The 69,438-nt window shown below is 42.4% G+C and overlaps 5 protein-coding genes across 5 annotated transcripts in view; 3 read left to right on the top strand and 2 right to left on the bottom strand.

Annotated features, from left to right (window-relative positions):
- Window positions 1-12,077: 12,077 nt before the first annotated feature.
- Window positions 12,078-14,705, bottom strand: LOC125114390 (olfactory receptor 139). Its single transcript, XM_047757649.1, has one exon. It carries the CDS (start codon window positions 13,668-13,670, stop codon window positions 12,723-12,725), a length of 948 nt encoding a protein of 315 aa, XP_047613605.1. The 5' UTR covers window positions 13,671-14,705; the 3' UTR covers window positions 12,078-12,722.
- An 8,481-nt stretch (window positions 14,706-23,186) lies between these two features.
- On the bottom strand, window positions 23,187-24,667 carry LOC125114515 (putative olfactory receptor 3A4). The gene has a single exon (XM_047757842.1). The coding sequence runs from the start codon at window positions 24,596-24,598 to the stop codon at window positions 23,651-23,653; it is 948 nt and encodes a 315-aa protein (XP_047613798.1). The 5' UTR covers window positions 24,599-24,667; the 3' UTR covers window positions 23,187-23,650.
- A 12,164-nt stretch (window positions 24,668-36,831) lies between these two features.
- LOC125114606 (olfactory receptor 3A1-like) lies at window positions 36,832-38,180 on the top strand. The gene has a single exon (XM_047757981.1). It carries the CDS (start codon window positions 36,878-36,880, stop codon window positions 37,850-37,852), a length of 975 nt encoding a protein of 324 aa, XP_047613937.1. The 5' UTR covers window positions 36,832-36,877; the 3' UTR covers window positions 37,853-38,180.
- Window positions 38,181-51,464: 13,284 nt separating this feature from the next.
- LOC125113893 (olfactory receptor 3A1) lies at window positions 51,465-52,451 on the top strand (the record flags this gene model as incomplete). The annotated part of the gene is made up of 1 exon (XM_047756824.1): window positions 51,465-52,451. A coding segment is annotated over one exon (987 nt), but the record flags the coding sequence as incomplete, so codon positions are not given.
- Window positions 52,452-68,589: 16,138 nt separating this feature from the next.
- The window catches only part of LOC125114825 (olfactory receptor 3A2), a 960-nt gene continuing 111 nt past the window's right edge, over window positions 68,590-69,438 (top strand). Inside the window, exon 1 of the mRNA XM_047758356.1 lies at window positions 68,590-69,438. This exon is cut by the window's right edge and continues 111 nt beyond it. Coding sequence (XP_047614312.1) covers window positions 68,602-69,438 — 837 coding nt within the window. The 5' untranslated portion in view covers window positions 68,590-68,601.

The following is a 69,438-nucleotide window of genomic DNA, read 5'->3' as shown; positions in this document are numbered from 1 at the left end:
ATAATGTGAAGACACCAACCGCTTCAAAATTCTATACTGCTACACTCTTCTCTGCATCTGGAGATTCCTCCGGTTCGTTTGATCTTTCCCCCGTGTAGGTGACTTTCCAGGGTGCGGGATCCCTTTCTCCTCCTCGGTTCCCTCTCGGGAGCGCCCCTCCCGCTCGGATTCACCTTCTCTCACTCTCCTCTTTTCTCCCGTTCTGCCCCGTAATGTCACGAACTTCTTGCCGTTATTGGAGTTTAGGTTCTTCTGCCAGTGATTGGTTGCTGTTCTGTGCGAGTCACTTATTCTGTAGATGTGCTTTTTTTTTGTTGTGTTTGTGGGAGAGGGCCATCTTGTCCCCGAAATAATTTCTATACTCTTAAATATGTTGAGGTTAGATTTGTGCTCCAGGATGTGGTCAGTTCTTGAGAATGTTCCATGTGCACTTGAGGAGAATGCATATTCTGATTTATTTTGGATGTAATGTCCTGAAAATGTCAATAAAGTCTAACTTTTCTATTGTGTCCTTTAGGATCTCTGTTGCTTTACTGATTTTCTGTCTAGAGGATCTGTCCATTGATGTGAGTGGGGTGTTAACGACTCCTACTGTGATTGTATTCTCATCAATTTCTCCCTTTATGTCTGTTAGTATTTGTTGTAGGTATCTGGGTGCTCATATGTTAGAGGCATATATACTGATGATTGTAATATATCCTCTTCTTGAATGGATCCTTTAACCATTAAATAGTGTCCTTCTTTGTCTGTCTTTTTTGGTCCTGTTTTAAAGTCTATTTGGTCTGATATGAGTATTGCAACTCCTGCTTTCCTGATGAAATATCTTTTCCCATCCCCTCACTTTCAATCTGTATGTGTCCTTTACTCTCAGGTGAGTTTCTCGTAGACAGTAGATTGAAGGTTTTTGTCTTTGTCTTTTGTTGTTGTTGTTGTTGCTATTTCTTGGACCGCTCCCACGGCATATGGAGGTTCCCAGGCTAGGGGTTGAATCGGAGCTGTAGCCACCGGCCTACGCCAGAGCCACAGCAATGCCGGATCTGAGCTGCATCTGCGACCTGCACCACAGCTCACGGCAACGCCAGATCGTTAACCCACTGAGCAAGGGCAGGGATCGAACCCGCAACCTCATGGTTCCTAGTCGGATCGTTAACCACTGCGCCACGACGGGAACTCCCTGTCTTTGTCTTTTGATTGGAGCTTTCAGTCCATTGACATTTAAGGTGATTATTGATAAATAAGTATTTATGGCCATTTTAAACCTCGTTTTCCAGTTGATTCTATGTTTCTCTTCTTTTCATTTTTTGCTTAGATGTTTTCCATTTATTTTATGCTTGATTACTTTTCAATTTTTTTAATGTAATGTTCGGTTTTGATTTGTGTGACTGCCCTATTTTTTAAGTATGTTAACCCCTTCCTGTATCTGCTTGTTTTAGCCTGATAGTCGTATAGGCTCATACAGAGCATTAAAATAAAAAAAGAATGTGTATTTTCTTACTTTCCTTCCCCACATGGTATGATTTTGATGTCTCTCTCTTTTTTTCTAACATCTTCATGTTTAGATCTGTGTGCTGACTTATTTAAGTGACTACTTTCCAACTGAGGTTTCCTCCATCCTAATTTTTCTTCTTCTTTTTTTTAAATTTTAGAAGCCCTTTCAGTATTTCTTTTAAAATGGGTTTAGTATTGCTGTACTCTTTTAGCTTTTGTTTGTTGGAGAAATTCTTTATTTCTCCTTCTATTTTAAATGATATTCTTGCTGGATAGAGTATGCTAGGTTGCAGATATTGCCCTTTGAGCACTTTAAATATATCTTGCCACCCACTTCTGTCCTGTAGTGTTTCTGTAGAGATATTAGCTGATAGCATTATAGGGGTTCCCTTATAATTAACACTTTGCTTTTCTCTTGCTACCTTCAGAATCCTCTCTTTATCTTTAACTTTTGCCATTTTTATTGTAATATGTCTTGGTGTGGGTCTATTTGGGTTCAACTTGTTTGGGGCCTGCTCTGCTTCCTGTATCTTGATATCAGTATCCTTTAGATTTGGAAAGTTTTCAGCCATAGTTTCTTCAAATATATTTTTATTTATTTATTTATTTGTTATTTTCCCAATACAATTTTTTTCTACTGTACAGCATGGTGACCCAGTTACACATACATTTACCTATTCTATTTTCGCACATTATCATGCTCCACCTTAAGTGAATAGACATAGTTCCCAGTGCTACGCAGCAGGATGTCGCTGCTAATCCATCCCAAAGGCAATAGTTTGTATCTGTTAACCCCAAGCTCCCCAATCACCTCACTCCCTCCCCCTTGACAACCACAAGTCTCTTCTGCAAGTCCATGCTTTTCTTTTCTCTGGAAAGGGTCCTTTGTGACCTATATTAGATTCCAGATGTAAGTGAGATGGTATTTGTCTTTCTCTTTCTGACTTACTTCACTCAGTACGAGAGTCTCTAGTTCCATCCATGTTGCTGGCAATGGCATTATTTTGTTCTTTTTTATGGCTGAGTAGTATTCCCTTGTGTATGTATACCACATCTTCCTAATCCAGTCATCTGTCAATGGACATTTGGGTTGTTTCCAGGTCTTGGCTATTGTGAATAGTGCTGCAGTGAACATGAGGGTGCACGTGTCTTTTTTAAGGAAAGTTTTGTCTGGATATCTGCCCAAGAGTGGGGTTGCTGGGTCATATGGTAGTTCTGTGTATAGATTTCTAAGGTACCTCCATACTATTCTCCATAGTGGTTGTACTAGTTTAGGTTCCCACCAACAGTGCAGGAGGGTTCCCTTTTCTCCACACCCCCTCCAGCATTTGCTATTTGTGGACTTCTTAATGATGGCCATTCTGACTGGTGTGAGGTGGTATCTCATGGTGGTTTTGGTTTGCATTTCTCTAATAATGAGGGATGTTGAGCATGTTTTCATGTGCTTGTTGGCCATCTGTGTATCTTCCTTGGAGAAATGTCTATTCAGGTCTTTTGCCCATTTTCCCATTGGCTTTTTTGCTGTTGAGTTGTATAAGGTGTTTGTATTATTTAGAGATTAAGGCCTTGTCAGTTGCAGCGTTTGACACGATTTTCTCCCATCCTGTAAGTTGTCTCTTTGTGTTCTTTTTGGTTTCCTTTGCTGTGCAACAGCTTGTCCGTTTGATTAGGTCCGATTGGTTTGTTTTTGCTTTTATTTGTGTTGCTTTGGGAGACTGACCTGAGAGAACATTTGTAAGGTTGATGTCAGAGAATGTTTTGCCTGTGTTCTCTTCCAGGAGTTTGATGGTGTCTTGTCTTATCTTTAGGTCTTTCGGCCATCTTGAGTTTATTTTTATGCCTGGTGTGAGGGTGTGTTCTATTCTAGTTTCATTAATTGCAAGCAGCTGTCCAGGTTTCCCAGCAATTCTTGCTGAATAGAGTTTCTTTTTCCCATTTAATGTTCTTGCCTGCTTTGTCAAAGATTAGTTGACCATAGGTGTCTGGGTTTATTTCTGGGTTCTCTATTTTGGGTTCCACTGGTCGGTCTGTCTGTTTTGGTACCAGAAGCACACTGTGTTGATGACTGTGGCTTTGTAATATTGCCTGAAGTCTGGGAGAGTTATGCGTCCTGCTTGGTTTTTGTTGCTCAGAATTGCTTTGGCAATCCTGGGTCTTTTGTGGTTCCATATTAATTTTTGGATTGTTTGTTCTAGCTCTGGGAAAAATGTCATGGGTAATTTGATAGGGATTGCATTGAATCTGTAGATTGCTTTGGGTAGTATGGCCATTTTTACAATACTAATTTTTCCAACCCAGGAGCATGGAATAGCTTTCCATTTCTTTACATCGTCTTTAATTTCCTTGATTAGTGTTTTATCATTCTTGGCATATAAGTCCTTTACCTCCTTGGTCAGGTGTATTCCCAGCTATTTGATTTTTTGGGGTGCAATTTTATTTTATTTATTTTATTTTTATTTACTTATTGTTTTTGTCTTTTTTGACTTTTCTAGGGCTGCTCCCGCAGCATATGGAGATTCCCAGGCTAGGGGTCTAATTGGAGCTGTAGCCATCAGCCTACGCCAGAGCCACAGCAACGCGGGATCCGAGCCGCGTCTGCAACCTACACCACAGCTCACGGCAATGCCAGATCCTTAACCCACTGAGGAAGGCCAGGGATCGAATCTACAATCTCATGGTTCCTAGTCTGGTTCATTAACCACTGCACCACAACAGGAATTCCTGGGGTGCAATTTTAAAAGGTATTGTATATTTGTATTCCTTTTCTAATATTTCATTGCCAGGATACAGAAATGCGACTGATTTTTGAATGTTAATCTTATAGCCTGCTACTGTGCTGAATTTTTTGATCAGTTCAACTCCCATAGGGTTTTCTATGTTTAATATCATGTCATCTGCATACAGTGACGGTTTTACCTCTTCTCTTCCTATTTGGATGCCTTTTATTTCTTTTGTTTGTTTGATTGCTGTGGCCAGGACTGCCAGTAATATGTTGAATAGCAGTGTTGAGAGTAGGTATCCCTGTCTTTTTCCAGATTTTGGTGGGAAGGCTTTCAGCTTTTCTCCATTGAGTGTCCTATTTGCTGTGGGTTTGTCATAAATGGCTCTGATTACGTTAAGGAATGTTCCCTGTATACTCACTTTGGTGAGAGTTTTGGTCATGAATGGATATTGGACTTTGTCAGATGCTTTCTCTGCATCTATTGAGATTATTGTGTGGTTTTTGACTTTTTCTTTTGTTAATGTGTGTATGATGTTGATTGATTTGTGTATGTTGAACCATCCTTGTGAACCTGGGATGAACCCCACCTGGTCGTGGTGTATCTTCTTTTTGATACACTGTTGGATTTGGTTGGCTAGGATTTTGTTGAGAAGTTTTATGTCTATATTCATCAAAGGTATTGGCCGATAGTTTTCTTTTCTGGTGGTATCTTTGTATGGTTTTGGAATTAGGGTGATGGTGGCTTCATAGAATGTCTTTGGGAGTGTTCCTTCTTTTTCACCCTTTTGAAAAAGTTTAAGGAGGATGGGCACCAGATCCTCTGTGTATATTTAGTAGAATTTTCCTGTGAAGCCATCTGGTCCTGGACTTCTATTTGTAGGGAGTGTTTTTGTGACATACTCAGTTTCATTTCTAGTGATTGGCTGTTCATTTGATCTATTTCTTCTTGATTCAGTTTTGGCAGGCTGTAAGTCTGTAGAAAGTTGTCCATTTCTTACAGATTGTCAAATTTGTTGGCTATATTTATAACTGTTCATAGTATTCTTATATATATGTATATTTTGTATTTCTGTAGTATCTGTTGTGACTTCTCTTTTTTTCATTTATTTTATTTGGGTTCTTTCTCTCCTCTTTTTAGTGAGTCTGGCCAGGGGTTTGTCAATTTTGTTTACCTTTTCAAAGAACCAGCTCTTGGTTTCATTGATTTTATCTACTGTTTTTTGAATCTCTATTTTATTGATTTCCTCTCTGATCTTTATGATTTCCTTCCTTGTGCTGACTTTAGGTTTTGTTTGTTCTTCTTTTTCTCATTCATTTAGGTGGTGGGTTAAGTTGTTGACTTGAGATTTTTCTTCTTTTTTGAGGAAGGCCTGTATGGCTATGAATTTCCCTCTGAGCACTGCTTTTGTGGCATCCCATAGATTTTGAGAGGTCGTGCCTTCATTATCGTTTGTCTTGAAGTATTTTTTAATTTCCCTCTTGATTTCCTCATTGACCCATTGACTTTTTAGTAGCATGTTGTTTAGTCTCCATGTAGTCAGTTTTTTCTCATTTCATTTCCTGTGGTTGATTTCTAGTTTCATGCCATTGTGGTCAGAGAAGATACTTGAAATAATTTCTATACTCTTAAATGTGTTGAGGTTAGCTTTGTGCCCCAGGATGTATCAATTCTTGAGAATGTTCCATGTGCCCTTGAGAAGAATATGTATTCTGATTTTTTTGGATGTTATGTCCTGAAAAGGTCGATTAAGTCTAATTTTTCTATTGTTTCCTTTAGGATCTCTGTTGCTTTATTAACTTTCTGCCGAGAGGATCTGTCCATTGATGTGAGTGGGGTGTTAAAGTCTTCTGCTATGATTGTATTCCCATCAGTTTCTCCTTTTATGTCTGTTAGTAGTTGTTGGAGGTATCTGGGTGTGCCTACATTAGGGGCTTATATATTGACAATTGTAATATCCTCTTCTTGAATGGATCCTTTAACCATTAAATAGTGTCCTTCTTTGTCTTTCTTTATGGCCTTATTTTTTAAAGTGTATTTTGTCTGATATGAGGATTGCAACTCCTGCTTTCCTGTATTGTTCATTGGCATGAAATATCTTTTTCCATCCCCTCACTTTCAATCTATATGTGTCCTTTGCCCTAAGGTGAATTTCTTGTTGACGGCAGATTGAAGGTTTTTGCTTTTTTATCCAATCAGCCATTCTTTGTCTTTTGATTGGAGCATTCAGTCCATTGACATTTAAGATGATAATTGATAGATGTTTATTAATTGCCATTTTTAACCTTGTTTTTCAGTTGATCTTATGTTTGTCCATTCTTCCTTTCTTTTTTTTTTTTGGTTGGATGGTTTCCATTTATTTTATGCTTGAGTACTTTTCTTCTCAGTTTTTGTGAATGTAATGTCTGGTTTTGATTTGTGGTTGCCTGGTTTTTTAAGTATGTTAACCCCTTCCTATAACTGTGTGCTTTAGCATGATAGTCATGTAGGCTCAAACACTTCATGACAGTAATAATAAAAACATATTTATTTTTTTACTTCCCTTGCCCACAGCATATGATTTTGATGTCTTTTTTTTTTTTGCCTCTTCATGACTAGAAATGTATGCTGGCTTATTTAAATGACTGGTTTCTAATTGGGGTTTCCTCCATCGTAGTTCTTCCTCTTTTTTTTTTTTAATTTAGAGAAGCCCTTTCAATATTTCTTTTAGAATGGGTTTAGTATTGCTGTACTCTTTTAGCTTTTGTTTGTTGGAGAAATTCTTTATTTCTCCTTCTATTTTAAAAGATATTCTTGCCAGATAGAGCATTCTAGGCTGCAAGTTTTTTCCTTTCAGCACTTTAAATACATCTTGCCACTCCCTCTGGCCTGTAGTGTTTCTGTAGAGAAATCAGCTGATAGCGTTATGTGGGTTCCCTTATAATTAATGCTTTGCTTTTCTCTTGCTGCCTTTAGAATCGTCTCTTTACCTTTCACCATTTTTATTGTAATATGTCTTGGTGTGGGACAGTTTGGGTTCAACATGTTTGGGGCACTCTGTGCTTCCTGTCTCTTGATGTCAGTATCCTTTAGATTTGGAACGTTTTCGGCCATACTTTCTTCAAATACATTTTCAATCCCCTTTTCTTTTGCTTCTCCTTCTGGAATTCCTATTATGCATAGATTGGCCTGCTTATATAATCCCATAGGTCTCTTATATTGCTTTCATGTTTTTTCATTTGGTTTTCTGTCTGCTGTCCTGATTGGGTGATTATGTTATTCTGTCTTCCATGTCACTAATTCGTTCCTCTGCATTATTCATTCTGGTCGTTATTGCCTTTATCACAGTTTGTATCTCTGCAAATGAATTTTCTAGTTTTTCTGGGCCCCTCCTCATATTTTCTAGTTCCTTTCTGAAGGAATCTGCATTACTGTGCATATCCTCTCTTGATTCCTTCAGTATTTTCAATATCTCCTTTTTCAACTGAAGGTCTGTCAGACTGCAGAGGTCTGTTTCATGGTTGACTGCTTTAGGTGAAGTCTCCTGTTGCTTTAACTGGGAATGGTTTCTTTTTTTTTTTTTTTTGCCTTTTGTTGTTGTTATTGTTGTTGTTGTTGTTATTTCTTGGGCCGCTCCCGTGGCATATGGAGGTTCCCAGGCTAGGGGTTGAATCGGAGCTGTAGCCACCGGCCTACACCAGAGCCACAGCAATGCGGGATCCGAGCCGCATCTGCAACCTACACCACAGCTCACGGCAACGCCGGATCGTTAACCCACTGAGCAAGGGCAGGGACCGAACCCGCAACCTCATGGTTCCTAGTCGGATTCGCCAACCACTGTGCCACGACGGGAACTCCCCTGGGAATGGTTTCTGAGCTTCTTCAACTTGCTTGTGTTTTTGTGTGTTTGGAGAAGCCAAACTGTAGTCTTGTAAGGCCATTTCTGTACAAGAATACCCCTTTGTATTTTTTTTTTGGGGGGGGTTACTATTTATTTTTGGTGTGGGAGTGTGAATATTTGCTGTCTCTTTCTTTGGTGTGAGCAGGCTGCTATCCCGAGGATGCTCAGTGTATTTTCAGGGAGAAGGAGGCAGTGGGTAGGGCCAGTGGTTTGTGCCTGGTTGTTGGGCTCTCACCAGCAGCAAGGACCTGCAGGAAGGTGGTACAGGCCACTCCTAGTTGCAGGGCCCTGGGAAGTGGTGATGAGCTCTAGGCAGATCTACAAGGTGACCAGAGCATTTGGCAGTAGCAAGAGTATTTTATTTTGCATGAGTTCCCAGGGGAGTGGGAGCAACAGCAGCTTGTGTTTGATTGCAATGCCCTCCTCTGAAGTGATTAGAACTGCGGGTGATGCCTATTCAGTGACCCCCTAGTGGGAGCGGGCCGGGACCGTCTCTGATAACTGTGGTGGTTTGTGCCCCCGCCCCCTCCCCCCCCCCCCCCCCCCGGCCCCCGTAGATGGTGCATGAAGCAACTGGTCTCACCTAGCCCACATAGGAGGTGCTGTACAGGCTGCTCCTAGTTGCAGGATCCTGGGAAGTGACAGAGATCAGGTGTGTGGGTACTGCCTGGAGCGTTTGGCAGTGGCAGCAGCAGGGTGGGTGTGTTCCCAGGGAGTGAGAGCACCAGCAGGTGGTGCTCGGTCACAGTGCCCTCCTCTGTGGTGCCCTTGAGGTGAATGGGGCTGCAAGTGGTGTCTGTTCTTGGACCCCAGTGGTGGCGAGCCACTCCCACCTCTGGAGCCAGATAACTGTTGTGGTTTGCCCCTGCCTCCTGTAGACCGTGCCAGAAGCACCTCATCCTGCCTGGCCCCCACGGGAGGTGCTGCAGGAGCTGCTCCTAGTTGCAGGTTCCTGGGAAGGGACAGTGATCAAGCATCTTGGCACTGCCCAGAGTGTTAGGCAGTGGCAGCAGCAGAGGGGGTGTGTTCCCAGGGGAGTGAGAGCACCAGCGCATGGTGATTGGTTGCAGTGCCCTCTTCTCTTTTTTGCCAACCCCTGAGGTGACTGGGGTCACAGGTGGGGCCCACTCACAGGCCCCCAGTGGTGGCAAGCCACGCCTCCCTCTGGCCTCTGAGAGGACCACTGCGGTCTGTCCCTGTCACCTGTGGATTGTGCAAGAGGCACCACGTTGCACTTTGCCCCCGGCTGCCCTTAGCCTGTAGAAGTGTTGCCTGGCCACCAGTAGCCTGCACAAGAAGCGCCCAGTCTATCCTAAATGAGCAAGATGCTTCCCACCACCGGTAGCCTGTGCCAGAGCTGCCCTGCCCTCTGAAGAGCCCACAGTTCAGGGTGTTTCTTCTGGCTTCCTCTGTCCTCCTCTCCCCTACCAAACAGTGCCGCCTTGCCTCTCCTGTGGGTCCGGACCTTCTCCTGGGTTCCCTCTGCCATGGTGTTCCCCTCCTCAGCCCGTGGCGCCCTGTTCCTTAGCCCCTCAGGCTGTCCCCGCACAGCCGGCCCCCTTCCTCTCCCCGGGACTGACCTCTGGAGCTTGAGTCTCTACGCCCAGCCCCCGCCCGAGCAGCTCAGGCTGTGGTGTCCCGGCCGGTGGTTCAGATGATCTGTGCGGCTCTCGCTGTGCTTTGCTGGTCTCAGTCCCGCTGCTGCCTTTTTCTCGGTGACTTTGAGGTCCCTCCAGCTCGGCTGATCTTTCCATCAGTTGGGTGGCTTCCCAGGAGGTGGGTTCCTTTTCTCCTCCACAACTGCCTCTTGGGAATGCTAGTCCCATCCCGATTGCTTTTATCTTTTCTGTTGTTCCACCCAGTTATGTCAAGAGTTTATTGCCCTTTTTGGAGGTTTAAGTTCTTCTGCCAGCTTTCAGTTAATGTTCTGTGTGAGTCGTTTTACATGTAGATGTGTTTTTTGGATGTGTTCGTGGGAGAGGGTGAGGGTGACCTCTTACTCCTCTGCCATCTTTCTCCACCTCAGAGAGCTTTATAAATACTGTTATGTGCTAATTCATAGAATAATGAGAAATTGTACTACTTTTGCAATTCACCTGAGTTGTAACAGTGCTTTTACCTGTGTCACAGAGAAGACTTCTAGATGGCGGAATGGGTATAGTGGAAGGAGGTTTTATTAATATGTTTCTGAGAGTGTCTGCAAGGAGGCATACATAGATTCCTGTGGTGTATTAGATGACAATTGCTGAGTTTTAGCAGGAGGATCCTGAATGTCCTTAAAAAGTTCACAGGTGTGTTGAGAATGGTGAACATCTGGAAGTTTCTTTGGATGTGAGCTATCTGAAGTCAGAGTGGCTGCACCACAATATCTCTAGAAGTTTCTTTTAGTACCAGGAGGCCATGAACCTATGTCTGGGGATTATGAAACATACATGAATCTTCACCAAGATTAGTCACTACCTTTGACTGGAATTACATAAAAAGATTCAGGAGTTCCCATTGTGCAGCACAAACAAATCTGACTAGTATCCATGTGGATGCGTGTTTGATCCCTGGCCTCACTCAGTGGGTCAGAGATCTGTTGTTGCTATGAGTTGTTGTGTAGGTTGCAGATGTGGCTTGGATCCCGTGTTGTTGTGGCATAGGCTGGCAGCTGTAGCTCCGATTTGACCCCAGCCTGGGAACCTCCATATGTGGCAGGTGTGGCCCTAAAAAGAAAAAAAAATTAAAAACTAGGCAGCGGTTCATGGGTGCTGCAGGGGTGGGTGTTGGTGCTGGTGCAGGATAAGGGTTGGTGTGGAATGGAGAGTGAAATTTGAATTTTCAGGGCCAGGATATGGGAGGAGGAGAAAAATCGTTTTCTTAGGATAGGGATGCTTCGGTTTGGCTCTTATCTCAAAAGAGGAGGCATGGACAAGTTGGCCAGTAACTGTTTCACTTCATGAACCCAGTGACCTTGTATCGGATAGAGATGCCAACCTACCATTTTCTCAAAGGTGAGGATGGCAGAGGACACTTTGAAAGCTGCAGAGAAAATACTACAGTCAATTCATTTTACCCACCGCCCCCCACAACATGTCCCCCAATAGCACTTACGAAAAATTTTAGATTACGGAATTCAGTGAGAAATTTCAAATCAATCATAATGGAAGATAATATGAGAAAAAGTATGTATGAATATATATATAAGAAATATATATGAGAAAAATATATGAGATAAAAATATATACGAGATAAAAATATATATGAGAAAAATATATATGAGAAAAAGTATGTATATATATATAAGACATATATATATATGTAAGGCTGGGTCACTATGCTATACAGTAGAAACTGATCCAACACTGTAAATCAACTACACCCTAGTAAAAAAAATAAATTTAATGAAAAAACGTGTAAATGGAGCAAGAACTCTAAGTCCTTCTTCATTTCCCTCCCCTTTCCCAAGTCTTGTTCCCTCTGCAGAGGGAATCACCATCTAAAACTTGGGGGTGGTCTGAGGACTTTCTGGCCCATTCACGTTACATAGCACGTTAGCATCACTTTCTAAATCTAGCAATATGTCAATACATTCACTCTCCTTTTTAAACAAAAGTATACTTTTTATTAGAATTATTTTGAAATTTTTAATGAGTATAATTGACTTATAATGTGCCTTTAAAGAATTTTTTTTATTAAAATTACTTAGACCACACATGAATTACTCATATTTCCACAGAAGAGTTAAAAACTCTTCGCTTCAGACCACCATTTAAAGAAAGACAAATGGAGTTCCCGTCATGGCTCAGCAGAAACGAATCTGACTAGCATCCATGAGGACACAGGCTTAATCCCTGGCCTTGCTCAGTGGGTTAAGGATCTGGTGTTGACATGAGCTGTGGTGTAGGTCACGGAACAGCTTGGACCCCACGTTGCTGTGACTGTGGCGCAGGCCAGTGGCTATAACTCTGATTTGACCCCTAGCCTGGGAACCTCCCTATGCCATGGGTGGGGCCCTAAAAAGACAAACATTCTGTAATAATTTACAATCACTCATTTATTACTATTATCCCGCTTGTGTAAAGTACTCCAAGCTGAACAGATCCCGGTCTCTAATGTTACAGGATTTCATACCCTGACGCTCTAAGCTCAGTTCTCGCTAATTCAAGGTTTTCTTTCACTTCTTTGCAAGAAGGAAACACTTTTCTGGCTCTAAGTTCAGGTCGTTTCTCTTAGTTTTGAGAGAAATGATATTGCTGTTTACAAAATCAGGACCCCATACTCTGGTACAGATATAGTTTATCTTAAAAGTGGGGGAGGGGAAATATTTTAATTGAGATTTTAAATATAGTTCAGTTGAACAGTCATTACATTAAAAAATACAAAATAGTTAATTTGTGTCTCACTTCCTGATCCACATAGTTTGCTCCCATCTGTCTTTAATCCATCGTCTGTCAGCTATTTAGACACGCTTTTCCCTAAATTTTAGCCTTTGTCCCCAGTCCAAGGCAAACCATATCCTGCCCTGGCCCATCTCTACTTTCCTTCCTCCTTAATCCATCCCTGAATATTCCTTTTCCCACATCCAAGCCTTCAGTACAAGAAAGTGGGGTACACAAGGAAGAGGCAGCATCTTCACGCCCACTGCCTTCTCACTCCGGGGGCCGCTTCCCTGTGAACACCCTCTTCAGGGCGCCCTGCACATCAGGGTTCCGGAGGCTGTAGATGACTGGGTTCAGCATGGGGCTGAGGATAGTATTGAGGATCCCAATGCCCTTGTCCTTGTCCGAAGCTGACACTGAGCCCAGACGCATGTAGCTGAAGAAGCCAGTTCCATAAAAGATGCAGACCACAGTGAGGTGGGAGCCACACGTGGAGAAGGCCTTCTTCCTGCCCTCCGCTGAGCGGATGCGCAGGACTGCGGCTGCAACGTGGGTGTAGGACACCGAGATAAGGATCATGGGGACCACCCCCATGAAGGTGGCCCCTGCGAAAAGCAGCTGCCCATTGAGGTGGATGCTGGAGCAGGAGAGCTGGAAGAGGGGTGGGAGGTCACAGTAGAAGTGGTTGACCACATTAGGGCCACAGAAGTCCAGCACGGACACAGCCACCGTGTGCGTCAGAGCATTGATGAGGGAGATGGTGCAGCAGATGCCTACCAGGGCAGCCTGGACTTCCCGGCTCATGCGGGTGCTGTAGGTGAGGGGCTGGCAGATGGCCAGGTAGCGGTCATAGGCCATGGCTGTCAAGAGGTGACAGTCTACACCAGCCAGGAGGTGGAAAAAGAAGAGCTGTGAAATGCAAGCCGCATAGGGAACTCTGCACTGGTGGGTCAGGAGACATGCCAGCATCGGAGGAACGGTGACAGTGATGCATCCAATGTCCAGCAGAGACAGGTTCCCCAAGAAATAGTACATAGGAGTGTGGAGTTTGGGCTCCACAAAGATGGCAGCCAGGATGCTGAAGTTGCCCCCGACTGTGATTACATAGGCAAAGAGGAAGACAGTAAAAAGGATGGGTTGCAGTCTTATGTTCTCTGTTAGGCCAAGAAGGATGAACTCAGTGACAGCGGTTCTGTTGCCTCTGGCACCCAGCTCCATAGGCTGCTACTGAGAATTGTAGGGAGAAGACTTGAACCTGCTGAGGAGGAAGGAGATGCACAGAGACACTTAGTCTCTCTACTGGATGCTGGGGCACATGGCATGTACCTCTCTGGGTGGAACAGTTACCGGCTTAGAGCTTAAGCAGGAGCCTGGAGGCCCCTAGGATGCCAGACATTAATCCTTCAATTGCTGGTGGAGGCTGAAATCTAGGGGATCCCAGGGAAGAGGCTGGGCAGGGATCCAGGACAGTGGCTGTTCACCAATAAGGAATGGAAGCATTTCAGTGTTTTTACAACCGTGAAGGTCATATCAGTGGGAAGGTCATATCAGTGTGGAGTGACTGATAGCAGCTCTGACAAGCTCCACAAATAAATAAACGTCGAGGTTCTAGAAATCACAGTGTAGAAGGGCAGCACCACAAGGAGGGTAGAAGGACAGGATCTCACAAAAGCAGAAGAGATACAAGAGAGTGAGTGAAGAGAGGAGCAAGGGGCAAAGCACAGGGACACACAGAGGCTGTGCAGGGAGGACATGAAGGCAATTTGAGATGGACCAACAACATTTTTAAAGTGTGAACTATGAGTATTGTGCTGAACACTTTGTATTTATTCTCTTACTCAATTCTCATGAAACTCTGTGGGGTAACTCTTACTATGTTTATGCAATCAGGACACTGAGGTTTGGGAAGGTTAAGTAAGTAGCCCAAAGCTGTAAAGCTCTTGGCAGAGCTGTGTCTCAAACCTAGGACTGTCTCCCGAAGCCCACAGTTTAACACAGCAGTCCCTTCTTCATAGCTCATCTCTTGCTGTTTCATTGTTGGAGAAGATAAACTTCTCTTATGATCTTGTCCCATGTATGCAATCTCCCCACCCCGAGAGCTGGGGAAGCCCAGCAAAATGTGGCGTTTGAAGATAGCATATGATTAATAAGAATGTTCTGTGCAGGTGGTAGAATGAAAGTGAGCCTGGGACAGGTAACATCTATCAAGCACTTTTTCTTGCTTGCTTGCTTGCTTGCTTGCTTTTTAGGGCTGCCCATGGCATATGGAAGTTCCCAGGCTAGGGGTCAAATCGGAGCTGCGGTTGCTGGTCTACACCACAGCCACAGAAACAAGGGACCTGAGCCATGTCTGCAACCTACACCACAGCTCATGGCAATGTCGGATCTCCAACCTACAGAGTGGAGTCAGAATCTAACCCACATCCTCATGGATACTAGTCGAGTTCATAATCCACTGAGCCACAAAGGGAACTCCCTATCAAGTGCTTTCTACCCAAATTACTTTCATTTATTACCTCATTCAATCCATACAAAAATTCAATAAGGTAGATAATACCAATAACTGAGACTTAAGTATTTTACCACATGTCAAGCACTGTTCTAAGTATTGACATGTATTATCTCATTTAGTTCTGAAACAAGCCTGTGAAGTAGATACTATGATACTGTTATAGTCCCCATTTTATAGATAGGAAACTGAGGCACCAAGAGGTAAGATAACTTGTCCAAGGTTATGCAGCTATTGAATGTCAGAGCTGAGATTCAAACCCAGGCAGTGTGGTGTCAAAGTCTGTGCTTTTAAACGCTTCACCCTACCCCTCTGAGAGAGGGAATGGATGGTTTCCACCGCTGCTAAGTGGCAGAGCGAGGGTTGAAGCAGGGCGACTGGCCAAAGGTGGCAGCAGGATTCATCAGGAACGCCCCAGCACCTGCCACCTCTGGGACAGCTAATTTGGTGATACAGGTTATTTGCTCTGCTCGGAAGGCAGAAGGGTATTTGTAGGAGGCCTTCGTGGTCCTAGGAAATGTCACTACGGTTGGCTTTTCCGAGCTCAGCATTAAAGCTCTTCATTTCCTCTCTCCTGACCCCAGTCAGTCCCTTCTGCCACCCTCCATTTGCTACCTCTGCCCTTCATTCTTCTAGTCTCAAAGAGTGGAAAACATCACTTTCGTGTTTCGCTACCATTTCCTGAATCCAAGTATCACTGAGTCCTCTATTCTCCTATCCACAAGGGAAAAGGCACATGAAGATAATGAGTGAAGGAAAGGAAATTACTTAAGAAGTCAGGAATGAGGAGGTCTGGAGCAGTGGGAAGGTGCATAGGTCCATGGGGTAACTTACCTTTTACTCGGAGCAGAGTGGACAGGTGGTTTGTTTGGGTTTTTTTGTTTTGTTTTGTTTTTGTAGAGAGAACAGTGAGTTCTAAGATGACCCAAGGTAGCCTGTCTTCAGAAGCCTTATAAAGGGGGTGAGGCACGGGCTGAGAAAGTCTGTCTTGGTGCTCTCTCTGTATTTGGGAGCTAACAAGCACCTAGGGGCCCTAAAAATCACCTCCCCCAGGGATTGCACAAGAAGCCAGAGGCAGACAAACAATCTCAGTTCTTCAGTCCTTAAGGGTTTCTCTCAATTGCCTAGTATTTTGGACTCCATTACAGAAACATTAGATTCATAACATCATGCCAGGTTCCTAATGCCTCTGAGAAAAGAGGAAAAGAAATAGTTACCATATTATTGATGGAAAAAATAAGATCCAGGGGGCTTAGATGACTTGGCAAGACCAGAGAGTGCTTCTCTGGTGGAACTCGGGCTGGGCCCCAGACAAGCTGATTATAGTACTGTTTTCTCTCATTTATTTTTCACACTGGGTTTTATAAGGCTTGGGTTTTAAAAGTTGGGTTAAATGAGGTATAATTTTAATTATGAATTTTGATGAGTTTTGATAAAAAAGTATACTGTCATGTATCTACCGTCTCCATCACTATACCAAAACCTTTGATCACTCTAAAAAGTTCCTTCTACTCCTCTGTAGGCAATTCTCTCTTCATACCATAGCCATGGCAACCTCTGACTTGATTTCTGTCCCTCTGGTTTTGCCTTTTTCATATATCAGTGGAGTCACATGGTTTGAGACTTTTAAAAGATAACTGGATTCATTCAGTTAGCATAATCCTTTCGAGAGTCAGGCATGTAGATTATACTAGTAGTACAGTCCTTTTTTTCACTGAGTAGTGTTCATCGTATAGATGTATTGTGATTTGCTTAGCTATTTGTCAGTTAATGACCATTTAGGGTTGTTTCCAGATTTTAGCTGTTACAAGTAAAGGTACAATAAATATGTGAAAACAGGTATTTTTGTGTGTGTGTGTGTGTGGGTGGGTGGGTGTATGTCTTCATTTCTCCTTGGAAAATATCTAGGAGTGTAATTCTCAGCCCTATGTGAGTGGATGTTTAATTTTAAAAGAAATTACGAAACTGTTGTCCAAAGTGGCTGTACATCTTGCATCCCTCCTAGCAATGCATGAGATTGCCAGTTGCTCATCAACACTTCGTATCGTCGGTCTTTTTAATATTAACCATCCTATTAAGGTGTGCAGTGGTATCTCATTGCGGTTTAACATTTTTCCTTAAAAATATTGAGCATCTTTTCATGTGCTTATGCACCATCTGTATGTCATTGATAAAGTATTTATTTAAATACTTTGCTCCCCCATAAAATAAAAAATTGGGTTTTTTTTCTACTTCTTATTAATTTAGAGCTTTTTAAAAAATATATTCTGGATACTGGCTTTTAGTCAGGTAACTATTTTGCAAATATTTTCCCAGTTTATGGCTTGTATTTTCACTTTCTTAACAATGTCCTTTGAATAACTGACATTTAAATTTTTGATGATATCCAATTCATCAATTTTTTTCTTTTATGATTCATGCTTTTTGTGTCTTATCTAAGGAATTTTTGTATTTGGTTTGCAAACAGGCCCTGCACACAGAAGGCAAGGAGAGACCAAAGAAAGAGGCAGGCCACTCCAGATTGGTAGGTGGCAGGTTTAATAAGCAAGGGGACTGTAAAACACATCCTATAGAACCAAAAATTCTGTGTGTTCCTCTTGAAAAAGAGGCCTGGATAGCATGATGAGGCAAGAGGCCAAGGCTGGGCATCTCAAGGCCTGCCCTAGAGCAGGGATGAGTCAGGGTATGGAAAGGTACAAAGAAAAATTGAAGTTCCAACACTAGAGACCAAGGCTAAGCACTAATTTCAAGGATCAGAAGCAGAAGAGAGGCCAGCTTCACAGTAAGAAAGTTTAGAGCCATGTGGAAATATGATCAGAGAAAGAGAGAGGGAATGCTTTGCAGTTCATTTTTATTGGCTCCCAGATGCATGCTGAATGGGATGGTTGGGGTTGCTAAGAGGGTCAAAGAATGATTGATTGCCTCTAGTTTTAATTCTTGGGTGACCGGATAATGCTGTACAAATGAATAGGTGTCAGAAGAGGAGCAAGGTTGGTGAGAAGATAAGTTTAGTCACGATGTGTTTGGTTTGTGATGCCTGTAGAAATGGCCAATAGACTGATGAATATATACGTCTGAAGTTTAGAAATGAGGAATCATCAGGGCAGATAAAATCACTAGTGAAGGAGAGAATTCAGGATGCCTTTTTAAATTAGCACATTTCCCAAATTACTGAAATCACAATTTAGTTACAGAAGTTATGGCTGTAATGGGCACATACGCTTTTACCTTGAATTTAGAGGACATACTTCTAGAGTTTTGTCAACAACTGTATTGCTTGGTTCTAGGCTTGAAATAGAAGCTTCTTATTTTATTCAAGAAAAACATGGTAATATTTTTTTTCTAGCAGAATTTATTTCAAACATCTGTAATGCCTTATGTAACTTTATTCAAAATTATTTAAAAATTATATTCAGCCTTGAAAACATCTTCCAGATTTCTAGTGTGTTAAGTTCTACAATTTTTTCTGATACTGAGACCTTGAGCAAGCAAATGTGTCCTATTGCATTTCAAGTTTTTCATCCACAAAATGAAGAAGAATAGTGATGCCTACACTCTGGACCAGATAAGAATGTGTTGAAAAGCAAATAAGATACAAGACATGAAAGTGTTTCTGTGAATTGGAAAGTACCATTTTCATGTAAGGAATTGTTATCACTATATTTAGTGGTATTTGTATATAGTTTAAACCTACATCACTGTTACAGTTTTCATGTTAGCCGTCAAGAGAGAAATTTATGTCTCTGATAATAATGCTGAGAAAAATCTCAAAAGAGGTTACATGAAAATGATGATTATGTCTTAATAGCTAACATTGTTATAGCACTTTTCCACAACAGACTGGATTCGTTAGGGGTAGAAACTGACTTTTTCTCCCTGTGCCCTAATGTCCAGTAAGACTTCAGTAAACATTTGTTGGGTGAATCAGTGAATGAAAAGAACTTTCAGGAGTACCCCCTGTGACTCAGTGGGTTAAGTGTCTGTGAGGATGTGGGTTCAATCCCTGGCCTCGCTCAGTGGGTTAAGGATCTGGCATTGCCACAGCTGCAGTGTAGGTCACAGATGCGGATTGGATCTGGCATTGCTGTGATGTAGACCGGCAGCTGCAGCTCTGATTTGACCCCTAGCCTGAGAACTTCCTCTTGCTGTGAATGCAGCCATAAAAACAAGAAAAGAACTTATATATATATTTATTACTTTAAACCTTATATGATTATTGCAAAATAATCAGTTCTTTTTCTTTTTTTCCCCAATGTTTGCTGGTTCTGTAGGTAAATGGTTTTTTAGTCTCTAGGCTTTAAAATAAGCTGTGTATGACTTAATCAATAAAATATATTTTATTTGTGGATTATAATTTCCTTGAGGACAAGTGTTAAACCAGTACAGCAAGAAAACACTGTCAACAACTGAATAAATCAATTGTTAACAAAACAGTTTTGTTAGCCCCCCAAAAATTACTGAGAGGTGAAAATTACTTAGAACTCACTACTTAATTATTGTATTCTACTCTATTTCATACTTCAATCAATACTTCAATGAGTACTTTCTCTTAATTGATATGCCAAGATATAGAAAATCAATCATTTCTTTCTTTTGCTTTTTAGGGTTGTACCCACACCATATGGAGGTTCCCAGGCTAGGGGACGAATCAGAGTTGCAGCTGCTGGCCTACACCACAGCCTCAGCCACGCCAGATCCGAGCCATGTCTACAAACTACACCATGGCTCACGAAAATGCTGGACCTTAACCCACTGTGCAAGGCCAGGCTTCAAACCCATATCCTCATGGATACTAGTCAGATTCATTTCTGCTGAGCCACAACGGGAACTCCCCATTTCTTTATTTTCTCACTTTTTTTGGGGGGGGGTATCTCACTCCATCAGCTATTCTCCTTCTTGGACATTTTACACTTCTTCCTTTTTATTGTACCAGCTTATAAACATGCAGCTCTTCTCATCTTTAAACAAAACTAAAACAAAGTCCAAAACTTCCTTAATCTTCTGTTTCTCCATTGGCTACTTTGGTCCTTCCCTTCTTCCAATCACTGCTGAACGTGTCCTGATTTCCTGGCTTCTGGTCCCCTCTGTGTCCCACTGCAATGGCCTGTTCCTACTACTCCTCTCAGACGGCCCTAGAAGAGGTCACACTCTGCCTGGCAAGACTCCCTCCAAGCCACCTTGGCAAATGCCCACTCATCATGTAACACATGGCTCAGCCTCCAACTCTTCCAGATGCCTCTCTCAGTACCTTTGTTTCCCTTCTCTCCATCCTCCCTGTGCATGTCAGCCACCTATATGTGTCTCTCTAACTCAGCTTTTTGGGCTCCTTCTATATCCAAGGAATCCTCTTGAGGTTAGATCTTGTGTTTCCTTCCATTTTCTGCATCTCAGTATTTAGTATTATTCATGCTATGTTTTAGGTGCTCAATGAAAATTTTTGGAATTAATAATTTAACGGAATTATACTTTTATGGACATAGGTCGTTTCATTTAGTGACATGTCCAATTTAGTGACAAGTCTGTGCCCCCTGTTTCCTCCCTAGATAGTGCTGAATTGTACAGACCGTCTTCCCTATAGTAAGACAGTGATTCATCCTATTACTTGAGTGCCTCATGTGCTGGTAGAAGTTTCCTATATCGTAAGTTTAGAGAGGCTCAGAAACTTCTAAGAAACAGACATACATGACAGAACAAACCTTTTTTTCAGTGGCGACAAGACTAGAACATCAAATGCCTAGATCAGGGATGACAAACTCCTCCAACCAGTGTCTGTAAGGGCCAGGCATACGATGTGTCGGGTGGATACCTGGCAGACTGGAGAGTACTGCTTCCCTCCAACAAGCGCTGTGGAAACTTAGCCCTAGATGATTGCTGATACGTAAGAATGGAGACCTACTGTTGGCAGATTTCATGTTGTAAGAGTTGAAAACTGTGGAAAATCTGATGACTTTGGTTTTGTCTTGTAAACCACACATCTGCGCTTCAGGTACAACTAAGGGTCTTTTAACTGGAGAACTCTGTAAAATATACAAAAATGATTCCTTTCCATTGAGTTTCTAAGTGCAAATGTCCCTATCAGAATATTAAACTCACATAGAATCTTTTTCCAGGGTTCCAATAGTCGGTGGGAGTTTCAGAGACTCTACGCCAGCTGCTGCAGAGTGAGCAGATGCTCATTAACCCTAACCTCTGGTACATGCCTTCTTGGCTTCCTGAATCACTCTGGATAAATTTGCATTGTGCCAAGAGAAATTCAACTTTCTTCTTTTTCACATGATCATAATGTTTTGTTTCACACGATCTTTTTGTTTGTTTGTTTTTTTGTTTTTGGCCTTTTTAGGGCCACACCCACAGCATATAGAGGTTCCCAGGCTAGGGGTCAAATCACAGCTGCACCTGCTGGCCCACACCACATGGGATCTGAGCCATGTCTGTAACCAACACCATAGCTCATGGCAACACCAGATCCTTAACCCACTGAGCAAGGCCAGGGATTGAACCTGTGTCCTCATGGATATTAGATTCATTTCCCCTGAGCCATGATGGGAACTCATCATATGATCTTAATGTTTTTCCCAAACTGGAACTTGAGTAAAGAAGACTTGAATAATTGAAAAGATACACCTTGTTCCAGATTGGGAAAATCAATAATTCAAAGGTATCAGCTATTCCTAAATATAGGCATTGACACTGTCTTAGAGGTTTACAAATGGATTTTTAAATTAATCTGGAAGGATGTTTGTATGAGAGTAAGAAGCTACAGGACTGAGTAAGGCTGGGACATGCCAATGCTAAGGAAAGAAGAGAAAGACCTTGACACCTACATATTAACTTGTATTGTAATACCATAGCAATTAAAAAGTTCAAAAGAGAGTCAATAACAGACCAAACTAGAAGGATATTTAGCAGATAATGAAGGGGTCATTTCATATCAGTGGGGAAAGAATCAATGAACCAATGCATTCAAAAATAAAAAAAAGATTCATTCTAGGAGTTCCCGTTGTGGTGCAGTGGAACTTGTGTCTGTGGAGGTGCGAGTACGATCCCTGGCCTGGTGCAGTGGGTTAAGGATCCAGTGTTGCTACACCTGTGGTATAGGTCACAGCTCTGGCTCGGATTCCATCTCTGGCCTGGGTACTTCCATATGCCACAAGTGCAGCCAAAAAATGAAAAAAAAAAAATTAAATTGACTAAAAAAGAAAGTAATTTTTAAAAAGCCAAGTAACATTTTAAAAAATTTGTTCTATCTGCTCAAAAGAATACTTTGCAATCTAGAAAAAGAGGAGGAAGATCTATATTGAATGTCATGGAAAGAGGTCCATCTAGATGACTAAGTGAAAAAAATCATGCTATAGAGCTTTAAGTAATTCCATTTTTACAAATATGTATTAGGTGTGGAAAGATTTGTAACAATCATATGCTAAATATTAATAGTGATTATCTCTGGTGAACTTATGGGTAATTTCATTTTTTTGTACTTTCTAATTTTTCAGTAAGCATACATTTGTATTGCATTATGTAAAGAGCAGTTTGAAGCTAGAAATTGACTAAATGAAGAAGCGTCTTCCTCCTTATGCAGAGGGAGAGGCTGGTTTGTAAGTCAGAGGGGGCAAAGAGCTCCATTTCATCAGTCAGGGAGACTCTTCCAAATGAGCCAAATCTCTTTCTCTACTAAATTCATTACATGTAATTTTTTGTTGTTGCTGGTCCAGTACTCTACATCATCTCTGAGATTTTTCTAAACAATGCTTGTTCCTTCCGATTTGCGTTTTTAAATTTGTTATCTTTTTGTTGATTTATTTGCTGAAATTGGCCTCCAACAATTCCCTCAACCTCTACTAGCTGTTACGGAACAAACTATGAATTTGTTGAAGGGATGAAACTTTTTAATTCATATTTTCATTTTATTTAAATAGCTTTTTTCTTTTCTTTTTCTTTTTTTTTTTTTTGGTCTTTTTGCCTTTTCTAGGGCTGCTCCCGAGGCATATAGAGGTTCCCAGGCTAGGGGTCTAATCGGAGCTGTAGCCGCTGGCCTACACCAGAGCCACAGCAACACGAGATCTGAGCCCTGTCTTCGACCTACACCACAGCTCACGGCAACGCCGGATCCTTAACCCACTGAGCAAGGCCAGGGATCAAACCCACAACCTCATGGTTCCTAGTCGGATTCGTTAACCACTGAGCCATGATGGGAACTCCCTAGCTTTTTTTTTCTATAACACTGATCTCCCTTTTCTTTTTTTCCCCTTTATTGCCCATCTGTCCAACACAACTTGCAGATACCCTTCCTCATTGAAATGATTTATTACCTTTGAGAGGCAGTAGTTCAAGACGTAGCCTACCTAGGTTCAGCTCCCAGCTCTGACATTCACTTGCTGTGTGACTTTGGGAAGTTACTTCACCTCTCTTAGGTTGAGTTTCCTAATCTGTATTTTGTAAATCTGTGTCTATCTCATAGGGTTGTTCTGAGGATTAAAGGAGTTAATGGATGTCAGTCACTCAGAAGAGTGACCCGGCACATGGTAATCCTGACATCAGTAAGAGCAATTATCCTTTTTATTGCACTTTCCTTCCTAACCCAGTCCCTGATCCGATTTCATAGTATCCACATTTCACTTATACTAATCACAATACCTCTTGGAAGCAGTAAGCAGAGCCATGACATTCTTTAAGGCTAGAGGGAGGGATCTCACTTGGGGGGCTGTCTCCCCATGAGAACCCGCCGCAGGGCGCCCTGCACATCAGGGTTCCGGAGGCTGTAGATGAGTGGGTTCAGCATGGGGCTGATGACAGTGTTGAGGATGCCAATCCCCTTGTCCTTGTCTGAAGCCTCCACTGAGCCCAGCCTCATGTAGCTGAAGACACCTGTGCCATAGAAGATGCCCACCACAGTGAGGTGGGAGCCACACGTGGAGAAGGCTTTCTTCCTGCCTTCTGCAGAGCGGATCCGCAGGACTGCAGCTGCCACGTGCCCATAGGACACAGTGATGAGGACCAAGGGGGCCACACCCATGAAGGCTGCTGCTACAAAGAGCAGCAGCTCATTGAGCTGCGTGCTGGAGCAGGAGAGCTGGAAGAGCTGTGGGAGGTCACAGTAGAAGTGATTGATCACATTGGGGCCACAGAAGTTAAGAGTCGATAAGGCAACAGTTTGGGTCAGTGCATTGGTGAAAGAGAAGACACAGGACATGCCCGCCAGGGCTTGCTGGATTCCCCAGCTCATGCGGGTGCTATAGGTGAGGGGCTGGCAGATGGCCAGATAGCGGTCATAGGCCATGACGGTCAGCAGGAAGCAGTCCACCCCAGCCAGGAGGTGGAAGAAGAAGAGCTGTGAGAGGCAGGATATATAGGGAATGCTTCTGTTATTGGACATGAAATGCCTCAGCATGGCAGGGACAGTGACACTGATGCACCCGACATCCAGCAGGGACAAGTTCCCCAGGAAGAAGTACATGGGGGTGTGGAGTTTGGGCTCAGCAAAGATGGCAGCCAGGATGCTGAAATTGCCAGCCACAGTAGCTACATAAGCAAGAAGGAAGATGACAAAGAGGATGGGATGTAGAGAGGGAGTCTCTGTTAGACCCAACAGGACAAACTCCGTGACAACGGAATCATTTTCTGAGGCTCCCAGATCCATGGCTCTCTTCCACTAGCGGCAGAACTGAGCAAAGCTAGAAGGTGTCAGTGGTGGCAAGAGGAGGATGAGATCTTAACAGCAATCACCCAGCGTAGTAGCGTCCAGGAGAGGGTGGGAGGGGTAGGGACACATACAATTTAACAGAAAGTTATTGAGACATAATAGAAGACTTAATATATCTGACTCTAACTGGGTAAGAACAGGTCATTGAACAGATTCAAACAGAAATTGATGAACTGACAGAAAAAGGGGGAAAATGTAACTATTACCTTTAGAATGGATAAGCAGCATGGTCCTACTGTAGAACACAGGGAAGTATATCCAATCTCTTGGGATAGAACATGATGGAAGATAGTATGGGGAAAAGAATGCATCTATATGTATGACTGGGTCAATATGCTGTACAGCAGAAATGGACATAACACTGTAGATTGACTATTCTTTAATAAAAAATAAATTTAAAAAAAAGTTAAAAGGGAAGATTATTTTCCTGAAACCAGAGTCCCAAGAAGAAAACCCCAAGCCATGGTGACATGGCCATAAGTTGGGTATGTGAGATCCCACAGGATGAAAGCAAGGCTTCTGAGAAAGGGTAGGGGCAGGCATGCTCCCCCAGCCTGTGTCCCTGCAACCTCCATGTACATGCCGACATATGTGATGCAGCAGTGAGAAGACTGCTGTCGCCCAGACTGTTAAAGAGATTAACTTGTGAATCCATGAGACTTGGCCTGGACTTTTTTTTGGGGGGGGGGGTGAAATGAACTCAGAACAATGAAACTGAATTCGAGGACATCTCCAGCTCCAGAGTTGCTGACTACCAGCCTGTAGATGTTCTCGATAGTAAGACTATACTGCATTTCTCCATATAGCATCTGGGAAGTTTCAACTCCAAAATACTGACCTTTTACTGAATAAGAAAAATGTGAAATGAGCTTTGGAGGAACGTGTTTCCAGACTTAAACTCTAGGTGGGGTCAGTGGATATCCAATTGAGCTGCCTCCCTGGATGCCCAGCTGAGCTCTCTCCCACATGCCAGATAAGCAGATACCCAGACTCTGAGTTCTCTTCTGCCTCCACCACCACTGGGCTGCTTGCTCTTCTTTCTCCTGGCTCTAACTGCACATCATCCAATGCACACCCTGTCATGAACCCAATGACCAGATAAGGCTAAAAAGTCTTTCACAGTGCCTTGACCTGCTCCCACACAAGATTTCCTAGATAACACTTTCCTTCCCCTGACCCTGAGTAGTCTCACTAATAAAGCACACAGGGATCCACTTCAATCTCTGGCTGAGGGATGGATATTTAGGTCACTCGCATGGGGATATTTAAGTCTACTCACAAAAGGAAGAGGCTAGAGTTGGAGTTCCTCAGTGGGCAAAAGGCATGAGCAGAGGGAAAATGTTTTCTAATGATTAGTGTTGAAAATAATGTCCTCAATCCACAGTGGGTCAACCACCATCTAATGGTCTGGACTCTTCTGCACAGGTATGTTCTGACCATCACCTCAGCTCCTCCAGATCTGAACTGGTCTTCATTCTTGATCTTCTCTTGATGTAACTATCTTGGTAACAGCTCTGCCCTCCTCCCACTTAGTGAGGCTTTGAACCTTAGTTATCATGGTCTCCTCCCTGTCTCTAACCCTTACCTTCAAGCAGCCAAGTCCAGCTGGTTCTTTTCAGGAGATGGAAGGAGCCCTTCCATTGCCCAGAGGATGAACTGCCCTTGTATGGAAACCAAGTTGGGGGCATGCAGTGAGGAGTCTGGGGATGGCACTCACCCTATCAAGGGGATAGACACTTCTTGGGCAAAGAAGAGGGACAGTCATACTGGCCCCTAGACCTCCACATGGTGATAGCTTATAAAGGATCAAGAGACAAGAAAACAAACAACTCAGCTGACATCACCCTCACTCTGGATTTTTCTCCTCCCAACTGATACCCCTGGAGGCCTCAGAAATCAGCATATTCCAGGGGGAGCCATTATATCATTGCCACAGATATAATGATCTCTGTAGCTTTAAGAACTTTATCAAAATGTTTCCAAGTGTTACCTTCATGGATATGGCAAAATTCATTCATTCATTTTAATAAAAATGTTTCTGAGCACTTACTATGAATCAGCATTCTTATCAGCACATTTCAGCGTTAAAATGAATCTCAGAAAGCCTTAAAGGGCAGTAAAGGTCACACTGTGTTGGGGATGGAGTTGGGACTCTGGGTTTCTGGTTAGTCCAGCCTACCGTCTTGGGAGGGGAGAAGCAGTGACTTCCCAGCCTTGCTTGCAGCATGGGGCTGCTAGGGGGTTGGAGCCTGGGGCAGGACTGCTCCTATCTCATCCTCTCCATCATCTCACAAGGTCACCTCACATCTCCCATGACAGCTCACTATAGCCATTTTCAAACCCAGCTTCTCTTCTAGTCTCAAACAACTATCTTACCCCTTCTCTGCTCCCTTAGTACAATGCAGACCCTCTAGAATCCTCACCCTAAATGTTTTCTAGCCTCGTGTCCCCAACACCAAAAAGAAAGATAAAGGTTTGGAGTATCCTCTAGACCAGGACCACTCAACTTTTGTTAACTCCTAAAAGTGGTTTTAGGCATTAAATAAAACCATTAACAATTCTTCTTAATTAAGAAGGTTTTCCCACTGGCTCTCATTAGCAAGTTTGAGAGCCGTTCTTTGCAAGATCAATGGAAAAGCCTCATAATGTCTCAAGATGGCCATAAGCCAAGGAGGAGTTGGTAGGAAATTAGGATGAATTGAGAGCTTTGTTGACAGCTGTCCATGGAAGGGAGTTTCTAGGTTCCAGAGCCTAATGGAACCCATTACTGTACATTCCCCACCTGACCTAACAAAGGCTGCGTTCTCCCCCTCAACAGTATCCTTTTCTCCCACCTTGTTAACCCAGAAACTGCGTCCTTGCAGACCCATCACAGGTCTTCTTTCTCCTAGGAAATCTTCCTTGCACCTGTGAGCTGGGCTAGGTGCCCTTCCTCTAAACTCCCATAGCAATCTAAAGGCAACATGCTGATATCTTCATTTTTCTATTTGTTGATCCTGATACCTAATTGTGAATTAGATATTTCTGCATGAACATCCCACAGGAACATCAAGCTCAATATGTACAAAACCAAATGCATCATGTTTCTCCCTGTTCTACAAGAGGTGCACACAGCACACACACACACATTTAATTTTCTTGTTTACAAAAGGCAGGATATTGAATTGAAATATTATTTTCAGATTTTTCTCTGCCTTTCTTTTTTGAGCATCATGGAATGGATCATTTTCCAAAATTTTATCATGACTTTCTAACATTCTATCATTTGCATTTGCCAACATTCACTTAACCATTGGGTATTCAGTTTCCAATTTGTCATCATTATAAATAATAATGCAACCAAGTCTTTGCATTTCTGATTTTTTGGCCTTTGTCCTGAATAATTTTTTTTTTTTTTTTTGCTTTGTAGGGCCACACTCATGGCATGTGTAGGTTCCCAGGATAGGGGTCCAATTGGAGCTACAGCTGCCAGCCTACATCACAGCCACAGCAACACAGGATCCAAGCCACATCTGCGACTTATACCACATCTCATGGCCATGCTGGATCCTTAACCCACTGAGTGAGGCCAGAGATAGAACTAGTTGAATTCATTTCCACTGTGCCACAATGGGAACTCCTCTAACCTCAATCTCTGCAAGGATCTTTTCTCATCCATTGATAGTCTGCATTCCCAAGACTAGATTCCTTGTCATCTCATGACAAAAAAGTACAAATTACGTATATTTTTGTGAGGGACAGGGGAAACATTCTTCATATCCCTCACCTATATTCTTCATATCCTTTGCCTATATCTTCCTTTGGGGGGCAGGTTTTAACTGGCGCCAAGGTCTTTTGGCTTGCTTGTTAACAGAGGTTTCTTTAACTCAATTAACCATGAAGGAAAAGAAAAATGATTCATTATGTAAACATGTGGCAATTCAAAGCCCTCGTGTAATAAAGATCAGCTAGTGGGAAAGAAGCAACTCTGAATTTTTAGACTATTTAATTTATATGAGGACTGATGATGATGATGATTGCATCACATTCTCTTGAAGGGATACAGATTTTTACTCAAAAGGAGGAGCTTGCTGCAAGGCCCAGACTTCAGCTCTCAGCAGAGCCAAAAAAGGCTACCATCTCTCCCTCTGATTATGTTTATTTAATAATATTTTGTGTATTGGTTTTTGTTTTTAATGTATTTCATACATTATTTCATAAATAAAGCACATATAACAATGCTGTATACGCAGTGGTATTCTCGGCTTATAAATAAAAGGTACTCCACCCTAGAATTTAGACAAATGCGGCAGTGATGGGAGAGTCCCACGGAGGTCACTTTGCATAAGGAATGGTACAACCTCCCAGAAGAGGGCAGAGAGCACTGATATGCCCAAGTCCAAGGACAATACTTAGACTGTTAGAGGGAATCTCATGTTTGGATGTCATTCCCTTCCCTAGACTCACACTGGGTCAAGGACGAGAGTTTCAATAAAGTGGTGGTGAATATAAAGTTTTCTTGATTATTCCCTTATTGGCCTGTATGTAAGTCACTTAAAATTTCCTTTTATTATGGCTCTTCCACATTTAGAACGGATTTCTAGAAGTGGTCTCAAAGGTTATAAAAACTGGTGTATTTGATAGCAAGATATCTAGCCAGGTCTTCTATTTAATGATCAACTGTTTTCCTCTGACACTGTACTATAAAAATTTTAAAGCACACAGTAAAGTTCAAATAATTGTATAGTGAACTCTCATGCACCCATCATCTAGATTTTACCATTATATTTGGTCTTTATGTAGCTGGGATCTTTCAATGGTTTTTCTTCTTTTGCTTGTTTTTTTCACTATTATGTTGTGTGATTCTCCTATTAGTGTCCACAGCTGTTGCTCTTTTTTTTAAGGCTGTATAGGATTGCATGGTATGAATGCATCACAATTTATCATTTCTTTTCTTTTATCATTTTCTGTTTGAAGGTATTTTTGCTTCTGTGGACACTCTTGTACACATCTCTTGGCACGCCCATGCAAGAATTTCTATGGTTGCTAATTAGAAATGGAATTTGTGTATCTTACAGTTTAAAGGATAAAATCAAGTTGTTTCCCAGAGTGCTTGTACAATTTTAGGATAGTACCAGTTTTGTATAAGATTTTTTAACAATCTATATTCTCATAAAAATTGTTATTATCTCCTTTCTTTGTTTAGACCAATACAGTTTGAAATGGTGTCTCTAGTGTGATTTTAATTTGCATTTTCTAGATTACAAATAGGGCTGGACTTCCTTTCCTAAATTCACTGGCTGTCTGTGTTTTCTCTTCTGTGAAACCCCTGTTCATATCTTTTGCCTATCTTCTATTGGATCCCTTGTATTTTTCTTATTAGTTGTAGAATATTTGGATATATTTTGTATACTTCAGGATAGCTGTATGTGTTGCACATCTCTTAATCTGTAGTTGTCCCTTCACTTAAAAATAATTGTCTTGGAAACCAAAAAGAAAACAAAAAGACAACTTACAGGATGGGAGAAAATAGTGTCAAACGATGCAACTGACAAGGGCTTAATCTCTAAAATATACAAGCAACTTATACAACTCAACAGCAAAAAAGCCAACAACCCAATGGAAAAATGGGCAAAGGACCTGAATAGACATTTCTCCAAGGAAGATATACAGATGGCCAACAAACACCTGAAAACATGCTCAACATCACTGATTTTCAGAGAGATGAAAATCAAAAATACCACGAGATACCACCTCACACCAGTCAGAATGGCCATCATTAAGAAGTCCACAAATAACAAGTGCTGGAGGGGGTGTGGAGAAGAGGGAACCCTCCTGCACTGTTGGTGGGAATGTAAGCTGGTACAGCCACTATGGAGAACAGTATGGAGGTACCTTAGAAAACTATGTATAGAACTACCATATGACCCAGCAATCCCACTCTTGGGCGTATATCGGGACAAGACTTTCCTTAAAAAAGACACATGCATGTGCCAAGTTCATTGCAGCACTATTCACAATAGCCAAGAAATGGAAACAACCCAAATGTCCATTGACAGATGACTGGATTAGGAAGATGTGGTATATATACACAAGGGAATACTACTCAGCCATAAAAAAGAACAAAATAATGCCATTTGCAGCAACATGGATGGAACTAGAGACTCTCGTACTGAGTGAAATAAGTCAGAAAGACAAAGACAAATACCATATGGTATCACTTATAACTGTAATCTAATATACAGCACAAATGAGTGTTTCCACAGAAAAGAAAATCATGGACTTGGAGAATAGACTTGTGGCTGCCCAGGGGGAGAGGGAGGGAGTGGGAGGGATCAGAGCTTAGGGTTAATGGATGCAAACTATTGCTCTTGGAATGGACTTATAATGAGATCCTGCTGTGTAGCATTGAGAACTATGTCTAGATACTTATACTGCAGCACAACAATGGGAGGAAAAAGTATGTGTACATGTATGTGTAACTTGGTCCCCATGTTGTACAGTGGAAAAAAATAAATAATAAATATAAAAAGATAATTATCTTATAATGAATAGAGATTATAAATTTTAATGAAGGAAAATTTCTCAGTCTTTTAAAAATTATTAATGTTTTTGGACTTAAGAATGACTGGGAGTTCCTGTCGTGGCTCAGTGGTTAATGAATCCGACTAGGAACCATGAGGTTGCAGGTTTGGTCTCTGGCCCTGCTCAGTGGGTTAAGGATTCAGTGTTGCTGTGAGCTGTGGTATAGGTTGCGGCCCTAGAAAAGGCAAAAAGACAAAAAAAAAAAAAGAATGATTGAGCTCCTAGAATATCATGAATATATTCCATAGACTGTAACTCTTGCATTTGGAGAGGATAAGCAATGAGATCTCACTGTATAGCACAGGGAACTGCATATAATAACTTGTGATGGAACATGATAGAGGATAATGTGAGAAAAAGAATGTTCTGTCAATCTCTGTACAGCAGAAATTGACAGAACATTATAAATCAACTATAATAAAAATAAAATTTGACATTTTTATTCTCCAGTATAAGTATTTCATCCACCTGAAACTGATTTTTGTACATGGAGTGAGAAAGACAACTAATGTCATTTTTTCCTATGGATATCCAATTGCTGTGGCATTCTTTATTCAAAGGGCTGTCTTTTTCCTACTGCTCTGTTGGCTGCCAGTGTCACACACCAATTTCCCACATACTATTTCCAGACTCTCCAGTTTGTTCTTTTGGTTCATTTCTCTAATTCTGCTCAAATAAGGCACAGTTTTAATTACTGTACCTTTAAAAACATTATGACGTTATGATGCCTTGCTGGGTAGGCAGGAGCAATTTAGTGAGACAGTAAAAGAGTCACACTGTGGATGGTAGCAGAGTCCAGAGCTGAGGACTGGACTTGGACAGAATGAGCACAGCTTGGATGTGGAGCCCCAGGCTCATCCACTCCATGACAGACACCAGGCGCATGGTAAGATGAACGGCAAGCATCTAAAGGTAAAAATACGTCCTCTATTCCTTTCTCAGTTGGCTAATATAAATTGGAAGCATCTATAATTGGCCATTAAGGAACTAAAAAAAAGGTTGACACCAACATCAGAGTACCTGTCAATGGCAAAGAGTGAGTCATAGGAGTGTGTGATGTGTGCTTTTTGAATTAGAAGAAGAAAGGATGCAACATTTTACAGAAAGTTGTTAAAACCACATTATGGGGTTTGAGTTCCAACTCTGTTACATCCTAGAAGTATAAGCAAGTTACTAAACCTCCCTGAGCTTCAGTTTCCTCTTTGCAAAGTGGGGCAAATAACAAATGTACATCAGAGAGTTATTGGGAGGATTAAGTAAGATAATGCAGTAAAATGTGGGAAATATTAGTGATAGCTATTTTATTACTATTATTTGTTGATCTCTTGCCAAAGACTTTTAAGTATAATATTTCATTTAATTCTCAGACCAACACCATGTGGTCAAGATACCGTTCTTACTTCATAAGTGAGGAAATTGAAGCCCAGAGCCGTTCAGCAGCTGGTCCTAAGTCACATCATTAATAGCTGAAGAAGTGAGTTTGACTGCAGACCAGGTCCATGCTTTTCATACCACACCAGGCTGCTCTGGTGAAGTATGAGCAGTAGGGGTTCTACAGCTAGGTAAATGCAAGGTCTCCGTTATGGTGGACATAGCACCACTCAATTCTTCTATTGCCTCTTCTAGAATCATTATGCCCACAATGCAGTCCCAATGGCCTCCAGTAACAAAATCTTGAGGGAGAAGACATTGAATTCTTGAGGACTCCTTAGCACACTGACTTTGCAGAAAGCTTCTCCCCTTTGTCTCCTTTCTTGTGCTTCCTCTAATCCCTAGGTCAAGGCATGCCTTGGAGTTGGCTGTGCTCTGCTCAAAGCTCTCCTTTAATCCAGGAATCTAGGAGAGGAAAGCACTCAGTATAGACTCTAGTCTCATCCCAGCTCCACCATTAGCTCCATGGGTGACTTTGGGAACATCTTTGGACCTCACTGCCCTAGTGTGATAAGTGGAATTAATAACACTCCCCACTCACCCCATGGAACCAATATGAGAGTAAGAAGTCAGATGGAAGGCCTTGTTGAGAAGATCAAAAGCCTCACAAAGTTTTTTTTTTTTTTTTTTGTCCTTTGTCTTGTTGTTGCTATTTCTTGGGCCGCTCCCGCGGCATATGGAGGTTCCCAGGCTAGGGGTTGAATCGGAGCTGTAGCCACCAGCCTACGCCAGAGCCACAGCAACGCGGGATCCGAGCCGCGTCTGCGACCTACACCACAGCTCACGGCAATGCCGGATCGTTAACCCACTGAGCAAGGGCAGGGACCGAACCCGCAACCTCGTGGTTCCTAGTCGGATTCGTTAACCACTGCGCCACGACGGGAACTCCAAAAGCCTCACAAAGTTTTGAAGCATCATTACCAGGCTCACTAGAGATTTGGGTTGTTTATTGGTCTATGGCTCCCCAAACCCCAACCTTTCCTTGGAGGGCTATTTCTGAGGTCCCCAGGGATGGCACTGCATTGTAGCACCTCACAGCAGAGATGAGCTCATCTTGTCTTTCACTCATTTTCTCATATATGGCCCCTTCCTTGCTCTCTGGGGCCAGGGCCCGCACAGTGCTGCACCCTCTTAACTTCCCTTCAGAGAAGTTCAAAGCCAGGAACCTCTCTGGCTTTGGTCCCTGTAACAAGGTGAGTATTCTCCAGGGTTCCTCTTCTGTTCCTTAGTAGTGGAGAAGGTACTTGTTATCAAGCAAGTCAAATCTCTCTCACAGAGGATTCAGTAGAGAAAGAGAGTCTTTCTTGGGGCAGCACATCAGGTGAGGAAAAGAGCTGAAACTTCCTATGTCAGGCTGCTTCGCCAACACCTGTCATTCTTGGATGAAGCCTGCTTTTTGTTTTTTTATGGGTATAAATATGAGCGCATTTACTGAATTCAACTTTTCTGCTGGACCTGTTCCTCAGGGAGCAATCTTGGACCAGACCTACATCAGAGAACCTGATGGAGCCCTTCATCATGAGATGCATAAAGGAGTCACTTGGAATGTCAGAGCAGGGGGCCATAAACACTCAGCAGGGGCAGCCCAGGGCTCCTTATGGACACCTGAGAGTGGTGATCTGGGAGGACCTCTTCAGTTAACACTACAGTGATCTTAAGATGCACCTCTTAGATGCATAGACCAAGGTCATCCTAGAATGTTGGTAGCAATAAGTAAGCTTCACCTCTATAGAGTGAGGGTAACATGGCATCTCTCCTTGCCTAGCCTTATTTGTTCATAGTGTTGGCCCCTCCTAATTGCCAAATTATATTGGGCTGTTTCAAGAAGAGATGTGTCAGTGAATGAATTACCTAAAATTTTTTTTCTTAAAGTATATTTGATTTACAAAGTTATGTTAGTTTCAGGTGTACAGCAAAGTGATTCAGTTATACATATATACATTTTTTTTCAGATTCTTTTCCTTTATATTTTATTTCAATTTTGCTTTTTAGGGCTCACTCATGGCATATGGAGGTTCCCAGGCTAGGGGTCGAATCGGAGCTACAGCTGCCAGCCTACGCCACAGTCACAGCAACGCAGGATCCGAGCTGCATCTGAGACCCACACCACAGCTATGGCAACAGTGGATCCCCAACCCACTGAGTGAGGCCAGGGATTGAAACTGCATCCTCATGGATGCTAGTTAGATTCATTTCCACTGTGCCACAATGGGAACTCTCCTTATAGTTTATTACAAGGCATTGAATATAGTTCCCTGTGCTCTACAGTAGGTCCCTGTTGTTTATTTTCTATTTAGTAATGTGTATATGTTAATCCAACCTAATTTATCCATCCCCCCACCTCCTTTCCCCTCCGGTAACCATAAATTTTTTTATGTGTCTGTGAATATATTTCTGTTTGTAAATAAGTTCATTTGTATCAAATTTTGTATTCCACATATACTTGATATATATTTGTCTTTCTTTGTCTGACCTAGTAAATAGATTGTTTTAACTACTCTTAATTGTTTCTGTTATGTTATCTAAAGATATCAAAGATTCCTATAGCACTACTTCTCTTCTTTTTATTCAAACTTACATCATATTAAATCATATTAATTTTTATTTTTTGTCTTTTTGCCTTTTCTAGGGCCGCTCCCACGGCATATGGAGGTTCCCAGGTTAGGGGTCTAATCGGAGCCATAGCGGCCAGCCTACGCCAGAGCCACAGCAATGCAGGATTGGAGCCGTGTCTGCAACCCACACCACAGCTCATGGCAATGCCGGATCCTTAACCCACTGAGCGAGGCCAGGGAGTGAACCCGCAACCTCATGGCTCCCAGTCAGATTCGTTAACCACTGGGCCACAACGGGAACTCCCATATTAATTTTTTATTATCTTCCATAAGTTTCAGCTCATCCAGGAAGTCCTTTCCAAATTGCAGCTCATCTGATGCTCCCTTTTACTGAAAACTTGTTGATCTATGGTCTTGCTTGGCAAATTCTTTCATTTATTTCAGAAATATCAAGCACCTACTGTATGCACAGTGTGATAAAAAGCATTGAGAATGAAGAGCTGAGTCAGGCATAAATCTGTCCTGAAGCCACTTACAGTGGCAGAGGAGTGGTAGAGTACTCTGTAGAGAAATGAACATGCAAGAGGTTCACAGATAAACAATAAAGGTGCTGAAGGAGTTTAATGGAGAGGAGTTTGAGATGAAGATGGATAAGGAAAACTTTTATAGAAGAGAAACATTTTAGTTGAGTCTTAAAGAATTTGAGCCAGAGGAGTTAGCAAAAGGACATTCTAGGTAAATAATCTGAGCATAGATAGGTGTGAAACTTTATAACCCAAGTAGAAGTGGATTTGAGAGGGCAATTGAGAGGTAGTTTAATTATTCTTTAATGTATGGGAGCTGTTTTCCTCCTATTGATATGTAAATTCACATAGTATTTATTCATTGAGTCTAGGTCTATAGTTAGACCCAGATGGTGACATAAGAGGAGTCAGGGATTTCGCAGTTTTTAGGAGACTGTAGGAGACCTTGTATCAAATTTCTCACCTATATGGAATCTTCTGTGAAGCATCCCTAAAACAGACAACCACCACAATACAAGGATCCAACTTGGATTCTGACATTGCAGCTCCCATTAACTATCCCTGCGTGTCTGAAGTTGCTGTTTCATCTTAGTCACACGTAAAAAGCGAACCTGTATAGAACAGAAGATGTCTGAAGGGTCTAGATGAGTCAGTTTTTGGCCAAGAGAGCAGGGTATGGAAGAAGAGAGCCAGAGGTCATTGGGGTGGTTTCCAAGACTGTCCAGGTAAAGCAACAGGACATTCATAACAAAGACTTTTCAGGATATCCTAAGCTGTAATTTTCTATATTTGTCACTTTTTATGCACTATCTATAATAATCATAATGTCAGTGTGAGAAGCATTCAAGTTCTTATTTGGGGAGTACAGCAAAAAGTGATGCTTATGATGGTAGAAAGGAGGTTGGAGCTGGGGGCAGGGTACTGTAGGCTGCAATCAGCCAGAGGAAGATCATGAGATACAGTATCGAGGTCATGAGAGGGTTAATGAATGAAGGGTAGCCTGAGGGGGGAAATACCCACCAGGACACTTGGGAATTTACCATGGGGCTTGACATATGAAAGTGAGAAAATGTATTTATATTGAACAACTCAATTGGGAAGACTGATCCCTTCCACCATGGGATGTCTTCTTATAGGGATCCATGGAGCCAGAATCTGGGGCCAATGGAACAGTCGTAACTGAGTTCATCCTGCTGGGCTTGGTGGAGACACCAGGGCTGCGACCAGCTGTCTTTGTACTCTTCCTCTTTGCCTACCTGCTCACGGTCGGGGGCAACCTCAGCATCCTGGCAGCCATCCTGGTGGAGCCCAGACTCCACACCCCCATGTACTTCTTCCTGGGGAACCTGTCGGTGCTGGACATTGGGTGCATCACTGTCACTGTTCCCTCAATGCTGAGTCGTCTCTTGTCCCACAAGCACACAGTTCCCTACGCAGCCTGCCTCACACAGCTTTTCTTCTTCCATCAGCTGGCTGGTGTAGATTGCTTCCTATTGACAGCCATGGCCTATGACCGATTCTTGGCCATCTGCCGACCCCTCACCTACAGCACCCACATGAGCCAGATGGTCCAGAGGATATTGGTGGCTGTGTCCTGGGCTTGTGCCTTCACCAATGCACTGACCCACACTGTTGCCATATCCACCCTCAACTTCTGTGGCCCCAGTGTGATCAATCACTTCTACTGTGACCTCCCACAGCTCTTCCAGCTCTCCTGCTCCAGCACCCAGCTCAATGAGCTGCTGCTCTTTGGTTTAGGTATCCTCATGGCAGGTGCACCTGTGATTCTCATTGTCACCTCCTACATCCATGTAGCAGCTGCTGTTCTACGAATCCGCTCAGCAGAGGGCAGGAAGAAAGCCTTCTCCACGTGTGGCTCCCACCTCACTGTGGTGGGCATCTTCTATGGCACAGGTGTCTTCAGCTACATGAGGCTGGGCTCAGTGGAGGCTTCAGACAAGGACAAGGGGATTGGCATCCTCAACACTGTCCTCAGCCCTATGCTGAATCCAATCATTTACAGCCTCCGGAACCCTGATGTGCAGGGTGCTCTATGGCGAGTACTCACGGGGAAGCGAGCCTTGCGTGAGAGGTGTCTCAGAAGGGTGGAACCATAGCAAGTGTCCCTGTCTTTCCTCAACCTTGAGCAAGATGACTTTTGTTAGGAAGTGAGACTCGTTCTCTTGATAATAGGTGTACAGGTTCTATAGGCCAGAACCCTTGGCTAGTTGCCATTTGGTCCTAGCTACTCTTCCCATTCCAGGTGGAGTTGGAACCAGGACACTCTGTCTCCTGGAAGGTTCATGGTCCTATAGGAAGGACCCTTTGTTTTTTTCTACAGGGATCCCAAAAAATATACCAGCAGAGATTCTATCCAGACTGGAATATGGAAAGTCACAGGCTGCTGCCAAGTATTAGCACATCCTATTGTTAGCACATGTCATATATTTTTTTGTTTACATATTATATGATAGAATTTTCTACCTGTCAGATATCTACAAATTTACCTTATCTATTTTAATGACTGCCTAGTGTTAATTTATGAGTTAATCATAATTTACCTAACCATATTCCTTTTTTTTTTGTCTTTTTGCTATTTCTTGGGCCACTCTCGTGGCACATGGAGGTTCCCAGGCTAGGGGTCGAATCGGAGCTGTAGCCACCGGCCTACGCCAGAGCCACAGCAACGCGGGATCCGAGCCGTGTCTGCGACCTACACCACAGCTCACGACAACGCCGGATCGTTAACCCACTGAGCAAGGGCAGGGACCAAACCCACAACCTCATGGTTCCTAGTCAGATTCGTTAACCACTGCACCATGATGGGAACTCCCCTAACCATATTCCTTTTGATGGAGTTTAGATTGTTTCTGGATTTATTATAATTATGACCAATGATATAAAAAATATTCTTTAGAGATGTGTTTCTATTATTCTGCAAGGATTTCTACAATGTAAGTTCTAATTAATAAAATTCCTGAGTTAAATAAAATTTTAGATTTTTGATTTGTTTTCCCCACTTATCCTACACAATATTTGCACTACTTTATTATTACAACACTGAGTGAAACCACTTCATCCCCATGCCTTTGTCAGTAGTAACTCTTATAAAGAAAATTCTTCTAATTTTTCAAAATATAATGGTTGAAAGTTGCCAATTAATATTTTTAACATGAACTTCTTTGATGTTGCCATAAAGTGGAATATATTTTTAAATGTTTATTATGTACATTTATGATGTTCACTGAATCGTGTAGAAGCCTTTAACCCCCTGAAGTGACTCTATCTGAAGAGAGTCTTTAGAAAGTAATTAAGGTTAAATGAGATTAATTAGGAAGTACTAATGGGGTATTTTAGGAAGTAAATAAGGTTAAATTGGGTGGGGCCTTAATCCAATAGGACTGTAGGCTTATAAGAGAGGAAGAGGTAGAGAAAACACTGCTAAATGAGGACACAGTGCAAAGGTGGCCCTCAGCAAACCAGGAGGAGAGCCCTCACCAGAACCTGACCATGCTGCCACACTGATCCTGGACTTCTATCCTCCAGAACTGTGAGAAAATAAATTTCTGTTGTTTAAACCACCCAGTTTATGGTATTTCATTATGGAGGCCTGAGTTAACTAATACAATCCACTGGTATTTCTCCCATTGAGAATTATTTTTTTCCAAATTTATTTAGAAATAATTGACAACTATAATCATATATATTTAAGGTGTACAAACGTGTGTGTGTGTGTGTGTGTATATATAGTGAGATTAACAGGATCAAGGTAATCAACATCCATCAGTCACACCCTTTTCTGTGTGTCATGAGAATGCTTAAGATTTACTCTCAGCAAATTTCAAGTACATAACACTGTATTATGAGCTAAAATCACCATGTTATACATTAGATCCTCAGAATTTCTTCATCTTATAACTGAAAGACTCTTTACCCTTTGATCTACATTGCCCCACACACCCCTCCCCCAGTTCCACACGCAAGTGATACCACATAGAACTTGTCTTTCTCAGACAAAGGAGGACACTAATGGTTAAAGAGCCATTCAAGAAGAGGATATTACAATTGTCAATATATAAGCCCCTAATGTAGGCACACCCAGATACCTCCAACAACTACTAACAGACATAAAAGGAGAAACTGATGGGAATACAATCATAGCAGAAGACTTTAACACCCCACTCACATCAATGTACAGATCCTCTAGACAGAAAATTAATAAAGCAACAGAGATCCTAAAGGAAACAATAGAAAAATTAGACTTAATCGACCTTTTCAGGATATAACATCCAAAAAAATCAGAATACACATTCTTCTCAAGTGCACATGGAACATTCTCAAGAATTGATCACATCCTGGGGCACAAAGCTAACCTCAACACATTTAAGAGTATAGAAATTATTTCAAGTATCTTCTCTGACCACAATGGCATGAAACTAGAAATCAACCACAGGAAACGAAATGAGAAAAAAAAACCTGACTACATGGAGAGTAAACAACATGCTACTAAAAAAACCAGTGGGTCAATGAGGAAATCAAGAAGGAAATTAAAAAACACCTCAAGAGAAATGATAATGAAGGAATAACCACTCAAAATCTATGGGGTGCCACAAAAGCAGTGCTCAGAGGGAAATTCATAGCCATACAGGCCTTCCTCAAAAAAGAAGAAAAATCTCAAGTCAACAACTTAACCCACCACCTAAATGAATGAGAAAAAGAAGAACAAACAAAACCTAAAGTCAGCAGAAGGAAGGAAATCATAAAGATCAGAGAGGAAATCAATAAAATAGAGATTAAAAAAAAACAATACACAAAAATCAATGAAACCAAGAGCTGGTTCTTTGAAAAGGTAAACAAAATTGACAAACCTCTGGCTAGACTCACTAAGCAGAGGAGAGAAAGCTCCCAAACAAAATAAGAAATGAAAAGGGAGAAGTCACAACTGATACTACATAAATACAAAAAACTATGAGAGAATACTGTGAACAAATTTGACAACCTAGAAGAAATGCACAACTTTCTAGGGTCTTACAGCCTGCCAAAACTGAATCAAGAAGAAACAGACCAACTGAACAGACCAGTCACTAGAAACGAAATTGAATATGTCATAAAAACACTCCATACGAGTAAAACTCCAGGACCAGATGGCTTCACAGGAAAATTCTACCACACTTACAAAGAGGATCTGGTGCCCATCCTCCTTAACCTTTTTCATAAGGGTGAAGAAGAACGAACACTCCTAAAGACATTCTACGAAGCCACCATCACCCTAATTCCAAAACCAGACAAAGATACCACCAAAAGAGAAAACTATCGGCCAATACCTTTGATGAATATAGACGCAAAACTTCTCAACAAAATCCTAGCCAACCAAATCCAACAGCATCTCAAAAAGATCAGACACCACCACCAGGTGGGGTTCATCCCAGGTTCACAAGGATGGTTCAACATACACAAATCAATCAACGTCATACACCACCTTAACAAAAGAAAAGTCAAAAACCGCATGATCATCTCAATAGCTGCAGAAAAAGCATTTGTCAAAGTCCAACATCTTTCATGATCAAAACTCTTAACAAAGTGGATACAGAGGGAACAACCCTAAACATAATCGGAGCCATTTATGACAAACCCACAGCAAATAGGACACTCAATGGAGAAAAGCTGAAAGCCTTCCCACTAAAATCTGGAAAAAGACAGGGGTGCCCACTCTCACCACTCTTAATCAACATAGTATTGGAAGTCCTGGCCACAGCAATCATCAAACAAAAGAAATAAAAGGGATCCAAATAGGAAGAGAAGAGGTAAAACTGTCACTGTATGCAGATGACCTGATATTATATATAGAAAACCCTAAGGACTCAACCCCAAAACTACTTGAACTGATCAACAAACTCAGCAAAGTAGCAGGATATAAGAGTAACATTCAGAAATCAGTCTCTTTTAGGTATACTAAAAGTGAAATATTAGAAAAGGAATACAAAAATACATAACCTTTTAAAATTGCACCTAAAAAATCAAATACCTGGGAATACACCCAACCAAGGAGGTAAAGGACTTATATACTGAGAACTGTAAGACATTAACCAAGGAAATTAAAGAAGATGTAAAGAAATGGAAAGCTATTCCATGTTCCTGGATTGGAAAAATTAATATTGTAAAAATGGCCATACTACCCAAAGCAATCTACAGATTCAATGCAATCCCTATCAAATTACCCATGACATTTTTTCACAGGTAAAACAATCCAAAAATTTTTTATTTATATATATATATATTTTTTTCTACTGTATAGCATTTATGTAGAGCCACAAATGCCCCAGAATTGCCAAAGCAATCCTGAGGAACAAAAACAAAGCAGGAGGCATATCTCTCCCAGACTTCAGGCAATATTACAAAGCCACAGTCATCAAGACAGTGTGGTACTGGTATAGAAACAGACAGACCAACCAATGGAACAGAATACAGAACCCAAAAATAAACCCAGACATCTGTGGTCAATTAATCTTTGACAAAGGAGGCAAGAACATAAAATGGGAAAAGAAACTCTATTCAGCAAGAATTGCTGGGAAACCTGGACAGCTGCATGCAAATCAATGAAACTAGAACACACCCTCATTACATGCACAAAAATAAACTCAAGATGGCTGAAAGACTTAAATTTAAGACAAGATACCATCAAACTCTTTGGAAGAGAACATAGGCAAAACATTCTCTGACATCAACCTTACGAATGTTTTCTCAGGTCAGTCTCCCAAAAAAACAGTAAAATAAAAAATAAACCAATGGGGCCTAATCAAATGGACAAGCTTTTGCACAGCAAAGGAGACCAAAAAGAATGCAAAAAGACAACGTACGGAGTGGGGGAAATAGTGTCAAATGATGCAACTGACAAGGCCTTAATCTCTAAGATATACAAGCAACTTACACAACTCAACAGCAAAAAAGCCAACAACCTAGTTGAAAAATGGTCAAAAGACCTGAATAGACATTTCTCCAAGGAAGATATACAGCTGGCCAACAAACACATGAAAACATGCTCAACATCACTGATTTTCAGAGAGATGAAAATCAAAACTACCACAAGATACCACCTCACACCAGTCAGAATGGCCATCATTAAGAAGTCCACAAATAACAAATGCTGGAGGGGGTGTGGAGAAAAGGGAACCCTCCTGCACTGTTGGCGGGAATGTAAGCTGGTACAGCCACTACGGAGAACAGTATGGAGGTACCTTAGAAAACTATACATACAACTACCATATGACCCAGCAACCCCACTCTTGGGCAGATATCCGGACAAAACTTTCCTTAAAAAAGACACATGCATGTGCCAAGTTCATTGCAGCACTATTCACAATAGCCAAGAAATGGAAACAACCCAAATGTCCATTGACAGATGACTGGATTAGGAAGATGTGGTATACATAAGGGAATACTACTCAGCCATAAAAAAGAACGACATAATGCCATTTGCAGCAACATGGATGGAACTAGAGACTCTCGTACTGAGTGAAGTAAGTCAGAAAGAGAAAGACAAATACCATAAGATATCACTTACATCTGGAATCTAATATAGGGCACGAAGGACCCTTTCCAGAGAAAAGAAAAGCATGGACTTGCAGAAGAGACTTGTGGTTGTCAAGGGGGAGGGAGTGGGATGGATTGGGAGCTTGGGGTTGACAGATGCAGACTCTTGCCTTTGGAATGGATTAGCAATGAGATCCTGCTGTGTAGCACTGGGAACTATGTCTAGTTACTTATGATGGAGCATGATAATGTGAGAAAAAAGAATGTATAACTGGGTCACCATGCTGTACAGTAGAAAAAAAAATTGTATTGGGGAAATAACAATAAAAACATTGTTAAAAATAAAACATAAAAAGAATTTGTCTTTCTCTGTCTGGCTTATTTCACTTAGCACAATGCCATCAAATTCCATCCATATTGTTCCAAGTGACAGGAGTTCCTTCTTTTTTATGGCAGAATAATACTGCCATGTGTGCATGTATATTCAAGTGTGTAAATTTTCTTTACTTAATCACCTGCTGAAGGACATCTAGGTTATTTCCATTTCTTGGGTATTATGACTAACACTGCAGTGAACATGGGAGTACAGATACCTCTTTTAGATAGTGATTTCACTCCTTTGTCTATGAAATTAGAAGTGGGATTGCCAGATCATATTGCCATTCTATATTTAAATTTTTGAGAAAATGCTGTACTCTTTTCCATACAGTTATACTAATTTACATTCCCACCAATAGTGCACAAGTGTTCCCTTTTCTCTGCATCCTCACCAACAGTTGTTATTTTTTGTCTTTTTGATAGTAGCCATACTAACATGTGTGTGTTAATATCTCATTGTGGTTTTGACTTGCATTTCCCTGATGGCTAGTGATGTTGAACACCCATTCGATGTCTTCTTTGGAAAAATGTTTTTCAGGTCCTTTGTCCAGTTCTAAAAGTGGATTATTTGCTTTTATTTGATATTGTGTGGTATGAGTTCTTTATATATTTTGGATATTAATACCTTATTAAATACATGGTTTGCAAATATTTTCTCCCATTCTGTAGGTTGCCTTTTAAATTTATTGATTACTTTGTTTATGCACAGAGCACATTAGTTGATGTATCTCATTCTGCTGAAGTCAATGTTGGTGGCCAAACTATGGGGCTCTGCAGGTGGCAGTAGCAGAACTATTGGGGTACTCAGTGCAAAGTTTGTAGCAGTCCTCCTGTTGTCCAGTTTTGCCTGTCAGGGGAAGCTGTAGCTGAGGGGATACCTCTTGGCACCAGGTTTGGTGTGCTGGCTCTCAGAGTGGCAGGGGAGCTGGGGCCCTGGGATCAGGTGCACTTGCTGTGGTGGTGGCACTGGTCTGAGCTGGAGGCATGTGCCAATCTTCCATGCAACTGGGGTCTGAGGCTCAGTGCAGTGACTCAGGGTCTAATAGAGAGGGAAGATGCAGTAGTGACACAGGCCTTGGGATGAGAGGGTGCAGTGGTATCTTGGCCTCACGTGGCAAGGTGCAGCAATAGCACACCCTGGAGATGGCAGTTCCAAGTCCTGGCTAGCCTTGGGGGGCATGGAGCAGAGCAGCAGCAATGCAGCCTGGTAATGGTGAGTCTATGCCAAGACTCAGAACTCAGGGGCAGGGAACAGGGCAATGGCTGCACTCCCTGGTGATAGTAGGTCAAAGCTGTGACTTGGGACCCAGGGAATACAGTGCAGAGCAGCTCCTGTCAATGGGGAGGTGCTTTGATGTTCTCACAGTAGTGACTGGGCCCCTGGAGGCAAGTCTCACTGCAGTGACAGTCCCAGCCCAGGGGAGGAGACTCAGTGGCAGGGACTCTGCACAGCTCCATTGGCTGTATTCAGCATTGGTGAAAACTCTAGGGGCTCTTGGTGGCTAAGTCTGCAAATGTCCACGGTATGGTAATAAGGCTTGCTAGGGTTCTCCCGCTGTCCTTCAAGGACATCCCTGTTGGTGATCACCTGCTCTGGACTGGAGGATGGGGTGACTCAGGTAAGATGCTCCCTATACTTTTCTATGCAGTCATCCTCAGTGTTTGAGCCCCACAGGGTTTCTGCTTCTCTTTTGCAGTGGTCTAGAGTGCTCCCAGAGCAGCTGCATGTAAATCAATGAAACTGGAACACACCCTCACAAACATGCACAAAAAGAAACTCAAAATGGCTTAAAGACTTAAATGTAAGACAAGACACCATCAAACTCCTAGAAGATAACACAGGCAAAACATTCTCTGACATCAACTTTACAAATGTTTTCTTAGGTCAATCTCCCAAGACAACAGAAATAAAAGTAAAAATAAACCAATGGGATCTAAGCAAACTGACAAGCTTTTGCACAGCAAAGGAAATCATAAAAAAAAAAAAAACTTACAGAATGGGAGAAAGTAGTTTCAAACGATGCAACTGACAAGGGCTTAATCTCTAAAATATACAAACAACATATACAACTCAACAGCAAAAAAAAAAAAAAAAAAAAAGCAACAACCCGAGTGAAAAGTTGGCAAAAGACCTGAATAGGCACTTCTCCAAAACAGATATACACATGGCCAACAAGCACATGAAAAAATGTCAGCGTCACTGGAGCGATAGTTTTTCTCTTTTACAGAAGAATTATTTAAGAGCTATATTTTATTTTCCTTGTGGATTTTATTGATCTTTAAGCTTCTGCTATCATTTATAATTTTTATGTATAGTACTTTTATGTTTTTATATTATATATTATATGCTGTAAAGCCTTAACAATCGTACGTTACCTCCTTGAGCCTAACTCTAGAGGGTCAACTCTCCATAAGATCATCAAGTCAAGACTAATTCTTCGCAGTGACAGTAAGTAGCAAGTAAGAGAGCAAGTAAGAGAGCAAGAGCAAGAGAGTTACATGGCGGGAACAGCTGGAAGTTGATCTTAGTGCTATGGACTGGGCTACTGGCTATTGAAGTAGAGGCTGCTATTCCTGAGAGCCTGATGCTTAGGCTCATCCCTGGAGCACAGTCCATGATCTAGCTGAAGCAATATTTATCACAGACAACAGAAGCTAAGTGTGTATTGTTTGGAGGAGAGAGGTGAATTGGAAGAGGGTAGGAGAGTAAATCACATAATTGTTGAGATCTTGTACCTCACATCAGGCAAATGCAAGTTTGAACCCCACCTCCTCAAAGTCTAAGGCAGATTACTGAACCACTCTGAACTTCAATTTATTTATCTATGAAATGGGAATAGTAAAGGTGTCTACCTCATAAAATTGCTGTAAGGCTTGATTGGGATTCTGTGTATAAAAGAGCCTATGACATAGTATCATTTACACGACAAGGATGTGATGAATATTATCAGTTTTTTATTACGTTACTTACAATATTGGTGGTCTCCTCATAGGATCTTTATGTGTGCTAATTCATTTAATCTTCCCAGCAACCCTAAGAGGGGATATTACTCTCATTTTACAGATAAGGAGACTGAGGTCCAAAGGGGTTTGGTAGTGGTTGATAACTAGATGAGCAGGTCTGCTCATCTACAGAGTCCAGCAGGCTTCCCACAGAGAGTGTGTTATCACACGGGTAATTACATGAGAAGGACATAAGAATCCAGGGGAGCCACACAGCCTCTCCAGTTTCCTTTTTCCATCATCTCTATCACTAGATTTTATCTTCTGAGGGTCTGGCCTAGAAGTTCATCGTCGGGCAGCAACTTCCCAGGGGAAGTTTTCCTCCCAGCACAGCACAGTGCTCCGACCACCTCTCAGGATCATTATCACGGGACTCCCAAGACTCAGTCTCTGTGGCCCTTGCTAACAAGGTCCCGGGTGGGAAGTATTTTGTTCCTGAGGATTCGTTAGGCAGTTGAAGTTGGGAAAGGCTTCTCCAGCTTCTTCCTCCTTTCCTGGCTCTCTTACTCCTCCTCAGGTTTGAAAGGAAGCTAATCTTTCCCCCCAGGTCCTGTAGAGACCAAACATTTAGGAGAGCAACACTGTTAGTCTGGGGACCAGATTACGTCCTGTCTCTACTTCTAGTTCCCACGTGACTTTGGGGAAGCAGACAGTTCCCCCATGTCCCCATGTTAAATGGAGTTACTACGGTATTAACGTGGGGGATGGTGATGAAGATGTTTGAAAAAATTCTGAGTCACCGCAGAGGTGTGAGGCCCCACTGCTTTACCACTACAGTATTAATTAGGGCTTGTGTTATTTACCTGTCCTCAGCTTTCCCCATCTCCTCCTTATCCTTTGTGGGCTCATTTCCAGGTCCCAAGATGATAAAACTGTCATGTGGAAAAGTCCCATGACAGAGACGATCTCAGCCTCTCTATCTCCTTTCTGTATAAATAGCCCCTCCCTTGCCTCCAGGTAGTGGACTGAGCTTGTGCAGATTCTTTTCCCCTTTTTACAGCCATTTCCGTGAAACCTCGCTGGCCGCTGTGCCATAAAAAAGTGAGTTCTTCATAGTCCTCCCTCTGATTCCATGTAACAGGGAAGGAACTTTAATTGTTACTGAGTAAGTCAAGCCTCATGGTTTTACTGATGCAGCAACCAAAGTCTCAAAAGCACAAATAAGAGACCTGCTCAGGATGACGTATCAGGTGAGTAGAAGAGCTAAGACTGTAACCATTGAGTTTTCTCTTCCAGGCACCTTTACCAGTGCCCCCTTTTTGTAGATTAACTGGTTTTTGTTGGGGTGAGTGGGAGGAGGTTCAGTATTTCACTTTCATGCCCAAAATATAACCCTTTCTGAGAAGCTTGACTGAGTCCCTAAGACCAGCCCTAGTACATGAAGGACCTATTGGAATTTCAGAGGAGGGAGTGGTCACAGCACAAGAGGGAAGCCTGGGACACGTGGACCCTCCAGAATGGTGGTCCAGAAGCCTTCTCACTGATGATCACTCTTGTGATTCCATCAGCCACAGATGCCCTGATTGTACAGTTTGGTGAACAACCAGACTTTAAGGAGATTTCATGTAAGCTTTGTCCCTTGTTGATTGAAGTCTGGAGAGAAGCTACTAGGGGAGCATATTATTCTGGCTCATGACTTACTTGTTTTTGATAACTATATCTTCCGATTGTAGAAAATGCAGGAAGTTTACATAAAGAGCTGTGTGTCAGTGTACAGATTGCCACAAGCTCTACATGCCCATCTAGACAAATGGAGTTATCCCTACAGAGGACGGCTTGTGCCTTTCACTTGACTCTGAACCTCCTCCAAATCAAATCAGTCCTTCAAAGTTTACCACACATTCTCACTTGTCCAGAAACCCTTTCCTCACTACCATAGCCCACAATGAAGTCCTCTTTGTCAGGAAACCTCTTTGTCAACCAGTGCAGTTTTTCATTTATTTATGAAACAATGCAAAATTAAAATGAGTTTATGCATACAGTTCCTAAAGTTGAATGAGCCATAAATCTCATCCTTATATTGAAGTGGAAGTGGAGTTCCCGTCGTGTCTCAGCGGTTAATGAATCTGACTAGCATCAACGAGGATGCAGGTTCGATCCCTGGCCTTGCTCAGTGGGTTAAGGATCAGCATTGCCATGAGCTGTGGTGTAGTTCAAAAAAGCAGCTTGGATCCTGCGTTGCTGTGGCTATGGTGTAGACCAGCAGCTACAGCTCTGATTCGACCCCTAGCCTGGGAACCTCCATATGCCATGGGTGCAGCCCTAAAAAGAAAAAAAAAATTGAACTGAAGGAGCTACACTATGTCAATAAATGATTGTGGTAGAAGGCATAGTGGTACATGCCATGTAGAATAAAATTAAAGGGAATGTTGAAGATGTGAACATTGCCTTAAAATGGACACAGACCAAGGAGGCATTTCTGGGGGAGACAGCATTCGACCGAGTCTTGAAGACTTTGACCATGTGACACTGAAAGAAGGCTATTCAATGGGGGAAACATAGGAAGCCACAGAGTTTGCAATCTGATGACAGGGGTTAAAATAAAAAGGGAAATGACCCCACACTAGGCAATAGGCACTAGTTTGGACTCGAGCTACAGAAACCTCCAAGGCAAGACCGCATGATCTACAAGGGCACAGCTTCTGTGAGTATGGGAGTGGATCTCTGAGTCATAACAATGGGTCAGAAAGAGACTGAGAGAGAACTGCTGGAGAAGAACGTGGGTTTCTGATCCTTGAGGTGCCTTGACTGTATGTGTAAAGGTTAAGAGTGGGGTCTCTGGAATCAGAATGCCCAGGTTATAACCTTGCCTTCAGCCGCTTGCTTTCGGTGACTCATGTTCTTTCTGTAGAAACGGTATCCATTTCCTGGGGAGGATGTGAGGAATGATAACCACATGAAAAGCACTTACACTGTGCACAGTGGCTAACCCAGTGTAAGTCTCCTAACAGCTGCTAGCTGTGATTTTGTCAGAGAATGTCCCAAGGAAGTCAGTCAGTATCTAAGATACTGGGACAGCCTCAACAGCAGCTAGTATAGGGGAAAAGGTTTCTGGTTTCTCGCTCGCTCTCTCTCTCTTTTTTTTAGGGCCACACCCGCATATGGGGATTCCCAGGCTAGGGGTTGAATCAGAGCTGTAGCTGCCAGCCTACACCACAGCCGCAGCAACTCTGGATCCGAGCCACATCTGTGACCTACACCACAGCTCACCCCAAAGCCAGATACTTAACCCACTGAGCAAGGCCAGGGATCGAACCCGCGTCCTCATGGATGCTCGTCAGGTTCATCAACTGCTGAGCCACGATGGGAACTCCTGGTGTCTCTTTTGTTCAATTAGTTTATTGTGATTCGAGACTCAGCAGCTATGTCATGATCATGTTCAGGAAGCGGTACTTCATAAAATACTCTTAAAAATCTCTATCAATTACAGACAAATCAGAAAATAGAGTAGAAGAAAGATGATATAAACCATCCATTTAATTACTCACACCACTGATAAGGTTTGGTTATTTCCTTCTACTTTCTGTGTGTGTTCTAGTGCATGTGTGTATTTGTGTTAATATTGAAATGATACCATGTTGGGTAGTTTTGCATTCTGCTTTAGTCATCTAACGTTATAAGAATTTCACTTTTTAGTTTTTTTTTTAATATGTTTTGCAGTATGTTTTTCTCCAATATATATCAATGGTATAAAGGAAATAAATGGATTTTTGTATATCTGTGTCTTTCCCTCCTTTTTAATGCAAGGCAAAAGCGCACTATATGGTGTATATATTCTACAAACTGTGTTTTACATTTAATAATATTTGATATCTTTCAAATCAGCATGGACAGAGCTATTTCCTACAGCTGCAAAATATTCCATGGGAAGGATATTCCATAATTAATTTAGTAAACCCTCTATTATAAACAGGTTATTTGCAATTATTTGGTATTACAAAAATGCTGCAACAAATAAGCTCACACATACATCATTGCTTATAAGTGGCCATATATCTATTGGATAAATTCCCAGAAGCGGAACTGCCAGGTAAAAGGAAAAATACGTTTGTAATTTGGAAGGTGTTGCCAGAGTGCTCTTTCCCCTTCTCACGTCTGCCTTACAGCTATCATGTAAATTCCCCGTGTGGCCAATCCTAACCCGGAAGCAGAGAGAGAATGTGGTTTGGGGGGATGTAGTTACACTTGGCTAATTTGTCAGAATTTTTGAATTTTTATAGATTTGTCCATTTCGATAAAATATTTCTACATTTTGAGTCATATATGCACTATTAAAAGTCTCCCGTTTCCCCCAATAACTATATGGTTTAATATTTACATTTAAATCTTTGATCCATTTAGAATTTATTTTTGCAAAATATATGAGATATGTATACAAGTTCTGTTTTTCCCAGATAGCTGTGTTATCGCCCTAAAGCATTTATTAAATAATATGTTTTCCCATTCCTTTAAGATGCTGCCTATATTATACACTAAATGCCTGTATTACTTTAGATCTGTTCCTGGACTTTTCATGTTTTAGCTTATGTTATTTTTTAGCTTAATAGAGGTGTAATCGACAGATAAAACTGTAACGTATTTAAAGAATTACAGGATGATTTGATACATGCTTACATTGGGAAAGGACTCCCATGTGCCTGTGAATGAGGTAAAGCTGTGGCGATAAACTGCAGTAATAGACTTAACGAGTGCTGTGTGGCCTGGGGAGGGGGAATGTCTCTACTTCAAGAGGGCGAACTCAGTGGAGGGGTCAGCATGCAGAAGGAACTGTTTCTTCTTTTTGAATAAAATTTATTCAAAATATATTGAGAAAAATGATTCCTCATCTCCTTGGATATTTCCTTGCAGGAACTAAGGCAGCCAAAATCTGGGGCCAATGGAACAGTCGTAACTGAGTTCATCCTGCTGGGCTTGGTGGAGACACCAGGGCTGCGACCAGCTGTCTTTGTACTTTTCCTCTTTGCCTACCTGCTCACGGTCGGGGGCAACCTCAGCATCCTGGCAGCCATCCTGGTGGAGCCCAGACTCCACACCCCCATGTACTTCTTCCTGGGAAACCTGTCGGTGCTGGACATTGGGTGCATCACTGTCACTGTTCCCTCAATGTTGAGTCGTCTCTTGTCCCACAAGCACACAGTTCCCTACGCAGCCTGCCTCACACAGCTTTTCTTCTTCCATCTCCTGGTTGGGGTGGACTGCTTCCTGTTGACAGCCATGGCCTATGACCGATTCTTGGCCATCTGCCGACCCCTCACCTACAGCACCCACATGAGCCAGATGGTCCAGAGGATATTGGTGGCTGTGTCCTGGGCTTGTGCCTTCACCAATGCACTGACCCACACTGTTGCCTTATCTACCCTCAACTTCTGTGGCCCCAGTGAGGTCAATCACTTCTACTGTGACCTCCCACAGCTCTTCCAGCTCTCCTGCTCCAGCACCCAGCTCAATGAGCTGCTGCTCTTTGCTGTGGGTTTCATAATGGCAGGTACCCCCATGGCTCTCATTGTCACCTCCTACATCCATGTAGCAGCTGCTGTTCTACGAATTCGCTCAGCGGAGGGCAGGAAGAAGGCCTTCTCCACGTGTGGCTCCCACCTCACTGTGGTGGGCATCTTCTATGGGACTGGTATCTTTAACTACATGCGACTAGGCTCAGCCAAGCTTTCAGACAAGGATAAAGCTGTTGGAATTTTTAACACTGTCCTCAGCCCCATGCTGAACCCACTCATCTACAGCCTCCGGAACCCTGATGTCCAGGGCGCCCTCTGGCGGGTACTCAGGGGGAGGAGGTCAGTGGCTGGATGAGGTCATGTGTCACTTCCTCTCTTTCTAGACCCAAGGAGAAATCCTCTGAGGCCAGTAACTAGGACAAATGATCCAGAACTACTTCTGAGTCTCTAAGCATTTGGAATTTTTGGTAGATCATTCTTATTTCCCAGAGAAGCCCTGCCCAGTGATAGAAAATGGGTGTGTAGGCGCTGCCAGGTCAACCTTGACAAACTATGACTTCAGTCACTGTGTGCCCCTTTTCTGAGAAGTCAAACCTGGGAAGCTTTGAATGCTTACACATGCATATCTCACAGAGAATGACTCTGGTTGTTTCCAGCCAGGGTTCCCAAAAGTATCCCAGCAGCCTTCCTAGGGGGTCATGTGATTATCTCAAGTTCGGGTAGCTGGTCTGTTTATAAAACATAGACCTAAATATCAAGATTATTTTATCTTTCCCATAAGGCTTCTACAAGCACCACTGCCCCCCCCCGCCCCAAAACAGCCCATTCCTCTCATATCACACAAGATACCATAGGATATAGAGGGGACAGATGGGAAGCTGTATGGTCATGTATCCTCTAGTAACTCTGGGGAGCATGATCCCTCTCTGCAAAATTTTAGAACTCCATTAACATAAATGATCTTATAGTACAAAACTGAAACCTCCTCAGCTATCCTTATGTGTTTCAAATTCTTTGAAAAGATAAACATTTATAACCTTACTATTTAAACATTTATAAAATATATCCAGAATACCCAATATGAAATTCCTCTCTAAATTCTCACTCTCAGTACCCAAACTTTCTAGGTAAGAAAATCCACATCTGTAAATACAAATTACATGGTGATATATGCCTACCAGCCTTTAGTCATTATTTAGCTATATTTTCCTTCTAGATTCCCTTTAGATGTGCAGCCCTGGCATCTCTACTGTGCCCTTGATGTTTCCCAACTAATTTCCTTAAAACTTCCCTTTGATCTGCACCTGAAGGCTTGGCTTCTCCATGATAATTTATGAGGATCAAGGGATTGAAAGGATGGGGTGAGATGGAGAAGAAGAGAAAGGACATGAGGGAAGGGAGCAAAACAAGATTGCAGGTAGAAGGTTTGGGAAAATGAGGATGACAGATGCGGAACAAGGAGAGATGGGATAGAACTGCAAGCAAACGGGATTTAGAGTGATAAGCGTGGAAGATGAGAAAAAAAATGGAGAAATTGGATAAGATGCCTTGAGACTGTTGAAAGATCAGAGGAAGGAAATGATGTAATAAAGTCAGTGGGTTAAGCATGAGCGATTCGGGCTTCCTTTTCTATATCATCCAGCAATAACCAGTCCTGGCAGCTCTAACACCATCATTGTAGTCCATCCTCTCTGCCAAGAATGATGTACTATTTTAAGTTTTACTAAAAGTGCTCAAATGTGCACAGGGGAACTCCTTTTATCTTCCTCTAAGCAGAAGATGTTCCTAGGATGTCAGAAAGAAGGTTTATCAGGTGGGAAAAGAGGAGAGAAAGAATCTGGTTATTTTATATACCCTCATCTCTAAAATATCATCCAAGTTTATGACTAACCACCTAACTTACCAATTTATTTCATGTCTTTAGGATCATGCTGGCCAATACCATCAAAAACATGGGGGAAAATGGCTATTTCCTGGTCCTTTTTTAGTCACCAAACTTCGGTGTTACAAACTCAGGGTTACAAAGACTGAGCTTCCTCCAGGGTCAAGAAAACTGCTAAGGAAGACCTGACACATGGTTCTCAGCTCATGACCTCCTCTCACCCACAATGTTCTCGACCTTGAGTAGGTCCTTCAGTTTCTCTGGGCATGTACTTGACAGAGGCACAAAGTAATCATTGAGGTTTTCTTCACCCCTATTGTTCTCTGATCTACTACTCATCTGAATGAACAGAAAGACAGTCTCACTGTTTACCCTGAAGAGTTACAACAAATTCGACCCTCGCTTCTACCCACCAGCACTTTGAACACTGCTGCACAACAGAGCTTCTTGTTTACTCCCCAAACCCCTGTGCCTCTGGCCTTTCTTCCATCTGAACATTCATCTCAAACCTCAAGGGATGATTCTGTGTGGTGGCATCCCTGGGCAGGCTGGATCAGCTCACTCAGCTTCCTAAAGGCTGACCAAGGACAGGGTTCTCAGCATTCTGTCCACCCACCCAGATCATAGGATTTCTTTAACAGTTGGAGAGATCCCTTTCCCTTGGAATTTGTCTCTTCTTTTTCACTCCAAACTGGGAATCTCTTTGCTACTTAAAAATTGTATCATACATGTAATATATCATGTTGTAAAAGTTCAAAAAATACAGAATGTTGTTATCACTCTTTTACACCATTCCCACAATAATCCCATTTTTAAAAGGAACAACGGTTGACAGTTGTTTAGCTTTCCAAACAAATGCACACACACACAAACATATGCAAAAACACTATACTGTTCTATAATCTGTTTTTTCCCTTTCCACATTACCTAGTATGACTCTTATTTTTAGACACATTTGGATGTACCCACAGCACGTGTAAGTTCCCAGGCCAAGGACTGAACCCATGCCACAGCCTTGGTCCAAGCTGCTGCAGTGACAATGCCAGATCCCTAACCCACTGCACCACCAGAAAACTCCAACCTAGTATAACTCTTCACATGTCAACCTACAGATCTAAAGGCTTCAGTGCATTCCATTTTATGTATAAACTATAATCTCTTTAACCAAACCCCTGTTGATATAAATTATTTCCTATTTGCAATTGCTAATAATGGAAGTAGTGTCCTTATTTAGTATAAATCTTTCCATACATCTGAAACCAGTTCTACTGGTTAAATTCATAAAAGTGATGTGTGTGCACACTCATGCTAAGGAAATGCAGATTTAAAAATTAGCTTCATTTGGAATGGATGGGCAGTGGGGGCCTACTGTATAGCACAGGGAACTGTGTGTGGTCAGGTCACTTTGCTGTACCACAGAAATTGAAGAAACACTGTAAATCAACTATAATTTAAAAATTTTTCTAAGAGGAGGATCAAAAAAAGAAAAGATACTTCGCATCATGAAAATAAATTTAAAAAATACAATAAAAATTGCTAAATATTCTGCCTTTCAGTTTGCCAAAAAAATGTGCACCATTTTATACCTTGATTGGCAGTTTATGAGAATACTTCTTATCTCACTTGGCTTCACTGGGTGTTTTATCTTTGATAAGTAGGTCAATGCATTATTTTTTTTATTTGAATTTTTTGGTTTATGAGTGTGGTTGGATAGATTTTTACATATTTCGTTGTGATTTAGTCTTTCAAAATTGCCTGTTCATAGTTTTGGCCCTTTGGGTACAATTTTATCTTAATGATAGATGGAAACACTTCATGTTTTAGGATAGTATCTCTTTGCCATTTATGTTACAAATATATTCCCCAATTTCCCATTTGTCTTTAACTTTTTAGGGCGTCTCTCACTCAAGCTAAGTTTGATATTTTTATGAAGTTTGTTTTGTGTCACGCTTAGAAAAAAATGACTTTTCCATCTAAATGCTGTATAAATATTTGTCAGTGATGCTTTTTTGGTACTTTTACATTTCTTTTTCAAATATTTAATATATAAAATTTTTATTTTTGTGTATACTGTAACTTTTCCCCCATTGAAAAAAACTGCCTCAATATCATAAAGTGTAAGCTTGACCATACATATAGTGTATGCGAGATTATATTGTAATAGCAAGAAGGCAGAAGAGGAGGTTCCCTCACTCATATTCCCCCATTAGCAACATTAACTTGGATGAAAAAGTGCTTTTATGGAAGCTTTGTGGTCTAAGTGAGATCCAGTGTATTAGTTTTCCACTGCTGCTGTAACAAATTACAACTATAGCGACTTAAAACAACAGAAATGTATTCCCTTATGGTTCTAGAGGACACAAGCCCAAAATGGGTTCCTACAGGTTTAACTTCAAGGTGTCAGCTGGGAGAGTTCTTTTGGGAGACTCCAGAGGGAAATCTGTTCCTTGCTTCCTCCAGTTTCTAGTGGCTACTGGCTTTCCTTGGCTGTGGCCACATCTCTCCAATTTCTATTTCCATCATTACACTGCCTTTTTTCACTTCTGTGGTCAGATATCTCTCCACCTCTCTCTTACAGGAACTCTTGTGATTACACTCAGGGCCCACTTGGATAGTCCAGGATAATCTCCCCAGATTGAAGACCCCTAATAGTCATGTCTACAAAGTCCTTTTTACTATGTTTAAAGTTTATTTCAGGGATTAGGACCTGTGTATCTTTTGGGGCCTACCACAGCTAGGTATAGGAATTATTTTCAATGCATGAATGATTTCCTCTTGGACATGGATGGGATTTCCTTTCTCAGAATATGCTGAGGCCTAACCCTAATTCTTTTGGAAGCACTGAGGAAAACTGGGAGACGTTCCGGAGGAGGGCAGGAATCGTCGTGTAAAGCACCTGCTTCACATGAGATCTCTGGAGGATCTTCAGGCCAGAGAAGGTTGATCTCCTCTAGCAAGAAGAAAGGGATGATTTTTCCAGCCAGGTGGGTTCAGGACAGTCTGAGTATTCAAAATTCTCATGCTCACCCTCTCAAACATCCCCACCCAGGACTCAAGGTCTCCCTCCTTCCCTATCAGGGCACTGGGTTCAGCATAGGACAACCGACTAAGCCACACATTCAGCCTCCCTTGCAGCCCTGTCACCCTGTCAGTCAGCTCCCAGGCCAGGCTTTCAGTGCTGTCTGCCTTGTACCTGCAGAAGATTAATGTCACACTGAATGCTGCCATGGGAGTTTTCTGGCTTTCACTACCTACCCCTGGCCTGAGCCTTCTGTTCTGTTTAAGGATTCCAAGAACATTTAAAAAAGTCATCCTTTATTATTAGAACCCCACAATTCCCATAATTACCATTGGTTCTCCTAATGTTCATGTCCTAGAGCTGACACATAACCCAGAGTTTCCTCTTCCACTTGTATCTCATCTCAATCTATCAGAAGTGAGTCTTGGTGATTATGCGAGGAGTTATCAGCAACCTCATTTACTCCAAGCAGCCCAGGCCCAGCATTTCACGTGGAGGATATGCTTCCTAGGGTGGCTCCCAGTACAAGCTGTCTTAGTTGGGTTCCTGACAAAGCAAAGCCTGAGACAAGTTGTTTGGGTGATTTAAATGGGAAATCATCTCAGGGAGCAAAAGTAAGTTTATTTATTTGAGAGCTGGTCCCAAGGAGCAAGACTGGGGTTATAAAGAGAGTGAGGCGGAGGAGGAAGAACTGTCCCTGGCTGAGGGGCTCACTACCAAAGTCCCTGCTATGGGCAGTAGAGATTTGTTTGTATAAGAGCATATAGAACACCTCCTAGAATTGTCTGAAGGGGGGGGGGCATTTATCCAGTGGCTCCTATCTCTTATCATTGAGTTGCCCTCTTCACTCGGAGCCCCACAAGTGCTCAGACCTGGTAAGCTCTCACATAGTTCACTGCATCAGAGGAGCCCAAGGAAGAGGCTACATCCTATAGATTTGCAACAAGCAGAAGCCTCCAGGGAACAGACCAACCCAGCCACAACTGAAATCAGAAGAAATGCCTAGCAAGATGGGAGTCCAAACATCTACTGTGTCTGCTGCAATGTACTTTATAGAATTGTTGGAAGAACTGATGGCAGTCCCAGGCTTGTGAAGTTCTCAGCATTTTACCATGTCTATAACAAGCACTCATTGATGTTACCAATTGGTGTGTTGATATATTGGCATCTTGTGGAAGCTCTACCCGCAGCCTAATGAATCTTACTTTATTAATAATTTTTGCAAAGAGAGGACAAGATGGTGGAGGAGTAGGGGGACACGCTCACCCTCTCCCACAAACACAACAAAAAAAGCACATCTACAGAATAAATGACTCGCACAGAACAGCAACCAATCGCTGGCAGAGGAACCTAAACTCCAATAACGGCAAGAAGTTCGTGACATTACGGGGCAGAACGGGAGAAAAGAGGAGAGTGAGAGAAGGTGAATCCAAGTGGGACGGGTGCTCCCGAAAGGGACCTGCAGAGGAGAAAGGGATCCCGCACCCTGGAAAGTCACCTACACGGGGGAAAGATCAAATGAACCGGAGGAATCTCCAGATGCAGAGAAGAGTGTAGCAGTAAGTTGGAGTACGGAAAAGCCGATCAAGAACCGAACGGACCATCTGAATTACGGGCACAGTCACCAAAAATTGAGACGCCGGGGTGGGGACTGGGCACCGAGACCTCGCCTCCGAAGGTTAGTCCCTGAGAAAGGGCTGGGCGACGCCTGGGTGGGGGCTGGGCACTAAGACATCGGCTCCAGAGGTTAGTCCCCGGGAAAGGGACGGGGGACGCCTGGATGGGGGCTGGGCACCGAGATCTCGGCTCCAGAGGTTAGACCCTGAGAATGGGCTGGGGGGGCGGGGCGGAGCGGAAACTGCTTGGGAGGTCTAGAAACCATTTGACGGGGCAGAGACTGCCTGGGAGACTAGAAAGCAAAGCTGTTGCAGAGAAAGGGAGCAATACTGTAGGGGCGGGGAAGTGGAAAGCCACATCAGAGGGAACCTGGGAGAAGAGCCTGGTCTGCGCCTGTGCTGGGGAGGGGAGAGAAGAAGGGGTGGGTCCCCATAGAATACCCCCCACACCACAGCAAGCTTATAGGCCCGCTAGCTAGCAGAAAGCTGTGCTTCCCAGTGCATCCCCTCCCCCCACCCCCACCACCCCCTATGCTCTCACCGGACCTGGGGCTGCCTGCCATCCAGGAGGGCTGGCCTCAACAATTGCCTGAAGCCTACCACTGCAGGGCTGTCCCTGCACAGGCCTGCTTGCCCTTTGGAGGGGCTACACTTCCGCAGAGCAGCAGCAAATACCACCAGCCCCCTAGAAAAGGCCTGCAGCCCAGAAAAGCTAGAACAGGCCTAGCCAGGCAATGAATAGATCGGCCTAATTCTCGGACGGTTTTTCTGAGTCGGGCTGCCCTGGGGAGGAGCCTCTTGGGTTTCCAACGGCCCTGCTACCCGCCCTAGCCCCCAGGGGGTGCTGAGACCTAGTGGATCAGCTGTATATGACTGCCAGCTCCAGGCAGGACCCCCTGCAGCCCAGAAAAGCTGCAACAAGCCTGGCCGAATCGGGAAAAGATCTCAGACGGTCTTTCTGAGTCGGGCTGCCCTGGGGAGGAGCCTCTTGGATTTCCAGTGGCCCTGATACCCGCCCAAGCCCCCAGGGGGTGCCCCACTCCTGCAGAATAGCTCCTCAGCACCACCAGCCCCCTGGAAGAGCCCCTGCAGCCCAGAAAAGCTGCAACAAGCTTGGCCAGACTATAAAAAGATCCGCCTACATTCTCAGGCTGTCCGAGTTGGGCTGCCCTAGGGAAGAGCCTCCTGGGTTCTCAGTGACTCAGATAGCTGCTCCAGCCCCCAGGGGGTGCTGCACTCCTGAGGAACAGCTGCCCAACACCGCCAACCCCCTGCAAGAACCCCACAGCCTAAAAACACCAGAGCAAGCTCTGCATGACCAAGTGAAATCTGCTACCATCGTGGTGTGGACCTCCCAGGCCTGTCTGCCCTCCTTTGCTTCAAAGAAACACTGTTAGCCCCATCAACACTCCAGAAAAGCCACACTGCCTCAAAAAAGATTGACCAACAACGCCTGCCCTCAGGAAATATTCCACGGCAGTGACAAGGAAAACACTGCCCGATAACGGAGAGTACAACTCCCTCAGGAGAAAGAAAACAACAAGCAAGATGAAGAAGCTGAGGAGCCACCCCCAGTCAAACCAACAGGAGAACTCACCTAAAACAGTCAACAATGAAACAGATCCCTGCAGTCTGAAAGACCTGGAGTTCAAAAGAGAAATGGTGAAAATACTGAAGGAATTAAGAGAAGATATGAACAGTAATGCAGATACCCTCAGAAAGGAACTAGAAAATATAAGGAGGAGCCAAGAAAAACTAGAACATTCATTTGCAGAGATGCAAACTGAACTAAGGGTAGTAAAAACCAGAATGAATAATGCAGAAGAACGAATCAGTGATATGGAAGATAGAATAATGGAAATCACTCAATCCGGTCAACAGACAGAAAACTGAGTCAAAAAACTGGAAAGCAATATAAGAGACCTATGGGATAATATAAAGCGGGCCAATCTACGCATAATAGGAATTCCAGAAGGAGTAGAAAAAGATAAGGGAATGGAAAATATATTTGAAGAAATTATCACTGGAAACTTCCCAAATCTAAAGGATGCTGGGTTCAAGACACAAGAAGCACAGAGGGCCCCAAACAAACTGAACCCAAATAGACCCACAGCAAGACACATCATAATAAAAATGGCAAAAGTTAGTGATAAAGAGAGGATCCTAAAGGCAGCAAGAGAAAAACACAATGTTACCTACAAGGGAACCCCCATAAGAATATCAGCTGACTTTTCTACAGAAACACTACAGGCCAGGAGGGAATGGCAAGAGATATTTAAAGTGCTAAAAGGAAAAAATATGCAACCTAGAATACTCTATCCAACAAGAATATCATTTAAAATAGAAGGGGAAATAAAAATTTTTTCCAACAAACAAAAACTTAAAGAATACAGCAGCAACACAAAACCCAGGTTAAAGGAAATATTGAAAGGGCTTCTCTAAACCAAAAAGAAAGGAAGGAAAGGGAAGAAAAAAGAAAAGAAAAAAAAAAGAAGAAGAGGAAGAACTAGGACTGAGGAAACTGCAATCAGAGAGCAGTCACTCAAATAGGCCAGCATACAGATTTAATCATGAACAGGCCTCAAACAAAATAAAATTAAAAAGAAAAAAATAAAAAAGAGTCATCAAAACCATAAAATGTGGGCAAGGGATGTTAGAAAATAAATAGACCCTTTTTGTTTGTTTGTATGTTTCTCTTCTTAATTTTAATATAGTAATGAAGTGTTTGAACTTACAGAACCATCAGGCTAAAACACACAATTATGGGAAGGGGTTAGCATACTTAAAAAACAGGGCAACCACAAGCCAAAACCAAATATTGCATTTGCAAAAAATGAAAAAAAAAATACACTCAAGCAGATAATAACAGGAGACCATCCAACCAAAAAAAAAAAAAGAAAAAAAGAAAGGAAGAATGGAGAACCATAGAATCAACTGGAACACGAGGTTCAAATGGCAATAAATAATCATCTATCAATTATCACCTTAAATGTCAATGGACTGAATGCCCCAATCAAAAGACACAGAGTGGCTGAGTGGATAAAAAGCCAAACACCTTCAATATGCTGCCTACAAGAAACTCACCTTAGGACAAAAGATACATATAGATTGAAAGTGAAAGGGTGGGGAAAAATATTTCACGCCAATAGACACGACAGAAAAGCAGGAGTCGCAACGCTCATATCAGACAAAATAGACTTTAAAACAAAAGACATAAAGAAAGACAAAGAAGGACACTACTTAATGATTAAGGGATCCATCCAAGGAGAGGATGTTACCATCGTCAACATATAGGCCCCAAATACAGGAGCACCCAGATACATACATCAAATATTAACAGACATAAAGGGAGATATTGATGAGAATACAATCACAGTAGGAGACCTTAATACCCCCCTCACATCAATGGACAGATCCTCTAGACAGAAAACCAATAAAGCAACAGAGATCCTAAAGGAAACAATAGAAAAGTTAGACTTCATTGATATCTTCAGGACACTACATCCAAAAAGATCAGAATGCACATTCTTCTCAAATGCTCATGGAACATTCTCAAGAATCGACCACATCTTGGGACACAAAGCTAACCTCAATAAATTTAGGAGCAGAGAAATTACCTCAAGTATCGTCTCTGACCACAATGCCATGAAATTAGAAATCAACCATGGGAAAAGGAAAGAGAAAAAACCTACTGCATGGAGACTAAACAACATGCTACTAAAAAACCAATGGGTCAATGAGGAAATCAAGAAGGAAATTAAAAACTACCTTGAAACAAATGATAATGAAGACACAACCGCTCAAAATCTATGGGATGCTGCGAAAGCAGTGCTCAGAGGGAAATTTATAGCAATTCAGGCCTTTCTCAAAAAAGACGAAAGATCCCAAATTGACACCTTAACCCTCCACCTAAACGAACTAGAAAAAGAAGAACAAAAAAGTCCTAAAGTCAGCAGAAGGAAGGAACTTATAAAGATCAAAGAAGAAATCAATAAAATAGAGACTCAAAAAACAACTGAGAAAATTAATGAAAACCAAGAGCTGGTTCTTTGAAAAGGTAAACAAAATTGACAAACCCCTGGCCAGACTCACTAAAAAGAGGAGAGAAAGAACCCAAATAACCAAAATTATCAATGAAAAAGGAGAAATCACAACGGATACAGCAGAAATACAAAAAACCATAAGAGAATACTATGAACAACTATACAGCAACAAGTTTGACAATCTGGAAGAAATGGACACTTTTCTAGAATCTTACAGCCTGCCAAAACTGAATCAAGTAGAAACAGACCAACTGAACAGACCCATCACTAGAAATGAAATTGAAGAGGTCATAAAATCACTCCCTACAAATAAAAGTCCAGGACCAGATGGCTTCACAGGAAAATTCTACCACACATATAAAGAGGAATTGGTGCCCATCCTCCTTAAACTCTTTCAAAAGGTTGAAGAAGAAGGAATACTCCCAAAGACATTCTATGATGCCACCATCACCCTCATTCCAAAACCAGGCAGAGATACCACCAAAAAAGAAAACCATCGGCCAATATCATTGATGAATATAGATGCAAAAATTCTCAACAAAATCTTAGCCAACCGAATCCAACAACATACCAAAAGAATTATACACCATGACCAGGTTGGGTTCATCCCAGGTTCACAAGGATGGTTCAACATACGCAAAAAACAAGCCAGAGGCATAACTCTCCCAGACTTCAAGAAATACTACAAAGCCACAGTCATCAAAACAGTGTGCTTCTGGTACCAAAACAGACAGACAGACCAATGGAACAGAATAGAGAACCCGGAAATAAACCCTGACACCTATGGTCAATTAATCTTTGACAAGGGAGGCAAGAACAGAAAATGGGAAAAAGAAAGTCTATTCAGCAAGCATTGCTGGGAAACCTGGACAGCTGCATGCAAAGCAATGAAACTAGAACACACCCTCACACCATGCACAAAAATACACTCCAAATGGCTGAAAGACTTAAATAGACGACAGGACACCATCAAACTCCTAGAAGAAAACATAGGCAAAACACTCTCTGACATCAACCTCATGAATATTTTCTCAGGTCAGTCTCCCAAAGCAATCGAAATTAGAGCAAAAATAAACCCATGGGACCTCATCAAACTGAAAAGCTTTTGCACAGCAAAGGAAACCCAAAAGAAAACAAAAAGACAACTTACAGAATGGGAGAAAATAGTTTCAAATGATGCAACTGACAAGGGCTTAATCTCTAGAATATATAAACAACTTACACAACCCAACAGCAAAAAAGCCAATCAATCAATGGAAAAATGGGCGAAAGACCTGAATAGACATTTCTCCAAAGAAGATATACAGATGGCCAACAAACACATGAAAAAATGCTCAACATCGCTGACTATAAGAGAAATGCAAATCAAAACTACCATGAGATATCACCTCACACCCGTCAGAATGGCCATCATTAATAAATCCACAAATAACAAGTGCTGGAGGGGCTGTGGAGAAAAGGGAACCCCCCTGCACTGTTGGTGGGAATGTAAACTGGTACAGCCACTATGGAGAACAGTTTGGAGATACCTTAGAAATCTATACATAGAACTTCCATATGGCCCCGCAATCCCACTCTTGGGCATCTATCCGGACAAAACTCTACTTAAAAGAGACACGTGCACCTGCATGTTCATTGCAGCACTATTCACAATAGCCAGGACATGGAAACAACCCAAATGTCCATCGACAGAGGATTGGATTCGGAAGAGGTGGTATATATACACAATGGAATACTACTCAGCCATAAAAAAGAATGACATAATGCCATCTGCAGCAACATGGCTGGAGCTAGAATCTTATCCTGAGTGAAATGAGCCAGAAACACAAAGACAAATACCATATGATATCACTTATAACTGGAATCTAATATCCAGCACAAATGAACATCTCCTCAGAAAAGAAAATCATGGACTTGGAGAAGAGACTTGTGACTGCCTGATAGGAGAGGGAGGGAGTGGGAGGGATCGGGAGCTTGGGCTTATCAGACACAACTTAGAATAGATTTACAAGGAGGTCCTGCTGAATAGCATTGAGAACTTTGTCTAGATACTCATGTTGCAACAGAAGAAAGGGTGGGGGGAAAAATGTAATTGTAATGTATACATGTAAGGATAACCTGACCCCCTTGCTGTACAGTGGGAAAATAAAAAAAAATATTAAAAAAATATTTTTTGCAGCAGCCTAATGAATCTCTCTTAATAATTTTTCTCTGAGGTAGAGGATATGCTCAGTTCACAGATGAGCAAACTGAGATTCAAAAGGGTGCAGCAACTTGTCCAAAGTCAAATTACTAATAACCAGAGGAACAGGTCTGTCTCAGTGTTTTTCCAATTGCTCCAGGTGGGAGAAGAGCGTACACTCTCTTGGGAGAGGGCGTGTTGGGTGAATAATTACTGATAGGTATAGGAGTTGGAAGAACACACTTATCAACCTTCCCACATCTTCTGTTTATTAATCTGTGACCTTCACCAGGGCTTTCAGTTTCTAAGGGCCTGGCTTGGACAATCATACTAGAAGGCAACTTCCTGAGAGTCCTTCTAGCTCAATATAGCTCTTCTTCCACCACCTCCAGAATCATTACAGGATCCACAAGACACAGTCCCAGTGGCCCCACTAATAAGGCCTTAAGGGAGAATGTACCACATTCCTGAGGACTCATTAGAAAACTTGGTTTGAAGAAAGCTCCCTCTTGCCTCTCTTCTGGGGCCTCCTCCTCATCCCCAGGTCCAAGATTCCCAAATCTGGAAATTAGTTTGTCTCTGCTCAAAGGCTCTGTTTGGGGTTGATATCTGAGAAAGAAAACCACTCCCCCAGGAGACCTGTATCTGGCCTCAGTTGCACCTCACTTCCTGGGTGACTTTAAGAGGATGGACAAGTCCTGCAGGCCTTGGTGACGCCAACATTAGTGGAATCTGTATCACCTGCCTTAACGCCAAGGCTAGCAATTAAAAACTTTTTTAAAAAAAGTGTAAATACTAGAAGTTGTAAGGCATTGTTGCTGTATTTATGAAGGGCTTGAGTTGTTTACAAAACAGCTGTCTCTGTCCCTGTCTGTCTGCTCCTTCCTGGGAGGGTTAATTTCTGAAGCCACCAAGGAATGATACCATAGAGAAGATAACCCTATGATCTTCCTCATTTTCTCATATGGCCCCTTGCATTCTGGGTGGAAAACTGGGTCTGCATAGCTCCTCGTCTTTCCTGAAGAAACCTCCCTGGTTTCTATGCCCTTGTCAAGGTGAGTACTCTTACAGGTCCTTTCTCTGCTCTTATGAAATAGAGACGGGGCTTCCATTGCCATCGGCTTAAACCTGACTTTGCACTTGATGAAACTGATGTCCTTAAAAATGAAAGAATTTTTAGAAGATCTGGAAGTGTAACCCAAAGATCCTGGCTCCTTTTCTGGGCTCTTTGTCCATGCCCCCTTTCTTTGACATGCCTGTTCTCTGTTACTTTTAGGAATGAGTACAAGGTGATTCACTGAGTCCAGTTTGCCACCCAGGACCCACTTCATCAGGCAGCTAGAACCTTCACTCCAGTCAGAGGCCTTGCTGAGCTGTTTTGTTACTGGGAGCTTGGAGAGATTGGGTGGAGTTCCACCGCAGGGGTTTTCCTGACCCAGAAGGGAGAACCTGAGGCTCATTATAAAGCCCTGAGAGTGGTAATCCTCAGTGATGGGTGTGATGTCCATCGGACACTCAGATGTCTCTGGATGACCAGAGGTCATCCCAGAATCCCAATGATTTCAAGCAAGCTGTATCTCTGGTCATCCAAGGCTTGTTGCTCTCCTCTCCTCTGGCTGTAACTTGGTCATCTGTAAGGTATACCCTTCCTAAGGGTCTTATTTTTTTTGAGTAGTTTATATGAAAATAAACATATCAGGGTGTGGATTGCTGCTACATTACTTGCTTGTCCCATCAAAACAAAGGAAAGCAGTAGTCCTTTCAGCAACCTTGCACCTGCACTTGCCCTTACACCTTTCCTGAATCATACTAATCCAAAACAGTATGATTCCAAAACTTCCAGAAAGTCTTTCATCACCAAATTCCAAAACTTCCAGAAAGTCTTTCATCACCACTCCAGCTCATACTGATGAATTCCTATGAATTCCTATGGACATTCGTCCATCCATTTAGTTATTTAAGTGATAATTACATACTTACTATTTGTGAAGTACTAAGATAAGAATTGTTACTGGAAAACGGAGTCAAACATGTATTCTGTCCTTAAGTTGCTTACAGAGAAGTAGGGGAGAGGTGCTTTACAGAAAAATGACTTATCTAGACGGGAAGGAGTAACATTTCATGAGATAATGTGTAGTGGCAGCTTAGTAGAGACAGAGACAGAAACAGAGACAGAAATCCTTTTGAGATGGGGCAGTTTCCAGGGAGGATTCATTCAGAAACCAGCATTTGAGTCAACTCTTGAAATACTTGGGCATGTGGAGTTGGAGGGAAGTCACTGAAAGTACGGAAAACATGAGCAAGGAGATTAGAAAATCATAGGGTTACAATCCAATGCATGGGTTAAAATAGACCCAGAAGGTAAAACAGAGAGTAGTAGTTCTCTAATGTGTGAGAAAGTTATCATCGACTCGCCTACTTGCAAAGCATTTACCAGTTACCAAGTTCATCAGTGATGATCAGGTCTGAAGATAATCCCCTTATGTCACCGATCATGTGATCTTAGAATGTTAAGAGATCACTGCATCCAACTTTCCACCTGAGCTCAGGCTCTCATCTCCCTTTCCCTTCTGTTAGAGTTACCAGACTCTCACTGCTTCCCCACTTCTGACCCACTGTAGTCTATGCAAGGGAATAGCATTACGCTTAGTGAAGCCCTAGCTCTACTTACTCCATGGGGAATAGAGTGACAGTGATGTTTTTTGCTCAAGAGTTTATTAAAGGATCTGAAAAACTTAGCTCAATCTAGCTCTACTTATGTACCTGCTCCCTTTGAGGACTTCTACTCAGAGCCATTGGTCAATCGACCATGCCTGAGTCAAGGGCAAATGGAAGATGGGTGGTTTTGCCATGCAGAAAACTAACTGCACTAGCAGCAGCCAACCCACCCGTCGTGCTTACAATTTTGACTTCAGAGGAAGGCAGCAGAGACTATTTAAAGAATAATTTTAAGTTAAGCTGTTATTCAATGTCTTATGTAAAGCCTTAATTAAGAACAATAATACTAGCAAGTTATTGACCATGGTATTTTTTTAATGGCTGCATCCATTGCAATATAGAAGTTTCTGGGCCAGGGATTGAATCTGAGCTGCAGCTGCAACCTGCTGCACTGGGCAAGGGATCAAACCTGCACCTTCTCAGTGACCCAAGCTGCTGAAGTTATATTCTTACCTTACTGCACCATGGCAGGAATTCCAATTAAAGGATTTTAAATTCATACTTCAGAGTATATACCTTACTTTGGAGAAATCGCTCGAGTAACTGACATCCGTAATCACGAGTATCTTCTCCCTGATGCTTGCCATACTTTTGCTTGATCTTCAATATTCCTAGAAGTCTTGAAACCGAGGTTGTGTTTTCAAATGCTTTCTAGATATTTCTCAGGAAATAGCATTACTTTTTCAATTTTGAAATCTGCTTGTTAGTTTGCGCTAATTCCATTTCACCATTTTACTCTCAACTACATTAAAAAAGGAAGTCTGCTTTTATCTTAATTTATTTTCCCAAGTAGTCTGACATTTTTAAGCTGGGAGACGATGGGAAGGACGAAGTGCTAGGGGTGTGGGGGCATCTCCGCCAAAGGTAGGATAAAGGCACGGAGTGATGGAGGAAGTGAGTGAGTGAGCGAGGTGTGGCCTGGGGAGTGGGAAAACCACCACCCAGACACCTAGGAAATTACCGTGGGTCGTTTAAAACATATGTTGAATACGTACACTGAGTGGACTAAAACTTCCACTTCTGGGACATTTGCTTATAGAGACTCATGGAGCCAGAAGCTGGAAACAACAGGACGGCTATTACTGAACTAATTCTACTAGGCCTGGTGGATACAGAAAAGCTGCAGCCTGTGGTCTTTGTACTCTTCCTCCTTGCCTACCTGCTCACAGTTGGGGGCAACCTCAGCATCCTGGCGGCCATCCTGGTGGAGCCCAGACTCCACACCCCCATGTACTTCTTCCTGGGGAACCTATCAGCTCTGGATATTGGATGTGTCACTGTCACTGTTCCTGCAATGTTGGGTCGTCTCCTGTCCCATAAGCGTACAATTTCCTATGAAGCCTGCCTCTCCCAGCTCTTCTTCTTCCACCTTCTAGCTGGTATGGACTGCTTCCTATTGACAGCCATGGCCTATGACCGATTCTTGGCCATCTGCCGACCTCTTACCTATAGCACCCGCATGAGCCAGACAGTCCAGTGGATGTTAGTGGCTGTGTCCTGGGCTTGTGCCTTCACCAATGCACTGACCCACACTGTTGCCCTAACTACCCTCAACTTCTGTGGCCCCAGTGAGGTCAATCACTTCTACTGTGACCTCCCACAGCTCTTCCAGCTCTCCTGCTCCAGCACCCAGCTCAATGAGCTGCTGCTCTTTGGTTTGGGTTTTATTATGGCAGGTGCACCTTTGGTTCTCATCATCACCTCCTACATCCATGTGGCAGCTGCAGTTCTACAAATCCGTTCAGCAGGGGGCAGGAAGAAAGCCTTCTCCACGTGCGGCTCCCACCTCACTATGGTTTGCCTCTTCTATGGGACTGGTATCTTTAGCTACATGCGTCTAGGTTCAGAGGAAGCTTCGGACAAGGATAAAGGGGTTGGGGTT

This window comes from Phacochoerus africanus, chromosome 14 (genome assembly GCF_016906955.1).
Source record: "Phacochoerus africanus isolate WHEZ1 chromosome 14, ROS_Pafr_v1, whole genome shotgun sequence".
Classification (NCBI taxonomy): domain Eukaryota; kingdom Metazoa; phylum Chordata; class Mammalia; order Artiodactyla; family Suidae; genus Phacochoerus; species Phacochoerus africanus.
The sequence above is the reverse complement of the archived record's forward strand: the minus strand, read 5'-3'. Positions and strand labels throughout refer to the sequence as shown.

Bases quoted from the DNA above. Each gene is read 5' to 3' on its own strand.
- LOC125114390 (XM_047757649.1), bottom strand. From the start codon at position 13,670: ATGGAGCTGGGTGCCAGAGGCAACAGAACCGCTGTCACTGAGTTCATC.
- LOC125114515 (XM_047757842.1), bottom strand. From the start codon at position 24,598: ATGGATCTGGGAGCCTCAGAAAATGATTCCGTTGTCACGGAGTTTGTC.
- LOC125114606 (XM_047757981.1), top strand. From the start codon at position 36,878: ATGGAGCCAGAATCTGGGGCCAATGGAACAGTCGTAACTGAGTTCATC.